This window comes from Arachis ipaensis, chromosome B5 (assembly GCF_059453495.1).
Source record: "Arachis ipaensis isolate K30076 ecotype BB chromosome B5, ASM5945349v1, whole genome shotgun sequence".
Taxonomy (NCBI): domain Eukaryota; kingdom Viridiplantae; phylum Streptophyta; class Magnoliopsida; order Fabales; family Fabaceae; genus Arachis; species Arachis ipaensis.
The window spans coordinates 17,588,521-17,647,236 of NC_142440.1; the positions used below are offsets into that span (position 1 = coordinate 17,588,521).

At 36.2% G+C, this 58,716-nt stretch overlaps 6 protein-coding genes across 6 annotated transcripts in view; all 6 read left to right on the forward strand.

The window, feature by feature from the left end:
• Positions 1-825, forward strand: part of CYP97B3 (cytochrome P450, family 97, subfamily B, polypeptide 3) — a 5,560-nt gene extending 4,735 nt beyond the window's left edge. Inside the window, exons 13-14 of the mRNA XM_016346701.3 lie at positions 309-458; positions 530-825. Of these exons, the coding sequence (XP_016202187.1) occupies positions 309-458; positions 530-754 (375 nt within the window). The 3' untranslated portion in view covers positions 755-825. The remainder of the gene's footprint in view (positions 1-308; positions 459-529) is intronic.
• A 6,802-nt stretch (positions 826-7,627) lies between these two features.
• LOC107640260 (uncharacterized) lies at positions 7,628-11,130 on the forward strand. The gene is made up of 4 exons (XM_016343798.1): positions 7,628-7,707; positions 9,462-9,837; positions 9,880-9,987; positions 10,072-11,130. The coding sequence occupies exons 1-4, from the start codon at positions 7,628-7,630 to the stop codon at positions 11,128-11,130; spliced, it is 1,623 nt and encodes a 540-aa protein (XP_016199284.1).
• Positions 11,131-11,169: 39 nt separating this feature from the next.
• On the forward strand, positions 11,170-11,667 carry LOC148563489 (uncharacterized). Its single transcript, XM_088486827.1, has one exon. The coding sequence runs from the start codon at positions 11,170-11,172 to the stop codon at positions 11,665-11,667; it is 498 nt and encodes a 165-aa protein (XP_088342953.1).
• Positions 11,668-14,699: 3,032 nt separating this feature from the next.
• Positions 14,700-17,325, forward strand: SCL3 (scarecrow-like 3). Its single transcript, XM_016346702.3, has one exon. The coding sequence runs from the start codon at positions 15,535-15,537 to the stop codon at positions 16,957-16,959; it is 1,425 nt and encodes a 474-aa protein (XP_016202188.1). The 5' UTR covers positions 14,700-15,534; the 3' UTR covers positions 16,960-17,325.
• Positions 17,326-20,687: 3,362 nt separating this feature from the next.
• Positions 20,688-26,003, forward strand: ALB1 (ALBINA 1). The gene is made up of 14 exons (XM_016346703.3): positions 20,688-21,179; positions 21,291-21,375; positions 21,473-21,789; positions 21,966-22,089; positions 22,456-22,548; positions 23,021-23,116; positions 23,214-23,348; positions 23,521-23,721; positions 24,013-24,168; positions 24,350-24,457; positions 24,860-24,994; positions 25,162-25,323; positions 25,453-25,573; positions 25,665-26,003. Exons 1-14 carry the CDS (start codon positions 20,770-20,772, stop codon positions 25,748-25,750), a joined length of 2,229 nt encoding a protein of 742 aa, XP_016202189.1. The 5' UTR covers positions 20,688-20,769; the 3' UTR covers positions 25,751-26,003.
• Positions 26,004-27,005: 1,002 nt separating this feature from the next.
• Positions 27,006-28,477, forward strand: LOC107640261 (uncharacterized). Its single transcript, XM_016343799.1, has 4 exons — positions 27,006-27,470; positions 27,561-27,674; positions 27,758-28,003; positions 28,154-28,477. The coding sequence occupies exons 1-4, from the start codon at positions 27,006-27,008 to the stop codon at positions 28,475-28,477; spliced, it is 1,149 nt and encodes a 382-aa protein (XP_016199285.1).
• Positions 28,478-58,716: the final 30,239 nt, after the last annotated feature.

Below are 58,716 nucleotides of genomic sequence, written 5' to 3' on the forward strand. Positions count from 1 at the left end.
CTTGTGATTTTGGTTTATTTTGTACATATTTGGCAGACAATGCTAGGAAGACAATCACCAAAATTATTTTATTTTATTTAACATCTATAAATTCATGTATATCATATTTATAATTACACATTTATTACATTTAAGATTATCCAATTATTCCAACGACAATTAAAGAGTGCAAAATAAAGTAACTTTGAGCTATCTTGAGTCGACTTTTTATTGTCTCTCAAATATTTTTATGTTTCGCAAAGTTTACATTTTTAGTTTTTTACTCTCCCTTAGAAGTGGCTGGCTGCTCTAAATATTCCTATGTGCAGGTATATAATCTGCATAGATCTCCATATTTTTGGGAGCGTCCTGATGAATTTGAACCAGAGAGGTTTTTGGTGCAAAGAACCAACGAACAAATTGAAGGATGGGCTGGTTTTGACCCATCTCGAAGTCCTGGAGCCTTATATCCAAACGAGGTTTCTCTCTTTTCATAATGTTTATTTTGTTGTGTTTTATTTATCGATTGATATACATAATGTTTGATCAGATCATATCGGATTTTGCATTCTTGCCTTTTGGTGGTGGACCACGAAAATGCGTTGGGGACCAATTTGCTCTGATGGAGTCCACTGTAGCGTTGGCTATGCTGCTACAGAACTTTGATGTGCAATTGAAGGGGACCCCCGATTCGGTTGAGCTAGTTACCGGGGCAACTATCCATACCAAAAATGGATTGTGGTGCAAATTGACAAAGAGATCTAATTTGCACTGAACTTAACCATCATCAACTGTATCATCATTTATCAAGTCAAATAAAATAGTAATAATTGCTTTTGGTCTGAATTTGGCTTCCAACTGAAAACTGTTGCGTTCTCAGATAAGTGTTTCATAACGAGTATATGATTGTTTGGAACACTAAGTATTAAGATTACTGAATACATAATCAAAAGCTTCATCAAAATTATAATGGATCCTAGACCATGCTGGGTAGGTTAATCAAGTAGTTTAACTAAATGCCGTCAAAAACAACAAAGTAGACTTAATTGAACGGTGATCTTTGTAGATTCTTTGATGAGATGCAGCCCACTAGAATAGCTTCGGATAAACTATTAAATATTTATAGAAAATCAAGTTATTTGGCTTTTTTTTTTTTAACAATAAAGTTGTAATATTTTAAATAAATATATAAGCTACTTATGAGTATTAAACAAAATTGTATTATTTGTAACCATGTTTTAATTTTTCTTACAATGTCTTTAAATATTATAATGTCTCTTTAAATATGTTCTAGAAATAGTTTCAACTTTCAAATAATATTAGTCTGAGACGATAACAAAGGCGAAGACCCCTCTACAATCTACCTTGGATACTTTCATTTATTGGATGCGTAGACTTTTGTATATACGTGTGATAATTTAATCAACAAACTACAAAATTAAAAATATTAACATAAGAAGTAAAGACTCAATTACTCACATCTCCTAAAATTAAGTTACATACAATACCGTCTTATTCATTAAATTATTCAATAACTTTCTTTCATCCTTATATAATATTATTCCGTGAGTTACATAGAACCGAATGATTGGACTTCGAAGGGAAGGCCCAAACGTTAAAGGAGGGTGGTTTTCGACTTATTCGAGTTTGGGAGCTGCCGCCCGAGTTGTGTGTTTTGAAGAATGGGGGATAATACCTTCAAAGACACTCTGATACCTAAGTCAGTAAAGGGGTAAGCAAGTTTTGAATAAATTGGAACTTGATTTTACCTGAGTGTATCAATTTATTTATAGATGATGATCCAATAACCACTGTTGGAATAGTTCAATTTCTGAAGATGGATAACCGTCCCTTTATCTTAAGGTTGTTGGGATATCTCTTCTAGAAGTAAGTGAGAGATTTTAGGAGACAGTTATTCACTTAGATAAGTGTTGGCGTTGACTCCGAGCTCTTTAAGGAGCTCGAACAAACAGTGAAGGCCATCTTTTTGGATTGGGCCTCTTAGCTTAGTTTGGGGCTGGCTTATTACTTGGGTCAGGGTATGAACAGTGCCCCTACTCGAGTCCGATATCTTTTTTTGTGAGTTGGATTCGAGTATTGAATTTGGGAATATTCGAGTTGGCTTCTTAAAATCACGTCGGAAAACCGACGGGATTTTTGGTTTCTGAAAAGGCATGATTTCAAATTATGAACTGTCCCGTCGCTTTGGCTTTTCGCATCTATGAGTGGAGGGCGGTTTCATTGGTAATGGTGCGCTCCCTTAATAAGGGGGTCATTTGACGATAATGCCCCTAGCACCTTATAAATACCTTTCCCTCCTTTTTCTTCATTTTCTTTCGTCTTCCTTTTGAAGTTTCTTCTTTCTGCTCTTTCATTTTTTTACTCGAACCCTTGGGCTCTTTCTCTTTGCTATTCTGCAGCGTCGTACTTGGGATTCTTCTTTATCTTCTTCACAAAGATTAGTTCTTTGCACCCTCTTTTCATTTTTACAGTATTTTCTTTATCTTTGCTTGATATACTGTACGTCGGAGAGGGGTCTTATATCCTTGATGCGTTTTTGTTATTTGTAGTAAGAAACTCTGGGATTTTTGCATTTTCTTTTTTTTTTTTTTTAACAAAAATCGTTTCTTTTACCGCCGTTGACTGCTTTTCTTGTTTGTTTTGAAAAAAGTGTCTTATCTTCGAGAGCTCTATTTTTTATGGTTTCTTTTTCCTTGTAAGTTTTATCACTTTTATATACACTTCTTCATTACTGAAAAATGTCTTCTCATATCCCTGAGACTCTCTTGAGATGGGTAGATGCCTCTATTCTTTCTGAAAGCTCTGTAATGGATAACGTTTTTATAACCAAACTCCGAAAACACCATAAAATCTATAGCTTTGATGCTGATGAACCTAAGTATGCGTTAGTAGCACCAGACCCTGAGGATCGGGTTTGCTGTGGGAGGACTGATGATTCTGACCCCACTTCTTTTTCATGTATGACTGCCTTTTCACCCGCTTGGGGGTTACTTTCTCTTTTTCCGACTTTGAGATAGAGGTTTTATCTCATTGCAGGGAGGTTCCTACCCAACTCCACCCCAATTCTTCGGGCTTCCTAAAAATATACCAACTCGTTAGCCAAGAGCTTGACTTCCCGACTTCTTTACGAATCTTTTTCTACCTTTTCCACCTGACTAAGCCTTTCAGTGCTTCAAATAGACAAAACAAACAATAGTGGGTGTCTTTCCGAGCTATTCAAGGTCGGAAAGTATTTTTCATTTTTGATGAATCATTCCATGATTTCAAAAAATTTTTCTTCAAGATCCAGGCTGTAGAGGGTCATCACCCTTCTTTTCTAAATGAAAATAACGAGCCCCGATTTTTTCTGTACTGGTTGGAGACCTCTCCTGTAGAGAAATATGGTCTAGCCGAATTGGATGAGGTAGATGAGGCCATTGTTGAATTTTTTCGAGCGGTTTAGGGGAGGGCTCCAAACCTGGATATCAAGAAATTTCTTCTTGGCTCTCCGAGTTTTGTGCGGACCGAACTAGGTAGTTTTTTGTTTATTTGTAGCTAATTTTGATAACTTCCGACTTGTATTTATTCCAACTTGTATACTAATCAACTTTGTTCTTTCTTTCAGAAATGGTGAAAAGTGGGTCCAGCGCTGCTAACCAGAAGGTGCAGGAGGTGAAGAGGAAGGCCCACGCTCGAGCTGACGCCTAGAAAGTCGGAACTTCTAGCAATCTTCCCTCCCATAGGTCTGGTTTGGGGACCTCCTCTTCCAGGCCAATTTTGGTAAATCTTATTCCTACTCCTCCTCTTCCTCCTCCTACCCCTGTCCCCCTGGTTCAGCCCTCTCCAGAACCTGAGAAGAAAAAACGCAAGACCTCGGAGACCGATTCCTCTATTGCTGGGGAGGCCGGATTTGATGGTCCAAAATTCGCAAGGAAGCACATCCTTCCATATAGCCAATTTTATATGGATGATGCTTCCCTCTGAAACCATCTTCAAGTTCTGATTCGAGGGGGAATTCGGATAGCCGGGGTCTATACTTCTTTTCTTGATATTTTTGACAAGGCTCCCTTAAGTGCTTCTAAAAAATCCATATATGACCTTGAAGGGAGGATTGTCCTGTATCAAGAAGAGGAGAAGAGGCTGCAGGAGGAGAATGCCTGGTTGAAAGAAGAGCTTGCCCAACTCCAGGGGAGGGAGAAAAAATTAATGGGTCAATGTGCTATGGTTGAGGGGTTGAAGGAGAAGGCTGAGCAAAATTATGTTAGGCTCTTTTCAGATAATCTTGATCTGAAAAAACAGCTGGACCTGAATCGGGAGGCCTATCAGGCCTTGGAGGACTCCATTGTTGAGAGTTCTGAAGAGATGTTTAGGATGTTTAAGGAACAAGTCGGAGTGATTGCTCCCGACTTGGACCTTTCTCCCTTTCACCCTGATAAAGTGGTCGTCAATGGAGAGATAGTTTCTCCTCATCGTCCTGAGACCGACTCTGATTTGAAGACTCGTAGGCAGCGCATTATTGAATCTCCTCTTCATGAGGCTGAGCGGATGGAAGGGTTCTTGCCAAGTTCTTCTTCTAATCCAGGTGAAGTTCTGACCACTACCTCCAAAGAGATGCCTCCGACCCCTCTGACTTCCACGGCTGAAGCTCCGACTTCCTCTCCTGGTGATGATTTGAACCCCCTTCTTGGTCCGAAGTGATTGAAGCTATTTTAAGGCCCAGCTTGTTGGTCTTTTTTATGAACTCTTTTTATATTTGTTTGTATACTTTGCTTGTAGTTCCTTGACATTTGGTCCTTTTTATAGGGCCTTTAACAACAATTTTTATTTCTGGTCCTTTTTGGACAGGACCTTTAACAAAGTAATCGTTTTACTGTTTATGTGATGACGATGCGTTTCTTTGAAAACTTTTGTTGAATGATTCAATGCCTTTACAAGGTTTTGTAAAAAACCTTTGTTTCGATCCTTGGACGGAAAGTTTTAACTATGTGAAGCTTTTTAAGCTTTTAAGTTCTGAGAAAACCTTTTTATGACAAACTTTCATCATTGATTCCCTAAAGAGTTTTCGCATCTCTTTGTTTTCCATTACTTTGACCTCGTACGCTCAATTTAGTTTTGCCAATTGAATTGTTTTTATAACTTAGGTTATTTTCGCAATGCATTTTGATCTGCTCGTGCTATCCGACTTGTAAGTCGTTAGCTATTTTACTTCCGAGCTTGTCATGATCGACTTTTATAACCTCTTTACATTGACTTGTACCTTGTCGCTTTATCTTGCCGACCATGTAGGTCAGTCAAACAGATTTTTGCGCTTTTCTGAGCTTAAGTCAGTGCGTATCATAGTAATGATAAATGGAAATTTTAAAGAGAAAAGTAAAGAGATAGAGAAAAGAGATATTATGACTAATGAAATGTGGTTTCATAAGGGTGCTTTTGCTACTAAGGGAACGACTTATGGCTTTTCTACCCCTAGCCCTTACTTTGATGCCTCGTTAAAACCCCCTTCATGAAAACCCTTTTTGGGAAACCATAAAGTCGGGAAAAAGAGTACATCAGGGAGTGAGGTTCGCTTCTAGCTGTAATATCTCTTCATATTGCAAGCGTGCCATGACTTCGAAAGTCCGGATCCCCATAGATCTAACACTTTATAATAGCCTTTTCCCAAGACCTCAACTATCTTGTAGGGTCCTTTCCAATTTGCAGCAAATTTTCCTTCGCCCGACTTGTTTGCACCGATATCATTTCGGATTAGGACCAAGTCGTCTGGGATGAAGCTTCTTCGAATGACCTTTTTATTGTATCTATTCGTCATCCTTTGCTTCAGCGCTGCTTCCCTTATATGGGCTTGTTCTCAGACTTCTGGGAGCAACTTGAGTTCTTCTTTGTGAGCTTGAACGTTATCGACCTCGTCGTAAAATCTCACCCTAGGACTTTGCTCATTTACTTCCACAAGGATCATAGCTTCTATGCCATAAGCAAGTCGAAAGGGTGTCTCTCTAGTAGTAAAATGAGGTGTAGTTCGGTAGGCCCGTAATACTTGGGGGAGCTCTTCAGCCCAAGCTTCCTTTGTTTCTTGAAGTCTTTTCTTAAGCCCTGCCAGTATAACTTTGTTGGCTGCCTCAGCTTGCCCATTTGCTTGGGGATGTTCTACTGAAATGAATTGGTGTTTTATCTTCATACTGGCTACCAGGTTCCTAAATGTGGAGTCGGTAAATTGAGTACCATTATTCATGGTGATGGAGTGGGGGACTCCAAACCTAGTAATGATATTCTTGTAAAGAAACTTCCGACTTCTCTGTGCCGTGATGGTAGCTAAAGGTTCTGCTTCAATCCATTTTGTGAAGTAATCTATCCCACTATGAGGTATTTTACTTGTCCATGCGCTTGAGGGAAAGGCCCGAGTAGGTCCAGTCCCCACTTTGCAAAGGGCCATGGAGAAGTTACACTAATGAGTTCTTCTGGGGGAGCGACGTAGAAATTTGCATGCATCTGGCATGGTTGTCACTTTCTTACGAAGTCGGCAGTTTCTTTTTGCAAGGTCAGCCAGAAGAATCCAGCTCGGACAATCTTTTTGGCTAAAGATCTCGCTCCCAGATGGTTTCGACAAATGCCACCATGTACTTAATCCAGAACTTCTTCCGTTTTTGAAGTTGGAACGCACTTCAACAATGGCGTAGATATCCCTCTTCTGTAAAGGACATTTCTCACCAAAGTGTAGTTCTGTGCTTTCCTCCGGATCTTCTTGGCCTCTTTTTGTTCCTCCGGTAAGATGTCGAATTTTAAGTATTCGACCAGAGGAGTCATCTGTCCGAGGTTCAATCTGGAAACTTCTAATACGTTTAGCTTGGTTTCTGCCTTCGTGACTGAGGGATCTTGGAGAATTTCTTGTATCAGACTTCTATTGTTTCCCCCTGGTTTGGTACTTGCTAACTTGGAGAGGGCGTCTGCTCTGCTATTAAATTCCCGAGTTATGTGTCTGACCTCGGTTTCAGGGAATGCCCAAGATACTCCATAGTTTTTTCTAAGTATCTTTTCATATTTGGGTCTTTGGCCTGATACTCTCCATTAATTTGAGAAGTCACGACTTGAGAGTCACTGAAGACTATTACTTTGGTTATTCCGACTTCTTTAGCTAACTTCAGTCCGGCTATTAGGACTTCATATTCTGCTTGATTGTTGGAGGTCGGGAACTCAAATTTCAAGGAGACTTCTATTTGAGTTTCTTTCTGGCTAGCCAGTATTATGCCTGTGTTGCTTCCAACTTTGTTGGAGGAGACATCCACGTACAACTCCCAAGTTATGGAGGTCTGCTCTTGGTCTCCTGCGTATTCGGACACGAAGTCGGTGAGGTATTGGGCTTTGATGGCAGTCCAAGTTTCGTACTTCAAGTCGAATTCAGATAGCTCTATAGCCCATTGAACCATTCTGCCCGCAACATTTGTTTTTTGAAGGATATGCCTCATGGGTTGGTTCGTTCAAACTCTCATGGTGTGAGATTGAAAATAAGGCCAAAGCCTTCTAGATGCTACTATTAAGGCGTATGCGAACTTTTCAAGTTTTTGATACTTTAGTTCGGGGGTCTTGTAGCACCTTGCTTGTGAAGTAGACAAGATGTTGTCTGACCTCATCTTCTTGTATTAAAGCTGTTGCCATGACCTTCTCTGCGACAGTTAAGTATAACACGAGTTCCTCACCAGTTTTTGGCCGGATAAGAATTGGAGGTTGGCTCAGGTACCTTTTGAACTCTTGAAATGCCTTCTCGCATTCAGGAGTCCATTCAAACTGACATCCTTTTCTTAGAAGGGAAAAAAGTGGTAAGGATCTTAATACTGATCTTGCCAAGAATCTGGATAAAGCTGCAAGTTGGCCATTCAACTGCTGGACCTCCTTTAAGCAGGTTAGACTATTCATTTTGAGGACCTCTCTACACTTGTCAGGGTTAGCTTCAATCCCCCTTTGTGTTAGCATGAATCCTAGCTACTTTCCAGCCTCTACTGCAAAAGTGCACTTATCGGGATTTAGTCTCATCCCGTGTGCTATTATGGTGGCGAAGACTTTCGAAAGGTCGTCTAGGAGGCAGGCGTCATCCTTGGTTTTCACCAGCATGTCGTCTACATACACCTCTATCAACTCTTTCAAGAATAAAGGATGGTTATGCATCATCAAAGGTGGAACTACTCTAATGTTGGTTATCTTTCTACTATAAATATTAAACACACTGACATCCTCAGGTATATTCAAAATCCAATCTACTAAAAACATACTTAAAGCCCTTGTTAACTTAAGTATCGGAGTCTCTTGCAGGTATCACCCCCACCTCCTCATGAGGAACTCGGACGATGATACCTCGACACCAGCACAAGTCCAATGCTACTTCAGAAGGACTCGACCTCACGTTCAGGCCCAATGTTTCGAGGGTTACATGAAACGGTGATTTGGGGCCTGAATGAGGTCCAAACTTTTGAAGCAACATCACTTGTGTTGATGCCGAGGTGCCACCATCCGATTTTTTCGTGAGAAAGCGGAGGGTGGTACCTGCAAGAGACTCCGATGCTTAACTTAGCAAGGGTTTTAAGCATGTTTTTAGTAGATTGAGTTCTGAATATAATTGAATATGTTAGTATATTTATAGTAGAAAGATAATCACCTTTAGAGTAGTTTCACCTTTGATGATGGATGATCGTTCCCTTATTCTTGAAAATTTGTTGAGATCTTCATTCTATATAAAGGGGAGAGATTGTAAAAGATATTTCAGGAATTCGTTGCTTGTTCAGATAAGTAGGGTAGAACTTCTCTTATTGCTAGAGGTCGAGTAAGTGGAGGAGGTCACCTTTTTTGTGTGGGCTCTTATTTTTTTTGGGCTTGGTTGAGTGTTTTTGGACTAGGATATGAATAATAACCATTTTAAAAATGTTATAATTAAATAATTTTAGACTATATTTTATTTATTTATGTAATTTACCCTAATATTATATTTAATATTTCAGAAATATGACACAATTTGTGGGGTAATGTACTTATATAAAATAAAAGAGAAAGACTTACCTGAATGCAACATTTGCAAAGTCCTTACGTGCATATCCTTTTTTATAATTATGTAAACCGTGGGAGCTAACCACGGTTTCGAAGTTACATATAAACCGTTGCAACCTGGCACGATTTATGAGTGAAAAAGAATGAACATAAACCGTGGAAGGTAACCACGGTTTAGGAAGGCGGAAATATGACCATAAACCCCTCTAACCTACCACGGTTTATGAAGGGTTTTTTAAACGCATAAATCCTTGTTGGCTTCCACGGTTTATGAGGAGAAGAATTCTATATATATATGAGCAAGATTCAAGCTGCTGAAGAGATCATTATCATACAGTGACAAGTGAGGAAGAGAGTTTTCTTGTGTTAGTGCATTGCTCTGAAAAAATTAAAAGAAGCAAAAAATATGGTGTGAAGTTCACTGACAGAGAATCATTGAGTGTATTCATCAGTTCATCAAGCACTTTGTCAGATGTAAAGAACAGCATCTTGCAGAAGCTTGGGGTATTTGGGAGCAAGTGGGTGAAGAAGCTATTCTACAAGATTCCAATCGCAGTTGTCTCGACCGGTGTTAAGTATGATACGTTTGTGCTAGCGGCTGATGAAGATATTAGGGTTCTGCTTCATTGTGTTAGGAGTTTTCCGGAGGTCAGAATACATGAGCTGTATGCGAAGTTGGAGGTTGGTGTCGATAGTTCTGGGACATCAACTCCAGTTCATAGCTCGACTGCCGCGGGCGGTGCGTCTAGTTCGATGCCTGCGGCCAGACCATCTGTTCCGCAGGTTGCATCCCCTTCCTTCGCGGCTGATTTAGATCGAACAGAGGCAGTTGGTTCTGTACTGTTGGAGAATCTTGGGGTCTGACATCAGGCATTTGAGGTGGACACCGGTGTTGGCATGATTCATGATGTTCAAGGCTTCGGAGAACCTGATCGAGTAGAGAATGCAATACGGGACGATGACTCTGACCAGAAGCCTGTAGATATCATTGGGGACAGCGATGATGACACAGGTGCCAATCCACATACACAACATGGGCCTTCAATTTCTGGCACATAGCAGTACCCTCCACACTTCTCCACTCTAAACTTGGAGGCTCTGGGTCAACAGGCGGACGGAGGTGCTACAGTTAGGGGTTTTTCTACAGAATTTCAGATTGGGCAATCATTCCAGAATAAAGATAAAGTTGTTCTGAGTGTGAAGGACTATAGCATCCGTCGAGGTGTTGAGTACAGAGTCTTGGAATCAGATCATCTGAAGTATCATGGAAAATGCAAGGAGTTCGGCAAGGGTTGTAGTTGGTTGATTCGCATAGCGCTTCGTGCACGAAAGGGCACTTGGGAGGTTAGGAGGTACAACGATCCGCACACTTGCTTGGCCACCTCTATTTCTAGTGATCACCGTCAGCTGGATTACCACGTTATCTGTGCGAGGATTTTTCTGTTGGTTAGGGCAGATGCTGCGGTTACGGTAAAGGTCTTGCAACAAGCAACAGAAGCCGATTACGGGTTCAGGCCTAGTTACAGGAAGGTTTGGATGGCAAAACAGAAGACAGTAGCACAAATATATGGAGATTGGGAAGAGTCGTATGCTGAGTTGCCACGTTGGATGCTAGGGGTACAGTCGACCATGGCTGGGACAGTCACTGTGTTGAAGACCTCTCCTGTTCGACTTGGGGATCAGGTCGATGAGTCAACGGTGTACTTTCATCATCTTTTCTGGACATTTCCACCCTGCATCGAGGCCTTTCGGCATTGCAAGCCCCTCGTGAGTATTGACGGTATCCACTTGTATGGCAAGTATGGAGGCACGTTACTGTTGGCGATAGCGCAGGATGGGAACTCGAACATCCTCTCGATAGGCTTCGCCGTTGTGGAGGGAAAAAATGCGGAGTCATGGTCATTCTTCTTGTCCAACCTACGATCGCATGTGACGCCGCAGGAGGGTATCCTTGTTATCTCTAACAGGCATAATGGCATCAAGGCTGCACTTGAGGCCCCCGAGAATGGTTGGCTGCCTCCACGTGCTTTTCGAGCGTACTGTCTTCGTCATGTGGCTGCGAATTTTAGCCTGAGCTTCAAAGGTAAAGATGCAAGGAGGATGCTGGTGAATGTTGCCTAGGTAAAAACTGAAGCAAAGTTTTATTACTGGTTTGACATCATGCGGACTGAGAATCCGGCCATGTGTGACTGGGCCAATCGGATGGAGTATGACAAGTGGACCCAACATGAGGATAGCGGTAGACGGTTTGGGCATATGACAACCAACATTAGTGAATGTGTGAATTTCGTGTTAAAGGAAACTCGCAACCTCCCAGTCACTTCGTTGGTTAAGTCAACTTACGGGAGGCTTGCTGAGCTATTCGTGGTCCGCAGACAAACAGCGGAGGCACAACTGGGATCTGGGCATGAATTTTGTCAGGCGTTGGTGAAGGCTATTGATCGGAACATAAGAGACTCCAGGTGCTTCACCGTCACATTATACGACAGGCACCAATCCGGGTACACGGTGGCTGAGACAACACCGACCGGAAACTTCTCGCTAGGTAGCTATCGAGTTTCCCTTAAGGATCACACATGCGATTGTGGCCACTTTCAGGCGCTCCATTATCCATATTGTCATGCCATTGCATGTTGCGCCCACTCGCGCATCGTATGACTGAGGTCTTCAACGTGTACAAGCAAGGGTTTGTTCTGCCTATCCCAGAAGGCCTATGGCCCCATATGCTGGCCCAACAGTCATTCCTGATCCTAACATGAGGCGTGCAAGGGAAGGACGTCTGAAGGCAACCAGGATTCACGGTAGCATGGATCAGTCTGTTGATAACCGCCCAAAGCGCTGTGGGCTCTGCCGTCAGCCTGGTCATACGCGGAGGAACTGTGACCAGCGAAGACATACTACTGCCGGTGATGGTTAGATGTTATGACGTTTATGATCTTGTTGTTGTTGTCTAAGTTGTATTAGGAATGCTTAATTTGAATAATATTAGGTCTTCAGTGAATGAATGTCGTTAGTTTGTTCACTGTATTAAGTTCGTCTGTTTAACTCCTTTTATTTTAGATGCTTAATTGAAACACTTTGGTATGCTTATGAATGAGCTTAATAGTTGTGACAAATGAGTTCATAACCATAGTTCCTAGAACATATATATCACACATACATGTCTAATACTACATAACAACAGTCTGAAACAGAAAACCCTAAAGATGCTACTAAGAACATAATGGAACATAGTTCCCACCAAATGTAAAAATGACACATAGCTAATCAAAATCCTCGATGGTGTCACTGTTGTCATCGTCGAAATGACCAAGCAGGTGACCTCCGGTGCCACACAAAGGAGGACGCCGTATCCTCCTTGGTCACTGAGCAGCCTCTCCTGCGGATGTCTGTGGCGAAACGGCGCTGAATGCTGATGCTGGGGTCCCTCCTAACGCGAACCATGGGTCAGATGGAGAAGCTGTAGGCTCATTCAGATCAACCAGCAACTGAGGCTGAACATCCTGACTCGGTGGCTTGTACTCGGCAAACTGGGAATGAACCTTAGGCATCTGTGGCCTATATAGGCACGTGCGTATATACGCATGGTCTCTTCACTAGCATCTGCTGGGAGAATCCGAAACCTCTCATGGAACCATGTGTAGCACACTGTCATCTGCTTGACTTTATTCTGCGGAGGTAACTCCCTAAATAACTCGCGAAACCACACCCATGCGGGTCTTCTGTTCTCCATCAGATTCTCAAAGTCAGTCAGGCACCCACTAACGGGCTCTCCATCGATGGGCAAACCCGCTGATAAGCCACATCTTGCAAAGTGATAGTGCACTCCCCAAACGGCATGTGAAAGGTGTTGGTCTCAGGACGCCACCTCTCAATGAATGCGCTAAGTAGAGACTCATCAACCCAGAACCACTAACTGTTCAGCGTAGCCAAGTGATACAAGCTCGCGGTCTCCAGATACGGTATAATCCGGTCGTGTAAAGGCATATTCTGTTGTCTCCTGACACCGCTAATAACCTTAGTAGGCTGCAAAATGTGAATAAGAAAATCCTCAACATACGACCAATACTAATAACAGCAAATATAATTTTAAAAAATTATTATACACCCACATTGGTTTTCTATTTTCTCTAATAATAGTGATAAAAATAACAAAATAATGGCAATAATAATAACGACAATAACAATATTTACTATGAAGGATAAGACTAACATTAATATGAATAATAATAACAATAGTACTAATAATAACAACAATAACAATAGTAACAATACCAACAGGAATAATAGTACTAACAACAACAATAATAATACTAACTACTCCCAATAATAATAATAATAATAATAATAATAATAATAATAATAATAATATTAATAACAATAACAAAAATAATAACAATAATAATAATAATACTAACAACTCATAATAATAATAATAATAATAATAATAATAATAATAATAATAATAACAATAATAATAATAAAGTTGTATAACTAACTTCTTGGTCGATGTATCCAGCCACATGCGCAACGCCATTTAATCGGTACATGCGAGTTTTGTCTTCCATAGCTTCACCACCCAACTGGTTCAAAACCTCAAAGCCTCCCCCTAAACCTCAAAGCTCCCCAGATTCTCTCTCAACCACCCAACTTCACAAAATTTCCTTACAACGGATAATGTATTTATAGTATTTCATGCATAAATCGTGGTAGATCACGGAATTTTATGCCCATAAATTTTTTTCATAAACCGTGGTGACCACCAACATTTTCTAGCACGCATTTTTTAAGCATAATTCGTAGTAGCCTATCGCAGTTTATGTTTACTTTTACATGCATGTAAACTGTGCCTGCTTACAGCGTTTTAAATATAAAATAAAAATCGTGATTACCCACTACAATTTCCATATAAACTAAATCAGGACATGCATATAAGTAACTACCAATTGTTGTATTTCGGTAAAGTTTTTTCTCTTTTATTTTAATCAAGTCATTTGCCCCAATTTGTGTGTGTATACTCCACATATAATAATAATCTGACAAAACATCAAATGAAAATGGTTGATTCGAATATACTATCAATGCATAAGGCTTAATTTTCGGTATCACTTAACTTTTATAGTTGTTATTCATTTTCGCTGATCTTCATACATTTTATTAGTAAAAGTTGATCTAGAATCCGGTTTTGGAGAATTTAATAACATTCCGATTCGATGGATAGCAGAATAGTTTATAGTTAAAAGACAATATAGTTATTTGGTTTGAGAGACAGGGCCACCTAACCAGCAAGTCAGGTGGCATGTTATTAGAGTATGGTAATTTCCTAAGGAATTGGCAATTTCTAAGAAGAAAAATGGAATTTAGCTTAGGGTATGTCCTAAAAATGCCACCTAAGAATCCACAAGTAGAGATAAATGTGCAATCTACTTTTGGAGGTATCCTTAACCCCCTTGTCTGTTTGTCTTAATTGAAGAAGATAATACCAATTGTATGGTCATTGCGTTTGAAAATAAAACAAAACCATGTTTTGGCATCACATTGGGAGGCTTTCTTGCTATTCTCACACTCTCACTCACAACCCACTAGGAAACAAAATTGAGGGCAATGTTTGTCTTTGCTAAGGCATGTTTGGATTGTTGTAACCTAAGGGAATATTAAAACCCCTTGGCCAGCCCCGATTCCCTATCCACCTAAGAACAAGACAAAAGAAAAAAACGTTTAAAGTTGGAAAAAGTTTTTAGGTCTTTAGAGAGAGAAAACGAACTAAAAGACAGAAACTGCCGAGAGAGAGAGCTTGGCACTCTCGCACACAAATTCCATATACTCCACTCAGCACTGAGGACTGAGTGAAGTTAATGACAAACAATACGATAAAGACAAACGCACCCTTCACGCATTGTCGACAAAACAACGTTGCCATGAACAAGTAACAACAACAACCTCTTCCTCCTTGAATCCTGAGCCCAAACTCCAACCCTTGAATTCCACTCCACTCCCCATTACCGGTTCATACTTTTCCAAGGGGCAAGCTTTGGAATTTTCGTGGGGCTTCGTCTCCATTCTTCTTCAATTACAAAACCCACCAACCGATTAGATTTTCCTTCTCTCCTTCTCGTAACTCTGCTAATGTGCTTTTTCCGTAGGGTTCCCTTTCCTCTGCTCTTTCTCCTTCACTTTCTCGGATGAAGCTTGAGCTTCCCAATCTGATCAACCTTTTCTACTTCTAATCTTTCTTTTTCTTTTGTTTTTATCTGGACCAGCAACCACCCTGCTTTGCGTGTGGGATCTGCACAACTTGACTGTGAAATCATCTTGATTATAATAACCATAGTTCCTTTCACCAACCGCTGTGCTTGCTTTTATATTTGTATATGCTTATTCGTTATGTGTTCTTTGGGTTCTTCAAGTTTATCCCTTGTTTTGTGTAACATGTGATGCTGATATATTAGAGCCTAAAACTAAAGCCTTTTTTGTTTGTGAGCGCTCTCTTTTCAATCATCGCTCTTTTTCTGTTGCTGTTGTTACATGGGATCAATGTTTCAAGAAGAAGGATCATCTTCTGTAACTTCGTCACCCCTTCAATTCTTCTCGATGATGTCACTGTCACCTAGCATAGGATCTCCATACACATGGCTAAGAGAGCTGAAATCAGAGGAAAGGGGATTGGCCTTGATCCATTTGTTGCTGACTTGTGCAAACCATGTGGCTGCTGGTAGTCTTGAGAATGCAAATGTAATGCTTGATCAAATTTCCCAGTTAGCTTCCCCTGATGGCGACACTATGCAAAGAATCGCCGCATACTTCAATGAAGCGCTGGCCGATAGGATACTCAAGACATGGCCTGGCCTCCACAGGGCCCTCAATTCCACCAGGATTGTCATGGTTTCGGAAGAAATTCTTGTCCAAAAGCTCTTTCTGGAGCTTTTTCCGTTCTTGAAGGTGTCATATATACTGACAAATCAGGCTATTGTTGAAGCAATGGAAGGAGAGAAAATGGTGCACATAATTGATCTCAATGCTGCCGAACCTGCGCAGTGGATTGCTCTCCTCCAAGTTTTTAGCGCACGCCCTGAAGGCCCTCCTCATCTGAGAATTACCGGGGTTCATCACCAAAAAGAGATTCTAGAGCAGATGGCTCACAAGCTTACTGAAGAAGCAGAAAAGTTGGATATCCCCTTCCAATTCCATCCTGTAGTCAGCAAATTAGAGAATCTTGATTTTGATAAGCTTCGCGTGAAAACCGGAGAAGCATTAGCAATAAGTTCTATTCTGCAATTGCATTCCCTTTTAGGCCTGGATGATGAGGCCTTGCGAAGAAGATCTCCTCTTTTGTCGAAAAACTCGAACGGAATTCACCTGCAGAAAGCCTTGCTGATGAATCAAAGCACATTAGGTGATTTGCTTGAGAAAGATACAGTGAATGGCTACAGTCCAAGTCCTGACTCGGCCTCATCCTCGCCGGTTTCTTTAACAGCTTCAATGACTGCAGAGAGCTTTCTCAATGCCCTATGGGGATTATCACCAAAAGTGATGATTGTGACAGAACAAGACTCTAATCATAATGGTTCAACCCTGATGGAGAGAGTACTAGAAGCTCTGTATTCTTATGCAGCATTGTTCGATTGTTTGGAATCCACTGTCTCTAGGACATCAGTGGAGAGATTAAAGGTGGAGAAGATGCTTTTTGGTGAAGAAATCAAGAATATCATTGCTTGTGAGGGAGCTGAAAGAAGGGAAAGACATGAAAAGCTAGATAAGTGGATCCAGAGACTGGATTTGTCCGGGTTTGGCAATGTGCCGTTGAGCTATTACGGCATGTTGCAGGCGCGGAGATTCCTGCAGAGCTGTGGTTGTGAGGGATACAAGATGAGGGATGAGAATGGTTGTGTAGTAATTTGCTGGCAGGATAGACCTTTGTTTTCAATATCTGCTTGGAGATCTAGGAAGTGAGAACTAAGAACAAGCCAGACAATGATTCAAAGACAACAAAATTAGAGTCTTAAGCTTTATATTTTGTTTTGTTTTATTTTTCTTTGTTGGTATGGAAGAGACTTTGCCAATATGGTAAGGCAAGTCATCAAAATTAGCTTAGAGATAGTCCTATTTCCCAGTTAAACTCCATCATGAGGAGGAAAGAAAAAGTGGGAATACAGAGAAAGTTGTGAGGGAATGAAGAACTTGTTCTTTTTTTTTTCTTTCTTTTTTTCTGGTTCTGTTCATCAGTGTTTCAATGCTGCTCATTTTTATTTTTCTTGAACTCTTATACCCTAACTTGTATCTGCCATTTGGTGTGTATATTATAAGCTATTTCTCTCATTTACTTGTTCAGTGTTAGTTGAAGACATAAATTGATTCTCTTTGTCCCCAACCGCTAGTACTTCAGATGACAATGGAGTTGAAAACTTGTGTTTTGTATTTGTAAGATCTAACCTATTTTATTTTGTTTGATTTTCGTTTGAACTATATTACACATTGTTGTACTATGATAGTATGATTCACATTATTGTGTTGAACTCTAAATTATTGTGTTGAACTCTAAAAAGAAAAAAAGAAAAAAAAAAAAACTGGATTCTTCAAAGCAAAAGAAAAACACAGGCCACATAACATAAGAGAAAGACAAAGCCATGTTTGTCATTCGGTAAAGTTGGCAAGTTTCCTTTCTAAATCTTAATCTTAATAATGGATAAATACAAACTATTTTTAGTTTGCCGTTTTGGTCACGGTTGCTATTTTCGAATGACATGTTTGAAAAGAAGTGAAGTTAAATGTTAATGTCTTGCAATTTTAGTACAATCATAGCATCTTGTTCCAATTCATGTTCTATCACATTTTATTTAAACATATCTATTTATATAAATTTGATTGGACTGGTTATTCTTTATTGGAAAGTCCTCAATGAGAATCCACTAGAGGAAGAACATGATATTCCCTATCTTATGCTGGAGGATTTAATTCATCTTTAATTTTTTTTTAATTATCTAATTGTTATTAGTTGGGAATTGAACTCGGTTGTAGCATTTTATTTTTATGTTATGGTATTATTACTTTAGAATATGCGAAAAATGTGTACCAAATTCCGGGGAAGAGAAAATATACAAAATTTAGTTTTTATAAATATTTTATTTTGTTATTTTCCAAAGTTCCAAATTGGCAATTCGCACGTAGACCTTTTGTATTTACTATTTTATTAAATTCTGCCCAGCATGTAATCAGTAAAAGAAAAGTGAGTAATTCTACACCATTGGATGAAATTTCACACCATTAAAAATATTATTGATGACTATTTAATGGTTACAAATTACAAAAGTTGTTGGCCCCTAACACTCCTCATTGGCACAATTTGCGAAATGGATCCTTTTAATTTTTTTTAACAATTGAGAGAGTAAAGTGTGATTTTTCACCATTAATTGTTATAAGTGGGACCAAAAGAAAACATGAGAGAGAATACATCCAAGGATTATAGATCACACTTTATTGCCTCAATTTTTTTCAATAATTGAAAAGATCCATTCCCCACAATTTGTTGCATCATATGTGTGGTCAAGTTTTTTTATTAATTATATAATATTCGAGCGAAACAAAAAATCCGAACATTCATCATTTGCTTTCTTCCCCGAGTAGCGAATAAATACACAATTTTCGTTTTTTTTTTTATTTTTATTTTGGATCTACAAACACACTCACACACACTAACCTAGCTAGTACTGTTAGAATTTGAATTTGGTGTGGTTTAGTTTGAGGCAAACACCTTTGCCATTGCATCATATGCCTCAGCCACCACAATTTCCGTTTTGAAAACAGCTCTTAAGCATTTGGACTTTGCCAAAAAAAAAAAAACATTTGATGTAAGTAATAATTTATTTAATATAATAAAAAAGTAAGAACTATATGATGATTAAAATTCTTTTAAAGCTAAAGTATTGTTTTAACTATCTTAGTTTTTAAGGTTTGTGTTAAGTCTCGATTTAATTTTTAATGTTTGGAACGTTTTATTTTTGTTCTGAATATTTTTTTTATTGTGGTCATCTAGGTAAACTTTAAATTTTTTTTTAAAATATCCTTTATTTTATTATAATTTTTTTTAAATAATGACAAAAGTTATAATTATAGTAGTCACTATAGTTGTTCTAGTAATTTAAGAACGAAAATTATAAAATAATAAAAAATGAAAAAAAATTAATTTTAACTATAAAACTAAAATAAAATATTTTGAATGAAAATAAGTGTGTGTTTGGAGTAAACGAGAGTTTGCATAGAATTGATTTTGCAAACTTGATTTTGATGAAAAGTAAGTTTGTATTAACGTGATTTATGTTTGACAATCTTTATATTAAAATGGATTATAATAAAATAAATGTTGTTTGGATTTTGCTACTCAAAATCACTTTTAGAGAAAAAATTACTAAAAGAGACATCAATTTAAATACTTTTTTTTTATATTATCCTATCATTTTACTTTAGATATTTGAATAGATCTTAGTAATTCATTTTATAATAAAAATATTTATCATATAAATAAATATTATTATTTTATAATAATAAAATAATATCTATCTTTTGAGAAAAAAATACAATAAAAAATAAAATTATAAAAGAGAGTACGTACTATACATTCTATAATGTCAAACAAAAAGAAAATGTTCTATAATCTTTTTAGTACTTTATTACTCTTTAATTTATATCATTTTGGAATATACATTTTTATTATTTATGACTCTTTTGTTACTTATATTTAGTATATAATAAAAAATAAAATAAAATACAATAAAAACAAAAAAAAAAGAAAAAAATTTCATATCAAACATAGTATATAATAATTACAACCAACAACATGTATCATATGAACAAAAAAATTACAATAAGAAGTAAATAAAATTGATATGAATAAAATAAAATAAAAAAATAAAAAATTTTATACACAACATAAATATAGTACAATAAAGGATAGAAAAAAAGGAATTTATATAAACAAAAAATAATAAAAATTAATAAAAATAAGAATTTATATCAACAATAGTTGTCATATGAATAAAAAAGTACAATAAAAATATAATAGAGCACTAAAAAAATAACATCAAAATACTAAAAAAATAATATAAAAAATATTTATCGTATAAATAAAAAAATACAATAAAAAATATAAAAATCAAAATATAAAAGAGAATACTAAAAATAATAAAAAACAATTAAATTTTTTATCTTAGCAGTGATTGAAACAGATCTAAAAAATTTTGATAGAAAAAAAAAATTCAAAACAAAGAACATACACAACAAATAAACGAAGAACTACTGTGAAAGTTATGGTTACTTGCATCTTTTTTATAGAAGAGAATAGAGGGTAGGATTGGTAGAAACAGAATAAATTTTTCACTTAATTACTCCAACGACAATCAACTTTCTCAACGTGAACGCAGAAGCAAGAAATTTTAGCTTCACGTGAACGTACGTTCAGAGATAAAAGCACTTCTGGGTTTAGAGTTCTAACAAATTGCCAAACATAAAAGTGAGACGTTCAAAACACTCAAACGGGCTTCTCTCTTCTCCAACGTGAATCCCAAACACACCCTAATACATTACATAAAATTACGATGTTAGGGTGTGTTTGTTTTTAGTTTTTACGTTCAAGCACGTTAGAGGATAAACCTACCAGTAATTTATTTATTTTTTAACTTATTGAGAGAGAGAGAGAGAGAGGTAGCTATTGGGAGAGAACAAACGGATAAGAGAGTTGATGATAGTCAGAGTCTCTGAAGAACAGCAATGGGTTTCGCACTGTCATTCACTCTAGCAGCTCCAACCTTCTCGAATGTTCCTACTCTTCAATCTCGCTCTCCTCTCTATTGCGCTCTGAGATTCGGTTCAAATAATTCGCGCATTCAGAGGATCCGTTCTGAATCCCAAAATGGAGCTGTTGTCGCTGCAGAGAGTGAAATTCCAGAGTCTTCTAATTACGGAAGACACTACTTCCCACTCGCCGCCGTTGTTGGCCAAGATGCTATCAAAACTGCTCTGTTGCTTGGCGCCATTGACCCTGCCATTGGTGGAATTGCCATTTCTGGTAGGCGTGGAACCGCCAAAACTGTCATGGCACGTGGATTGCACGCGGTCCTCCCACCTATTGAAGTTGTCCTTGGTTCCATTGCAAATGCTGATCCATCTTCCCCTCAAGAGTAAGCTCACTCACCTTCATTTTGCTAGATTCGATGTCGACTATAGTAGCAATTTTATCAATCATAATCCTGATAGGAACTAGGAAGTTGTAACAGTATTTGTAATTGTAGGTGGGAAGATGGTCTTGACCAGCGCGTGGAATATGATTCCGATGGAAATGTTAAAACTCGTATTGTAAAGTCTCCCTTTGTGCAGGTAGTGTCAATAATCCAGCATTCATTTTCTGTTAACTGTATATGGGAGAGTTATTTTTCTATTGAAGAAAATCCTCATGTATTCATTTATATCTTAGATTCCTCTTGGAGTCACAGAGGACAGACTCATTGGATCGGTTGATGTTGAGGAGTCTGTGAAAACAGGCACAACTGTTTTCCAGCCTGGCCTACTAGCGGAAGCTCATAGAGGTGTTTTATATGTTGATGAGATCAATCTTTTGGATGAGGGTATTAGTAATTTGCTCCTTAATGTACTGACTGAAGGAGTCAATATTGTCGAACGCGAGGGAATCAGCTTCAAGCACCCCTGCAGGCCCCTCTTGATTGCTACCTACAATCCAGAAGAGGGTGCTGTTCGTGAACATCTATTAGATCGTGTAGCAATTAATTTGAGGTACTGATTGCTTTGACACCCCCCTTTTCTTTCTTCATGGTCTCTTTTGTTTGCTGAGGGAGGTCCAAGACCTAGGGTGGGGATGTCAAGAGTGTACTAAATTATTTCCTCGAACATGGAATTCTTTTCCACATCTTGACCAGCTATCTTATTTCTAACTACGCACCCATCTGCAGCGCAGATCTTCCAATGAGTTTTGAAGAACGCGTTGCTGCTGTTGGAATTGCTACAGAATTTCAGGAAAAGAGTAGCCAAGTGTTTAAAATGGTCGAAGAGGAAACAGACAGTGCAAAAACTCAGGTATTTCTAGGAGGGAAAATGAAGAGAATAAATAAGAGTAGCCTTAGGACTGATATATGAACTTAGGAAATGAAAACACCTAAAAGTGATGTTATACTACTACTATAGTTTTTCTGGCGGGGCTATAACTAAAATGACATTTTCTCAAAACTGATAATGTCAAGAACTCAAGATTGATAGGCAGAAGCCATAGGCATTTATCAGAAAACTTTGCTTTTTAAGGCGGAGATATGTATATTCTACAACCAAACAACTGAATTTACAAAATTTATTGGCCCTTGTTCTTTTTAAGGTTTGTTGATATTAGCTTTTATCTGTAGGTTGTCAATTAAATGTTATAGTATTTGCAATATTTTCCTACTGCAGATCATCTTGGCTAGGGAGTATCTAAAGGATGTTTCCATTAGCAGAGAACAATTGAAGTACCTGGTTTTCGAAGCTTTACGAGGTGGTTGCCAGGTTAAATCTCTATAACCTGTTAAATTTCAGCACAAATTTTTTATATATTTGATGTGTCGCAGGAGATATCCAGAAGTTATTTGAACTGATCGTGATTACTTTGATCCTATATTGATTTCATTTCAGAACATTTTGTCCCTTGAGGGTGGTAACTGATTCTTCTGTCTTGTGAAATACATTAGCATGGAAGTCTCATTCTTTTGTTATTTGCAGATAAATACATCCTTCAAATTTTTTGCTACAGTTTTTAAAGATACAGAAGTAGTTGAACTTTTGCTTCAATAAGAGATAAAACTTTAAAAAGAATGTTGAAGCATTCTGACATCTTGTTTTGTCATCTACAAATATACTTAATTCAATAGAGAGAGAGAAAAAAAAATTGCTCTGTGATCACAGTAGTTATACCAAGCCATTTTTTTGAAAGCCCTCATCATATGGATTGATCATTTTAAATAGTTATTATGAACAACAGGGGCACAGAGCTGAGCTATATGCTGCTCGTGTTGCAAAGTGCTTAGCTGCTCTGGAGGGACGTGATAAGGTTTATGTGGATGACCTGAAAAAAGCTGTAAGCTTTCTTTAAGTGCAAGTTTCGCACATCAATGTTACTTTCTAAAATAAACAGTCTTTCTGATAAATTATTTAACATTTCTTTTTTGATACAGGTTGAACTGGTTATTCTTCCCCGGTCAATTGTTAGTGAGAACCCACCAGAGCAGCAAAATCAGCAGCCTCCCCCTCCACCTCCTCCTCCCCAAAACCAAGAAGGCGATGAACAGAATGAAGAGGAAGAACAAGAGGTTGAGTAAAGCATCTTTCAAGTCAACAAAACTTTGATTACAATATGTTTTTGAAAGCAATAGATGTTGGCCAGAAAATATATTAGCCATTCCTGTTCAGTGGGTTTCCTAATTCTTTTAGTATCCACCTTGCTGTTCTTATACAATTTTAAATATTTTTCATTCTGCACAGGATGAAAATGATAAAGAGAATGAGCAGCAGCAAGAGCAATTACCCGAAGAGTTTATCTTTGATGCTGAAGGTGGCTTGGTAGATGAGAAACTTCTCTTCTTTGCCCAACAAGCTCAGAGACGCCGTGGGAGGGCTGGAAGGGCAAAGAATGTCATATTTTCAGAGGATAGAGGCCGGTACATCAAGCCAATGCTTCCAAAGGTCAGCTACTCCAAAAGTCATTCATTTTTCCTACAATCAAAAAAGATAATATCAAATATCTGTCTGATTTGCAGGTGTTTCTAATTTTTTCTTGGAACATTGATGAATGCCTTTAGGTTATATAATTTAATGATTTGATTAGTTTGTAAACTGTATTGGGTTGCATTTGTATCATTTTATTCTAGTTTGACTATATTTTTGCTAAAAAGTAATTGAATCAAGATTACTTCTTTTCATTACAACCTTATATTTGATATGCTTTTTTTCCACAAATGTCATTACCATTTGCAGGGCCCTGTAAAGAGATTAGCAGTTGATGCAACCCTTAGAGCTGCTGCACCTTACCAAAAGTTGCGGAGGGCAAAAGACTCTGAAAGTCGTAGAAAAGTATTTGTTGAGAAAACTGACATGAGGGCGAAGAGAATGGCGCGAAAAGCTGGAGCTTTGGTATGTATATCTACATTTGAAGTATTTTACTATAAAGTAAAAAGTAATCATTTTAGATAATTGCACTTTGCATACTCTAATATGGATAATCTAAATCAAAAGTAGTCTGAAGTGAAGTTTGTTATGGTAAGCTTTTATACAAGCTTTTGTTTCCTTAGTCTAAAATCTATAATTACTGCAGGTGATATTTGTAGTTGACGCAAGTGGAAGCATGGCATTGAACAGGATGCAGAATGCGAAAGGTGCAGCACTTAAACTTCTGGCTGAAAGTTATACAAGCAGGGATCAGGTGAGCAGGTCTCATGTTTTTAACGTTGAAGAGGAATCTCTTTATAATTTAATGGTGAATGAAAATGAAGCATCAAAATATGCAGAAAGTACATGTGCTCCCTATCCTGTAGGTTTTATATACAAGGTCCCAAATATGGGATAATGATATTGCAATACTTTGAACACAGAATACTTTTAGAAGAAAACATTTAAGTTGCCTGTATGATTCAACTGGTGCAGCTAAATTTAATATATATTAGTTTAAAATTTATGGCACATCAAAGAATATATGTGCCGGACTTAACAGAAAAACATGTTTCCTTTTTCTGTTTGTTCAATAACATGCTAATTTTTATTCCAAAGAAACAAAAAAAGGGATCCCTTGACTAATAAATAATGGTTATTTGCTCTTGATACATAGGTATCTATAATTCCCTTCCGTGGAGATGCAGCTGAAGTTCTCTTGCCACCTTCGAGATCAATTGCAATGGCAAGGAAACGGCTTGAAAGGCTTCCATGTGGTGGAGGTTCACCTCTTGCCCATGGCCTTACCACGGTATGCAAATCATGCCTGCTTAGTACAGTAAAATGTCATAACACTGCCACATAATTGATTCATGTTGTAAAGATTAAACAATGCCTTAGTGTTATGACATACTATGATGCTTTAACGTTCATCTAAATCTTCTTAAGCCTGATGTTCCTTTTATGGTAAATCTTTAGGCTGTTAGGGTTGGATTAAATGCCGAAAAAAGTGGTGATGTTGGGCGTGTGATGATTGTTGCAATCACTGATGGCAGAGCAAACATATCCCTAAAAAGATCAACTGACCCGGAAGCTGCTGCTGCCTCTGATGCCCCCAAACCTTCAGCTCAAGATTTGAAGGTACGGAATGAGGATATGACCAACAATTTCAACTTCCTATTTTACCTTTCTTGCTAGTCCCTAAAAGAATTCTGTTGGTTCCACCTTGTCTTGCTCTAAAACTGATCGTTAACTTTGTTTTGTATAAAGGATGAAATTCTTGAGGTGGCTGGGAAAATCTACAAAGCCGGAATGTCGCTCCTTGTCATCGACACCGAAAATAAGTTTGTCTCAACGGGTTTCGCCAAGGAAATTGCTAGAGTTGCCCAAGGTTTGTGAAATTGTACAAAGTTGCTGAATCAATTCATTTCTCAAATCTCTGCATTAATAATAAATTAAAAAAACAACCCTCTATACTGCAGGGAAGTATTATTATTTGCCAAATGCTTCAGACGCTGTTATCTCATCGGCAACAAAGGATGCTTTATCAGCGTTGAAGAATTCATGAAGCTCTGAGAACTAAGTAGCCATTAGCCAAGCTCGACCCATATTTCTTTTATCTGTTTTGCTCCACCTTAATGTAAATTGTGTATCATGCAATGATCTATCATCTTTTTAAGTCCAAGGAAGTATCTTAATAACGGTTTCCGCTCTATCTGTTTATAAGTATAATTATTGGTATCTTCCAAATGAGAAATGTACAAATGCAGATTTGAGATTTCTTGTCCCCATGTAAATTATAAAGGAAGTTTACAAGTGAAGAAGTGAAGTGCAAGTGTGCAACCGTTTTTGCATGCAACGCACCAAGTGTGAAACATTGAGGAAGGTTGTGCATTGAGGGTAAGTGTGGGAGGAAGAAGAATACAGTGAAGGGTTAGGTGTGAAGGGTTAGGTGTGAAGGGTTAGGTTTCAGTGAAGGGTTAGGGTTTCAGAGAGAGAGGAAGGAAAAATGGTTCGTGATTTTACCAAAACTGAAGAACATATTATTGAATATCTGGATCATCCTCAATCGATAAGTATTTTTTTTTTATTTTATGATGAATAAATAAATATATTTATTTGTATTTTATGTATTTGTGCTTTAACTAATAATTTTATTATTATTATTATTATTATTATTATTATTATTGTTATTATTATTGTTATTATCATTTGTGTTTTCATTGTATTTGAGTAATTATCATTATGATTAAGTCTCTGAAAAAAAATTATTACTGTGATTAGTATATTGTTAATTTTTATAATACTGTTTAATAATTTTTTATTATTTTTTAATAATTTATTATTATTTTTATGATAATTATAATACTATTTATAAAATTATCATTATCTTGTTCTTATTATTATTTTTTAATATAATAATAAGGACAAAATGTACGATTAAACCAAATGGAGGATCAAATTACACAATTCTACCAAATTTAAAAACGTTACCTGGATTTCTCAAAAGCACCTTATGTAATTCGAATGAGCCCCATTCGAATTAGAAAAACCAAAAGTAATTCGAATTAGACCAATTCGAATTAGTAGTGATGCTTGTAATTCAAATTATGCATGCATGTAGTGTTAGGATAGTTCGAATCAGAGTGATTCAAATTATGCATGCAAGGAGGGCTTTAGTAATTCGAATGAGTCTGTTTCGATTTATATATATATATATATATATATATATATAATTCGAAATTGACTGCTTCGAATTATCAAGCCCCCGACGTGTATAAATATGGTGTGAACGTGAATTCCTCCCATTAGAGTGAAACACAATGGTTAGTGAGGAAAGTTTTTTAGTGTTGGTGCACTATAGAGGGTTAATTAAGAAAAAAACACGTTCTGGTATTAAGTTTACTCACAAGGATCCCCTCAGTATTTTTCTGAAACCTACAACGAGCTTCGCTGACTTCCTGAATTCTATAATACAGAAACTGGGGTTACAACGTGTGAAACGGGTTGCGAAGTTATTTTATCGCATTCCGATCTCAGTTCTGCGAGATGATGTGAAATACGATTTGTTTGTCATAGGGAGTGACAAGGATTTGGAGGTTCTATTCCATTGTCGTCGGCAGTTTCCCGAGGTCAAGACACCTGAGCTGTTGGCAAAGCTTGTAGATGTGCTCTTTAGTTCAGGTGGTTCAAACTGGAATACCCAAACTCCAACAACGACAGCCTGTTCTAGTTCGAGACCTATTGGTGCATCTTCATCCGTGCCTGTGATTGCACCTCAGGAAGTGGTGATTGCCTCCCCGTCCTTCGTAGTTGATCTCAACCGCAGTGGTGACGAAAAAATTGGTATTATTGATAGGGCGCCGGTTTCATTATAGCGTGGGACACCAGATGGTATAGACGATGCATTGTCGGATGATGATGACACTGATGATGTGGAGCCGGACATCATTGCCGATGATAGCGGTTATGACATAGTAGCGAGTAATTCAGTTAGGGCTGATGGAGCATCCAGCTCAGGGACTCAGTAGTACCCCCTGCACTTTTCATCTTTGGACTTGGATGCCATGAGCAGGAGGGGATTCCTGGCAAACCTATTGGATTTGGTGCCAAAGATACTCAGGGTACCGGAGGTCTATCAAAGTTTCAGGATAAAGAGGAGGCCATGTTAAGCGTGAAGACATATAGCATCCGACTCGGGGTACAGTACAAAGTGGTCGAGTCCGATTATCGCAAGTACCTTGGGAAGTGTACGGAATTTGGCAACGGGTGCACATGGTTGATTAGGATCAGTCTCTACTGGCGTAGAGGTATTTGGGAGGTAAAACGGTACAATGGACCTTATACTTGTCTGGCCACGTCGATCTCGAGCGATCACAAGAGTCTTATTATCATGTGATCTCGGCCTACATCCTGCCAATGGTTAGAGCTGATGCAGCCGTCTGTATCAAGGTACTTCTGAATGCGACAGAGGCATATTTCGTGTTTAGGCCGACTTATAGGAGGGTTTGGTTGTCCCAATACGAGCTCTTCGCTCAACACGACGCCTATCTGGAACATCATCCACCCAATCTATGTCAGGAACTCGACCTGCACCTCGTTGAGTCGCCTCGACCGGAATAGGAACGGCCCTGGGGTTACCGAGAAAGAGCTCAGGTCACAGGAATCTCCTGCCATGCTGGCTCCACCAATCCAGAAACTCATGCTACGGACCTGGGTCTGGCACAACATCAAACCTAAGCACATGATCTGCCCAGTTGTCCGAATGAAGGTGCCAAAACTGCAAGCTGTATGAGAATCAACGATCACCACCTCTGCCATCCTTCAACATCAAAAAGTCGATGTCTAGTGCGGCTCGGGGTCGAGGCTGTACTCCACCAAACTGCGGTAGCACCCGATCTATCTGGTGCCACTTTATGACAGCAAAATATATTAACGCTGTCACAAACCTTTATAACGCCGTATGCTGAGGCTCCAATATCTCCGGATGCACAACTTGAACTACGTCATGAGAGCTATACGGCATCCAAATAAACTGTGAATAGAAAAAGTTATGAAACGTCATCATTGATTATACAGCGTTGCTAATCTAAGAGAGATTTTAATTATAAGGAGTGGTTGAAATACTCACATCCCCGGCCTGTAAGAGATCTATCCTGAGCCTCCAACTCGCAGCTCGAGGTCCCTTCTCGCTCGCTATAGGGTTGTGACCTGACCACCTGCAACCCACACCCAGTTTATCACTAAATGAAGCTAAAACCAAATAATAGAATAGAAAAATTATGAATAGGATAAAATAATAGCATATAATGAACCTAACACCTAATAATTATGACAAATAAAGCATTTGAATATAATAGTACCTCGAGGCCAAAGGCCAGCCGAACGTATCTATCCAGTGGGTCTGAATCCAGAAAACTGCCAGAAGATCCATGACTGAAGTAGCTGTAACGATCTAGCTAACTTCACTACGTGTTTGTTCGCCACGCGGCACATGCACCGGTATAACCACGAGAGAGAAACTGTACCCACCCATGTCCTCAAACCTGGCTACGTATGGCAGCCACCTAATGTGAATGCGAGTACCAGACTTATCACTAAATAGTTGAGTCTCCAACAGTATCATGATATAGGCCCGAGCATACCTCCTAACAGTGGGTTCATTGGCTCTATAAGGAAGCTCTCCGAATGTCTCTTGGAACCAGCTGCAGTTCATTGCGAACTTCTGGATGCAGTTCAAAGGAGGCAATACACCCAGCTGTGTAATCGTACACTCCTCAAACGGCATATGAAACATGTGCATATCCGGACGTCACCGCTTCATGAATGCACTAACCAGGGCCTCATCCAACCTAAACTAGCTCTCGTTCAGCCTTGTAAGATGGTATAAACCGGCCATCTGCAAATACGAAACGATCCTCTCGTCCAGGCGCATACCCTGCTGCCGTCGCATGCTCATAATACATCGGTGGGGCTGCATAAAGAATGTATCAGATTGTCTCTCAGTTCGGAACATATTTATACAACATCATTCACTAATGCATATCTTAATCTAAATAATACAACTTGTACTCTACCAAATAATGTTACGCGTTAAGATGGAAAATAACATCATATATACATCAAATTGGGCCTAATAAAAAAAATATTTTCTCAAAAATATTTTCTTAAAAAATAGTATAATATTAACATAAAAAATTTACTTCAATAATTACTATTCATATTAACAAAAAAAAATCTTACTATAAATAAGTTTCACCCTCTATTATCCTTACTACTCATACTTTTTTATTTATTTGTAATCACTAATATAACCACTCTATCTAACTTAACAACGACAAATAATGACTACCATTATAACAAACAAAAAGCAAAAATATAAAAACAACACATTAAATCCTATTTTAAAAGAAAAAGTGTGCACTAACCTCTTCATTGATGACAGCAGCTATATGGGCGACCCCATCCAAATGATAAAGTCGGTCCAGGTTATCCCGCAGCTGAATATGATGTTGAACACTTTTTAGATTCGTAGGGAAAGAGTTTTCTATGGGATTTGGTGGGGCAGGGGTTTGGGATTGTAGTTCGAATGGGCTCAATTCGAACTCTATTTATAGGAAAAGGCTTTGTAATTCGAATGAGTGTAATTCGAATTACCATGGGCAGCGTAAACCGTGTGTAATTCAAAACAGCCTGTTTCAAATTACTATGTGCAGCAAATGGTGGGCTAATTTGAATTTGGCTGATTCGAATTAGTGTGACTCGTGTGTGTAATTCGAATCAAGGTGATTCGAATTACCCTAGGATTCTATGCATGCATAATTCGAATTGGTCCAATTCGATTTATGTTGATCACTTGTAATTAGAATTTGAGTGATTCGAATTACATAAAATACTCCTTCTGGTAGATTCTTATAACGTTTTTTTTTTTTTTTTTGTAAAATTGTGTAATATTTGCCTCCATTTGGTTTATATATGTGATTTGTCCTAATAATAACTGTTATTTTTAATATATTATTAACAGAGTATTTTTTTTAAGAACTTTGTTATGGTTATTATTATTGTTATTATTATTATTATTAGTAACTTTATTATAATTATTATCATGGGTAACGTTGTTGTTATTGTTGTTATTAGTATTTTTATAATACTGTTAGTTATAAACTATGAACATTATTATTATTATTATTATTATTATTATTATTATTATTATTATTATTATTATTATTATTATTATTATTGTGATAGTTATAGTTGTTGTTAGTTATTAAGAAAAGTATTAATACTTTTATTAATGTTATTGTTAACACTAATTATAATTATGAAGTAATATTAATAATTATCATTTTTTTTTTGCAGGTTATCAGAAATTTGTTGCCTAGAAAACTAGATCCGCCAAAGACCTTTAACGAGATAGCTGCAGCGTCATTAGTATTTACTGGGTTTCAACACATTTCACGAGTAGGCGAAATGAGATGTCATTCTGCACTCTTAAGTGCCTTGATGGAATGATGGAGGTCAAAAATCCACACGCTTCACCTTCCAGTCGGCGAAGTGACAGTGACGCTGGAAGACGTGACACACATTCTTGGCCTCTCGGTTAATGGGGATCCCGTCACGAGTAGAACAGACAGCAGTCGCCAGTTTTTTGTGGAGAACTGCATCGCTTGTTTTGGTCGGGAGTCCGGTACGCACGATCATGTCTTGGGTAAGGTAAATCTTGTATGGGTCCGGCATTGTACAGACATCGAACCGTGTGACACGCAGGAGTCCATTGAGCGGTACATTCGGGCTCACATTTTCTGCGTGCTCGGAACGGTTGTGTTTATGGATAAGTCTACCACTTTATTGAACTCGAAGTTTCTGCCTCTACTTCGAAATTTCTACTAGATTCCACTATACAGTTGGGGGGCAGCCAGTTTGGTACATTTATACAGATCATTGTGTCATGCATCACAATACAACTGTAAAGAGATGGATAGGCCACTCATACTACTTTTTGTTTGGGCATGGGAGCGTATGGCATTCCTGGCGCATATTCCCCGCGATCAACTCGTCGATGTTGGTGTTCCACTTGCGCGACGGTATTTTTTTACTATTATTATTGTTGTTGTTGTTGTTGTTGTTGTTGTTGTTGTTGTTGTTCTTATTGCAATCATTCTAATCTTGTTTAGGTGGAGTCATTGGCGCCGGCATACAAGATATACAAGGAAGCCTACTGTGCATTTTAGGCGAGGGCTCGATGACATGAGTCAACGATGTAAGTTTTAACCATTTATGTTAGGCTGCTTATTTAGAATAATAATTTTACTAATCGGCCTCATGGTTACTAATGTACAGTTTATATGGAGGCCGTATATGGGAGTGGGGGTTCCTGACTACCTCGCTGTAAATTTGTTTATGTGCTCCCCAAAGTCGCCATTAGTGTCATTCGAATGTATAGAGTGGCATCTGACAGACCGAGTTAGACGACAGTTCGGGCTGCAACAACTTCCACCAGACCCGGCATTCGAGATTGGTCGTGATCATTACAAGCGGTTGATAGGCCCACAGAACCATGACTAGAGAGACAGGAACAGTCAATGGGTTAACTTGTGGATATCTGGCCGCTATAACACACTGCAGTTAGGGGATGAGATTGTCGACTTTCATCTTCTCTGGTGTACTACAAGTGGTACACACAGCATTACGGGCATCACCTACGACTGTCAGATAGAGTTGCACCCTGCACCATAATCCTTTCATTTCGCATAGAATATCCGCGGCTCAAACTCATAAACAGTGTAATAAACTCCTCTAGAGATGGTGTAGCTTTTGATTGCAGATATCACCGACTCTCTAGAACCAAATTCCATTCCGACACTAATCTCACCATCTTCCGCCGCAACATTGCCTTCACCTACGACATGCGAACCACCGTCAGTCGGACAAGGCAAATAAAATGGTAGTGGTAACTTTAATTAATAATCACGACATACCTATATTCGCATACTCGAAAAATTCCAGAGCATGCATGGCTTCGAGATCCAGAGTCTGCATAAAAGACAGAACACCAAAGCGGTGCTGGCTTACAATCATATCCGCTTCATTTTGCACCGCTAGATTGCCTGCCAAGTCTCCGTCATTGTTTTCGTCATTGACTTCATAGTTGGCTTCGAACTCCTTTTCACTATTGTTGTTATCTTCTTCCCAGTCCATATCCCCGAGCTCATCAACATTGACTTCCCCGCCAACCGCGTCCATCCCCGTATACTGTTCGAACTCAATGTACAGCTCTATTATCGGCACGTGAAATCGGGTTTGTTGATAAATACAGAACATCTGCTACATGCTTGCGTCGTAGTGATGGACATTATTTGAAACTGTATCAGCCGACCAAATACTTGTACAGAATTTCTGTATAAAATGTTGCTCACCCTTTTCGAAATGTGACTTTGTATTATCACAAAGACCATTTTGTAATGGTGCATGGAATATCAAACGAAAACTGACATTCACAAACAAAAGTCACTCCTTCGTGTGTGTTTGGTATAATCTCACCGTTATAATACGCTCGCAAATTTGTAATACCTTCTATAACCTCAACCTCACCTAACCTGACTTTTTTGACACAACTAATTGACAAAAAAACTCACAATTATGACATATGTTCAAGGAAGAGAAATAGGAGTACAAGTGAAGTGAGGAGATTAGGCAAGGCTCTCGATTAAAATATTTTTTTAACACAATGCAACCTGCATTTTGAAGCTTTCGAAAAAAAAAAAAAGCTTTCGACACATTAAAAACACAAGCTGCATTTTAGAGTTTCAAAAAATATTTAAATATTGCCCATCTATAAATTCAGGCTGCGTTTGGGCCAAAAGAAAATAAAAAATTTGAAAAATCTTAAAAAACTAAAATGCAGACTGCATTTTATTATTTTGATAATAATAAAAAAAAACAAATGAAAAGGATAAAATGCAGGTTGCGATTTGGACTGACACCATAACAGTGAAAATTTTTAACACATGTCCATTTCATTGCACTACACTATAATATTTTTCATATGAAAAAAAATGAGTCTCAAAATGAACATGACATGGCTATATTTATAATTTTTTTTATCATTGATTTAATTTCTCTAGAACAATGAAAAGTTAAAGAATCACACAAAAAAAATGAAAAGTTAAAAGAATAAACTATCATTGATTTAATTGCTCTAAAGCAATAATTGCTAGTTGTTTTCACTCAATCTCATTACTTTTGTTGGTAAAATTGATGTTGCACCATAAAAGATAAGTTTTTATTAAAAAACTATCCAAACTTTAAAAAATTATTCAAGATTTTAAATTATCCTTTTTAAGTTAATTTAATCTTAATCTCAACTCTAATTTTATCCACTCCCAATTCCAAATCTATCACTGTCCCAACTCTTTCCAACAATAAAAAGCAGTATCCGAAGAATCCACCAAATTCTATAGCTACTGTCATAGCCATGAACCCTCGTAACGTCGCTCCTTGTCGCCACAATCACTTCGGATTTATCCTTGTCTCTCTTCTTCTTTAACTCACGCTGTTAGAACACAGACTCTAACAACAAGGTCGTAGTGCCAACGACATTCTCCAACTAGAATGCTACAACTATAGTGGTAGAGGAATCTAACATCTTCGATCTCAGTATCTCCCTGTATGCATCCAATGATAACAAATCAAGTCCCTTCTATTCTCCGATGCGGGATTTCCGAGCTTCCACAAGCCATTACGAACGGCGCCAAAATTGAAAGGTCCCTTTCCTCCGTCGTGCGCCATAACAGAGAAATCCATGCCCCGCACGGTTCAGTCGTAGTGATTGAATAAATGTAGTTCGGCCAATGGAGTTTCCCGCATTGAATGAATGAGGGACAAGTGTTGAATTTGATAAGGTGCAGGTGATTTTGCTGTTTGGTTCGGGTACAAACAAGGAGAGAGTAGTGGCAGGTGATGGTGGCTATTATTGATGGGATTCTAGTGGGAGAAATTTTAATTATTCAACTAGCATTAAAATATTAATATTGGAATGTTGTAGTACTAATTTGTACAATGTTGTTGTTTCTTTGACCAATCATGGTTTTATTAATTCTTTTGATAATAGAACTTCTTGAAGAGAGAGAAAGAAAGTGAAAGACCAGAGCTATTTGAGTTTGATCGATTATGGGGATAGGGCTTAATTTAATTATAGTTAGGTGTAGTGTAATGTTAGAAAAAAAATGAAAGGAAAAAAATGGCAGAACATTGAAATACGTGGAGTTAGATTAAGAGGAATAGTTTAAAAATTTTAAAGGAAAAATTATTATAAAAGACTATTAGAGAGATTTAATTATTAAAAAGGACTGTTAATACGAAAATTATTAAAAAGAGTTAATTTTTATAATATTTAGAGAGAATGATAGAATCTTTTTTGAGAGAGACAAATATATCTTTAAATGATTTTTTTTATTTATTTTTTTGTAAATATATTTTCTTTAATTATCTTCTATTATATTTAAATCCTTATTTACACGCTTTTATCTATAATAACAAGTGTAATTATTTGTGCTATGCAGGTGATAAGATTGAAATCATAATTTTAAATTATTTTTTAAAAATTATTTTAAAATATAATAATTTGATTAATAAAAAAGTAATATGTTGTGCATTTTTTTTAATCTAGTGTTAATTGGATTAACTCTAAAATAGTTATTAATCTGTTTTAATAATCTACTTTTTCAATAAATCAGACATATATATTGAATGTGATCATAAATAATATAGTAATAGTTAAATCCACCAACAAATATATTGGCTATTATCACACTATAAAACAAATTAAATATAAAGGCTATTAGCACTTATAAATCTATAAAATCGCACTGTCTTTGATTCGTACAAGGGTTTACTTATCAAATAAACTTAAAATATGAACAAAAAATATTTACAAAATGGACCTAGTATCACTTGAAAGAATCATGAAAAATAATCAACTTACCTTATTATCCATGAAAACCATTTCTATGTAAGCTAAGTCGTCTTGTTCTTGTCAAATTTGGATGCAACTTTTCATAACCTTATATATTAATTTTGTTATATATATATATATATATATATATTACAGTAGTTTTTCTTAATATACATACATATACATAAATAATTCTATACATATACATAAATAAAAATATATATGAATTATATTTTGTTAAACTCTATATTATCGGTTATTAAAATATTTAAATCACATATATTAATTATTTTTTGTTATAATTATTTCGTTTTATATATATGATTATTTTTTATTCTACAATCATGTAATAATTTTTTATTTTTATATCCATATATATTCTTTAATTTCGGTCCCATTCATATGTATATTAACATTTTTTTTAATAGTGATGTTTTAATTTTTTGTTTTCCTTTTTTCACGTTTTTTTTAAATTGTGATGTTTTAATATTTCTTTTTCTTTTCTTAATCTCCAATTTACCATTAGTAAGTCTTTTTACTCATATTTTTTCTTACTTATTTATCTTTGGCAAAAAATTACTTCTCTTGATTCTTGTATGTAATAAAAATTATTAGTTTATCATAAATGTTTGTTCAATGTCTTTTAAATTTATAGGGCACTATTTATTTTAACTAATGATATGCATATGTTTAGTGCTAAATGATATGGCTAAAACAACTAAAAGTTAATATTCAAGAAGAGATAGAGGTTACTTAATTTGACCGAAACAATCAATTTCTTGACGTTTTGTACTTGTTATGATATAGTGTCAAACACTATAATACCTTTGGACTGGCCGATTCAACTAAGTTAATCGGGAACTGGTTATCTGGCCGGTCCGGTTGATGCCTAAAATCGTCTTACAAAAAACTAGTTAAAAAATTGGTCGAACCGATAATTAACCGATGAACCGACTGAATCAAACTATTTTTTGAACTCCCGGTTCACTACTCTCCTCAAAACGGCGCCCTTTTGATCCCAAAAAAAAAAAAAAAACAAAAAAAACAAAAAGAAAAAAGAACCCTCAGCCTAGAAGCCAAAACACCCATGTCTCCCTCCCCCTTCAATCTCTCACAAACGCTGAAACTCCCAAAGCCCCACTCACCAATCCTAACCCTATTAGAGCAAATCAGCAGAAGGTTGGCTCTTCTCCTCGCATTGCCAGAAGGTTGGCTCATCCTCTGTCCTCGTCCTCATTGTCAGCCGCCCTGTCCTTGTTGTGGAGCCTGTGTCTGTCTTTACCTGTGGAAGGTCTGGTTGCTTCTCCTCGGTGTCACACGAAGGCCTGCACGGAGCTATTCATGTTGCCCTGTCCCTCTTCGAGCTCCCTCTATCTCTTTCTCACTGTGACGTATCTCTCTGTTCGGCGATGGAGTAATTGCCGTGCCGTCACCTCCCTCACTGCCGGTAAGCACCGGTGCATCGATTTAACAAATTCTAAACTCTCTCACACTTTTATGGACAATATTACACAGTTTTATTCTGGTTCCAGGAGGATACATGGCCTTGCAACTCTTGGTCTCTCTCACTTTATTTGTTGTTGGTTATATCATCTCCATCCTTTTTACATCCCCTACCCTCACCATGAAAGTTTTTGCTCTAACTTGCTTTCTTGCATCCCCAATTGTCTGCAATTGATTGAGAAAGTAATTTATATCAATTTATTGTATTTTGTATGTGTGCCTAAATCACAGAAATCTGATTCAAAAAGCATGCAATTGATTGAGTAACTATTGAGTAATTATTGAGTAGCTATGGTACTTCACTGTATTGTTAAATTTTGATAATGATTCTGATTTCTGAGTTGTTGATTGCTGGTTTTTTATGGTGGTGTTGATTTGTTTATTCTGAACTTGGGAAGAATAATGTTGTTGCTGCTTTTGTTGTTAAGTTTTTGGTTTTTATAAATTTTATGAAATTGGAATAGTTGTTGATGGTTGATTTGAATAATTTTGTTGATGGTATTTCACTGCTCTCTTAAATTTTGATGGATGATAGTTGATGGTGTTTTATTAAATTTTTTGAAATAGTTTTGTTGATGATTGATATTGTTTTTTTATATTTTAAATTATATATTAAATTTTTAATAATTTTATTTTGTATTTAATTAAACCGATTGGACCCGGTAAAATAATTGAACCATTGAACCAGTCACTCTACCGGTTCGTTCTCGCAACCTTGACAAAAACCTCTTTCGTGTCACGATTGCTGCATACCTCTCCAATGCCTCCAACTTTGTTTTGACCACAGGTTCCTCATACGCGGACTTGAAGTCTGTGACCAGCTTTCTCCTACGCATGAACTCTAGGTAGTGCTAAAAATGCTCAACGAATTCCCTCATGTTATATCCATTGTGTATAAATTTTCCTATCTGCATGTTAAGCGCTTCACGCCTTGAGGTTGTCTTCAACCTAGCAAAAAATTTTACCCTAATATGCGTGTTAAACCACAACTGCTTTCTTTCATACATGTCAATAACCCGATGATTATGCTCCAATCCAAACTCAGCAACTGTTTTAGACTATGACTTCTCAAACTCATCCACATCAAGGTAACAAATGCAAAAGTTAGTAAGAAACCTTGGACGTCCTACGCCACTAGTGCCATTTCTTAGCAAATGCCAACTACACAGTCTATGATGAGCATGTGAAAACACCAAATTGATTGTGTTTCTCATTGTCAAGTCTCTATCTGTTATGACAAATTTTGGTTCCTTTCCTTTCATTGCCTCCAAAAATACCTGCAACAACCAAACATAACTATCCTCCCCTTCGTTACTAAGGATGTGCAGCCAAATACAACCATCCGCGTGTGATGGTCAACCCCCAAGAATACAGACAGTGGATATTTGTACCAATTCCTTCCATATGTAGCATCAAACCCCAGAATGTCCCCCCAAATACATACTACAAGAAAAATACTCATTCAGGTACACTTGAAAAGTGTAGCCAAAAGTAAAAAAATGATGCCTTAAGCTACGACTACGCTTTCTGGGCTACGGCTACGCTTTTTGGGGTGATTCCTATTTGGCCGTTGCCTATTATCAAAGGCTACGCTTTTCTGCACCAAGGGCTACGCTTTTGGCGTTTGGGAATAGGGTGCGCTTTCCAAGTGATGCTGTCCAGGACCAAAGGCTACGCTTTTCAGCTTTCATTTTTGCCAGAATAGGCTACACTTTTCGACGCTACTGCATCACCTGTAAAGCGTAGCCACATTGTATACCATGGCTACTTTTTATAAGTGTAGCCTTAGGTCTCTCGTTTTTTTTTTTTGTATACTATAGCTATTGTATATAAGTGTAGCCTTAGGTCTCGTTTTTTTTCCTGTATATATATATATATATATATATATATATATATATATATATATATATATATATATATATATATATATATATATATATATATAATTTTCTAATAATTATTAATACATCATAATAGTTAATAATATGATTACATGTATAATAATTCTGTGTTTTTATTTAAATGAGTTGAATATTATAAAATAAAAATAAATACATAATTATACTAAATAATTTCTTTAAATAATAAAAATTATCTCTAACCAAAAATATTTATAATAATGATTCATAAGTAATACTCTACAAAAAAAAAAACATATCCTACATACATAAGTATCTTCTAATAAAAGTCATTAGTCAACCATATATGTAAAGATTCTAAACAGTACTCTATCTTAGCCAATAAACCACAATAATAATCATCTTAATCTTCACTGCTTAATCTTCATTGTTACCTTACATAATTATATAGAAAAGCAGTTAGAAAAATATTCATAATGATCCATGGGTAAAAAAACACGATGGTCCATATAAACTGTCTTCCGACTATGTTTTAGTTGAAAGCTATAGGTATTTTTGTTGCAACAAGAGCAAGCCAATTTTTCCTTTGTACTCCACTCAGACAACATAGCATAAGCAGGAAAATCGTTGATTGTCCATAAAAGAGCTGCCCGCATTTGAAAGGTCTCATTCTTTGACGCAACATAAGTTTCGACCCCTATCTCCCACAACAACTTCAAGTCTTCTATCAATGGTTGTAGATACACATCAATGTCTTTACCAGGTGATTGTGACCCAGGAATAAACAAAGAAAGCATACAATATTCGGATTTCATGCACATCTACAGAGGTAAGTTGTATACCATCAACATCACGGGCCACATGCTCCATGAAATGTTCATGCTACGAAATGGGTTGAACCCATCACTTGACAAGTCTAGTCTAATATTGCACGATTCTTTTGCAAATTATTCATCCATTTCATCAAGGTTCTTCCATGCCAAGCCATCAGCAGGATGCTTTAACGTCCCATCTTTTACGCGCTCCTCATCATGCCACCTCAGACTAGTTGCCGTCTTTGAGTACATAAATAATCTCTGAAGTCTTAGAATTATAGGAAAGTATCTCAGAGTCTTTGCAGGAGTAGAACGACCTTTCTTGTCAGGTTGGTTCTCGCTATTATCACTAGAATTTTTAGTATATCGAGAAGTTCCACACACACGATATTGTTTTTCATCCTTTAGTTCTTTTCTATATAGGAGGCAATCATTAGGACAAGCATCAATTTTTTTATAATCAAAACCTAAATCTCTTATCATAGCCTTCATCTTATGGAAAGATGAAGGTATGTTAATGTCAGGCATTGCCTCTTTCAATAGCTCAAGAAGTAAAGTGAAGGAGGCATTGCTCCAACCGTGTAAACACTTTAACAAGTACAGACAGATGGTAAAAGATAATGTAAAAAATTTCTTGCAACCCGGGTATAACTCTTGACTTGCCCCATCTATTAAATTGTAAAACTTTTTAGCCTCTTCATTTTGACCTACAGTAACACCCTCAGCATGAGGTACATCTCCAAATGCATCATTAAGCAGTCCTTCAATGTCATCGCGTGCACCTTCTTCATCATCCGTGTCATCGTCAACAACCATCGAGATTGTCCATTCCCCATGATTAATCCATGTTCTATATCCCTTAACAAATTCGTTGGCTACTAAATGGTTAAATACCACATCTCTTCTATACCAATTAATATTACAACACCTCTTACAAGGAAATTGAATTTTTCGTCCGTCCAGTTCTCCCTCAGAGTATGCAAAGTCTAAAAAACTAATAACACCATTGATATACTCTTTGCTATACCTCGGTAGATCCATCCAATCCTTTGGCATATCACAAAACCTAATCGATAATTATTAAATTTTTTAGGAGGAAAATTTATAAGGGGTCGCAAAGTGAAGATAAAAAGAATAGAGGAGGAAGTGTGTTATTCGCTATAAAGGGAATGGGCAATAAAAAGGACTTTCAAAGCCTTATAATTAGGTTGGAAAATAGTTCCTAGTCTTAGAAGTAATTCTCTAGAAACCCATTGAAGTAAAACAAATAAAGAGAAACATCAAATTTATAGTACAAATATAATAAGTTAAATTACAACTTCAAAACTAACAAAATAAAAGAATTAAAGTATGCATTGTACCTTGCCATGACACGATCAACGTTTTAACAAAATCTGCTTGGAAGACCTTAACCAAAAACTTCCGCCTTCAATCTTGGTCAATGCAAAAAAAACAAAGTCAACATTCTAATAATATTTTTGCAACCATTCATAAGAAACTCAAACGCAAATTATAATAAATTTTTTGCAATCCTACAGTTGCTATATAAATTTTCAGGAGGGAGTTTTTTAAAATAAAAAATATAAATATTTAATCAACAAATTTTATTATCAGATTTAAGTAAAAGCATTTTGTAGGTGAATAGTAAGTTAAAAATTAAAATTATTACTAGAAGCGTGAAGAGTAGCAGGGCAGGAAAAAAAAGACAACCTAGAAGAAGGTAAAAATTAGGGCAGAACCGGATAGCACAGGGCAGAAGAGCAGCAGGCAGAATTGAAGAAGGCAACGGTGACAAGCATACAGAAATCCAGAATCAGTCTTATTCCTTTTTGTATGGATTAACAGTGAAATCAATCAACAACACTAAGCAGCAAAATGTGCACTCATACAAAGGTTTTAGTCAATGGAGGCAACGTTGAGGTCTAAAATAGGATTTATCTCTTTCACTTTTTAATGTATCACAGCACAAAGCAGAAACCAAAGAAAACACAACAAGTAATTTCACTCAGCGATCCCTTGATTTCTATCAAAGATTCTAACTATAGTTTTCCGTGGGCAGCATCTCTCTATAATAAATCCTTCAAGATTTGGTTCTCTCACAAAAATTTCAATTTTAAAAGAAGTACATAAAGATCATAAAGAAGTACATCCAAGAGTGCCTTAAGTTGTCATATATCCAAGTAAGTTTCAAAGAAGTACATAAAGATCATAAACCCTGAAAACTGATTAGATGACAAAAATAAATCAGGTATATCCTATATGTTTCTGGCATGTAATATTACCACAGTCATACACAGATTAAAATCATTTTCAGATGGGGTACAAGACAACTCAAAGTTTCTTTCCAGTTCATTTTAATTTCGTGCAACAGTAACTTGCAAAGTAGTACAACACGAAATGAAAAATCCGAACTGACAATGAGTCTAACTCATTTATTGAACAAATTTTGGCATGGAACTGATAGGCAGAAACCATAATACCTGACTTCAATTTCTCATCCACGGCCTAGTCAAGGGCTTTTTGAGCTGGTTCGGTCAATGGAGGAGGTTCGGGGCTAAAGAAATACAGGTCAGATTTCCCAAGTAGCTCTACTGTTTCTTCTGGTACTTTGAAAAGAGAAATTTCATTGGCTCTCAAGAATTTTGCAGCTTTACTTGTTCCTAAAAGAATACAAAAAAAAATTATGTTAGTGCTTATGAGGAGCTATAAATTTAGAAAATGGATTCATTCAACTTCATGAAATCAAGATGGAAGGACATTGCTTTCTGATCAGCGCTAAGACAGCACACACTTCAGGATTGCTGTTTAAGACTGAAGTTGGAAATCAAGTTTTATTTAGTATCCAATCCAAATTCTGACCTGACCTTCCCACGATTTACAACCATAAAATTTTACCATTGCATTTCTTTTTATTCAAAGAATATCATATTGCTCTTGTTTCAAACACTGCAACAAAACTCTACATCATTATAACATCCTCGCACTTGGTTCTTGCGCAAAATAACCAAATACCTTAAAACATAACTTCGATACAAGTAATTCCCAAAAAGGAAACATATGAAGCAAATGGTAATGCAATTGGATAAGTTCACTGCCAGTAACATTAAGCAAGCTACAACTGAAATTTAAAAGACACAATTATGCATTCAATCAATGGATACTGCACAAGTCCAGTGGCTGAATCACATCCTTCATGGCAAAACACAAATCAAGCATGGTATCGCTATATATTACTGAAATTTCAAAAGGCATCCAATTACAACAAGTTAAGTAAGTGGTACTGATTAGCACCTGACATGTTAAGTAAGTGAATAAGTGTGAGTATCAAAATTGTTTAAGGTAGAGTTAATGTCAAAAATAAAAACCAGACAAATTGATTTCACAATTTATATATTACATGCAAACTTTTTATTTTACTTATTTATTTATTGTTAACTTTTTATTTCTTTTTTTGCAATTTGCATAATTCTATTCTCTATTATCATAAAGTCAAATTTAAAAACTATATTTGGATCTACTAAGAGTAAGAAACCAAATTAGAAACAAAAAATGATTCAAGAAAAATCTGATAATGCAGGAAACAAATGCTGCTAAATTGTCAGAAAGCAAGCTGCGTGAGAACTTGAACAAACTACAGGTAAAATATTTTGGTTTAACACAAAAAAATGCAGAACACAAAAAGAGAAGTATGTTCTTCATTTTTCAAATTTCACTGTAAGGACACTATTCTATTCTTTATCAGAAGGTAGGATAAACATAAAAAATCACTAATCTAACAATACTCACTAATCTATTAAACCAAGCATCTTCATCAACAACAACATGTATGTTATTAAATCATAATTCACAAACCCATATTTCATAGATTAAAACCCCCAAATTAAAACCTCTAAAATCAGAACCCTAAACCTCTAAAATTGCAAAACCAAATACAAATCAATACATACATATTCAACGATATGAGCACAAAGAGGACGATGATGAGAAGAACGGCGAAGAAGAGCGATGGTCAGTTCAGCAACAGCGACGATCAACAGCGACGGTGACTAGCGGTGAGTGGTTACTGGGTGGAGACAGTCACCAGCGACGATGAGAAACCGAGAATGGCGAAGGTGAGGGTTACAACGATGATGATCGAACTGAAAGGGGAACGACGATAAGAAGCGCAGAGATGATGATGCTAAGAGCGGCACAACTCAGTGCAGGAGGGCGAAGAGGAGTGACGATCAGTGGCGATAGTGAGTGGTGAGTGGTGAGTGTGCGGCGATGTGGCGATAGTGAGTGCTATGTGTGGTTCTTCGTGATGGTGAGAGGGTTCCAGAAAGGGGATAAAGACGCTGTGATTCACTAAGTGTTGTCAGTTTCAGAAAGGGGATAATGAGCTTTGGAGGGAACAAAAATTTCACTAAGTGTTGTGAGTTTGCTTTCGATCGGGAAAAAGAGGGAAAATCGCTCATTAGGCATCACTTTTGAAGCGCACCCAAAACTTAACAAATAGGCTACCCTCAGAAAGCGCTCTCTTTGATACAAAAAGTGGACCCATAGATATTAACATACGGCTAGACTTTATAAGTGATTTCTATAATACCTAAGGCTACACTTTTTAAATGATACCAGAATTGTGTTTTCTTTTCTCTAAAAAAAAGGCAACACTAAGAAAAGCGTAGCCTATTCTATGAATAGGCTACACTTTTCAAATGTAGCTTAAAAAAGTGTGGCTGAATGGGTATTTTTCTTGTAGTGACACTGTAATCATAGCGGCTAGTCCTGTCGCACCAAACAATATTGTGAAGCCTCCTCTCATCATCCAACGAGTGCTTCTAAAACATGCTCGGATCGTTACTCTTTAGAGCCGACAAAAACCTAATGGCACACTCCACATCACTTGCTCCCACTCTTTTTTGCTTCTCAATTGCATTATATACATCTTTATTTCAAACCCTACCATCTCAAACCCCCTGGATTGGTTAGCGAATGCACCAAATATCATCGGCACCCATATCCCTGTTTTCCTCATCAAATTAATTTGGTGAAGGTCTCCTTCCTTAACTACTCTGTGGGAACGCATCAACTGCCTAAACCTTGCATCCAGCATCTCATGATTATGTTGGTCAATAAAGTAATCTACATACCATCTTCCACTCGGTTGGTCAACGTGAACCTTCAGACGTGCACCACAACCCCAACTTGTAATCGGCAGGGATCCATTTTCCTATCTAGTCTATGAATGTGTTTCACCTCTCGTTTGCCTTGTCTCGAACACACAAATATTTGCCAAAGAAAGTCTCCCTCTGTCCTAACATTCATACTTTGCCCAACCTTAGACCTCCGCATGGAGAATTCCTTCATGTGCTTGTACTCATTATAAAAATCATATGCTGCTTGCAAGTCAACAAACACCATCCTCCGAATCTCTTGTATTGTGATTGAAGTAAAATTGATGGCGTCAAATGACCCGATTCCATCCACAATCATAACCAAATCTTGTTGCTCTCGCCTATCCTCTGCATAGTCCATCATCTTAGTTTTAGCACCCACTGTATCGCTTGTCATAACATGATCCAAACCCTAAAACATCACACAAATCCATCTTTAGTTCTACTGCTACTCAATAACTGCATCAAGACCACCTACATTTAATTAGGTGTCAAAACCTTACTTGTGTTCTAGGAAGTTGTCGATAGTTAGATGACACAACGTAGCTAACCTCCACCACTCCGTCAGCTTGCAAGTACATTGAAATTTCATATCACATGAACAATTTCAAAACGTCTATACCAATGGAATGCCCTAACAATCACACAAACACCCAATCAAGTTATACACCATCAGGCAGCTAACAAATGAAAACCCATGCAGATGCATCAATCGGGAAGCCACCCCTCCCCTGATAACTACTTCCGTTCAAGAACCCTAGTAAATTGGTTACAAACACTCACTCTAACGGTAAACCATGGCTACTAACATGAAATATGTTGTCGAAGACTTACCTCGTTTATGGGTTCCACCATCGAACAGTTGTGGTCCTTTAACTTCCAATTTCTAGGCCATTATTATCCCTTTCACTATTTGTCTGAAAAGAGCAGCACCTCTTCCTACTATCTATGTCGCTCACACACACACACTCTCTCTCTTTAGATGCCAAAATAGCTCATAAATTCGTTTCTTACCCTTATCGATTTTACTTTTTGTGTGTACTTTGACACTAATTGAAATTATCTTTTTAGTAACCACTACACATCAGCACAAAATGGACCCCAATCCTACATTGGCTTATTTATAAATGGAGGCCCAAACTTCTCAACAATTCTGCATACTGCCTGGTCCTATAAAGGTCATAAAATGCTTCTATCATAGTAGAAGTTTCTATGAATTCAATTCTAAACATGGGTTTCATAAGCCCATAAAAAGATGGAATTATGAACAGTAGTGTCAGTGATACAGGATATCCTTTCAGTTGATCAAGTGTTAAAGACGGGAGAGAGCATGAGGAAACCTAGTTCAAAACACAATTGGTTTTTAAGAGAGTACGAAGTCAAAAAGAAGACCTCTCCGAAGATGGTAGTGCATAGAGGGCGGGATTGTATCAATGATGGTGGATTTTTGAGGGAGAAAAGGGCACGATTCTTTTTGGAGAAAATAGTATTATAGAAAAGTATTTTTGGAGAAAATGAGAAATTAGAGAAGATGATGGTATTTTTATCCAAAAATGAAGAAAAAAGATTATTTTAAAACAAAGTTCAACGTTAGAAATAATTTTGAATTTTTAAAAAAATAGAAATGATTTAATTTTCGACTAAAACTATATAAACTAAAATCGTACTTAGCCTTTTTCTAAGAATACTAAAAATATAATATTTTGCTAGAAAACATAAATCTTTAGGCTTTTTATACATTTAATACATTAATAATGCAATGAAAAATAAACATCTTTTAATACTTTTGTTCTCCCATCCAACACTTTAAGGTAGCGTTCGGTATGGAATACTAGAGTTGAGATTGGGAAACTGGAACTCAATATTCTGTTTGGTGGCTAGAGAGTCTAGAACTAAAATATTAGTCTCAGAACACAATAATTTCAAATTTACCCTTTGTACAAATCTTATTTCACTTCTTTTACAAATCTTATTTCACTTCTTTCCCAGCTCCATCCCATCTCTCATCCCTACCTTCACACTTCTACCATCATCCCTCCTTACAATCCACCACCACCAACAACAATAATACCAAGAACAACAACAATATAATAAACATATCTCAAAATCAAAATAGAAAGAGAAGAAAAGAGAAGAAAGGAGGAGACAGAGGCACAGAAAGAAGAGTTGCCGAAGCCGAAGACAACTTGCGACGACATTTGGACTCGAGAGGAGTTATCAATAGTGGGACTTAAAAGTGGCAGGTCCTCTGGACTCGTCGAGGAGTTGTCGACAGCGACAAAGGGGGAGAAGGAGAGTGAAGAGGGTGCCAACCTCCAACGGCGTGGGAAGAAGCGGCACCGAAATCACGATCCCAGGAGAAGCAGAGCCAAACACAGCACAACGGTTTGTTAGAGAAAGAGGAAGACATAGATGTGTGTGTGTGTGTGTGTGTGAGAGAGAGAGAGAGAGAGAGAGAGAGAGAGAGAAAGAGAGAGAGAGAGAGAGGAAGTGGGTGGGTGGGTGGCAAAGAAACGGGTAGGATTTTGATTTAATTAAGGGTATTTTAGTAATTTTATTTAGAGTAAAGTATCGTTTTTTATCCCTAACGTTTAGGCTGGGTCTCAAAGTTGTCCCCGATGTTTTAAAATCGTCTCAATGTTGTATTGTCGTTAGTGATCTATTAATGGAATTGATGGTGGGACAAAATTGAGAAAATTTTAAAACGTTAAGGACTTAAATAGGACAAAAATATTGGGGACAAAAATGACACATTACTCTTAGAAGAATTACAAAATCAAGTAAAACGATAATAAATTTTAGCAAAATGAATTGCATTACTAATTTAAGATTTTTACTCATACTTGTAGAAGGACTAGTATCTAGTATATAAACTTTCAGAAAAGGAAAAGAAAAAGTATGTACATATATAATAAAATATAAATTTTTATTTTTGTCTCTAATATACCGAACTTTTTTAATGTTTAATTTAATTCAATTTTATTTGTAACTTTTTAATAAATTTTAATCTTTTCTTCAATAATCTTAATTTTTTTACGACAAATAATTACTTAATTTATTTTTTAATTTTTCTCTTAATCAAAAATAAATTTACTTAGAAAAAATAATGTGATTAAGAGTAAAATTAAAAAAATAATTAAATAATTATCTATCATAAAAAATTGATATTATTAAAAAATAAAAATAAAATTTATTTTAAAATTAAAAATAAAGTTTAACTAAATTAAACATTAAAGAATTTCGATACATTAGAGACAAAAGGTACAATTTATATTTTATTGCATATGTATCATACTTGCTTTTTTTTCATAAGTTTATGTACTAGTTATTCTACAAACATTTCATGATGAGTAAAAATCTTTAAGAGTAAAATTATAAAAAATAAATTTATTTATAATGAAAGTAATATGATTAAATATAATTTATTTAGATGTGATTAAAAAATAATTGAATAACTATGTACCGTAAAAAATTCATATTATTGAAGTATAGAATTAAAATTTATTTCTATGTATTATTTTTGTCCCCAATATTTTCATTCTATTTAAGTCCCGAATGTTTTAAAATTGTCTCAATTTTGTCCCACCGTCAATTCTGTTAACAGAACTCTAACGGCAGGACAACATTGAGACAATTGAAACGTTAAGGACTTAAATAGAACGATTTAAATATTATGGACAACTTTGGAACTTACCTCAAATGTTAGGGACAAAAATAATACTTTACTCTTATATTTATTTAAGTCTCTATTTTTATCTTAAACCAAACTAGATACTGAGACATAACTCAATCTTGTACACTTTACACCAAACACAATATAGTGATTTAATTTAGTCACTGTCTCTCAGTCTCCTTTCTATATTCTACCTAAGACACTCAATTAGGACTATGAAGATTTCAATCTCGGACTAATTAGCCTCTGAAAATAGAATTACCAATTTATCCTCTATAATAGTAAACGGTGGACACGTTATGTCTTTTTATCAGTTTAACATGTAAAACTTAATGGTGGTACTTATATATATATATATATATATATATATATATATATATATATATATATATATATATATATATATATATATATATATATATATATCGTTAACTACTGTGATGTGTCTATTTATGAAAGATTGTCACGTAGATAATTTTTAAAGAAAAACTTCACCTGTTTTAATAGAATTTGTGGTAAATAAAGAGTAGTTAATAAAAATTATATGAAAACTCAAAAGATAATAAATGTTTCACTGTCTAAAACTACATCATTCCTATATTCATATGGCAACAATAGAACATGCGCCACTGTGAATAACGAAATATATGGACAACTCCGTTTTGTTTCACAATAGAATACATGTATATCCATCGTTTATTATCGTAAAAGACCTAAAAACTAACTAGTCCTTAAAATTCTCAAAAATATAATTGCCGCTTTACTTTTTTTTTTTAATTCTTAGTGGTTTAATGTGTTTTGTTTATTATAAGTTGAATATAAGAATGCAATATACCCCAAATTCATGTAACTATATCTATATCTTCTATAAAGGGGAATGCACTTTTATATCTGTTATTTTTTATTTAATTTAATTTTTTATGCCTATATTTATTATATAGACTTATAAATATACATATAATATAAAACATAAATATTATTTTGATTTCTAAAGTTTGGATCAAAATTAAAATTGTTCTTAATTTTTTTATTTAAAATAATTTTCAACGTCGTATTTTGAATTAAAATATTCTTTTAAAAATTTTTGGACAAAAATATCCTTCTATTTGTTTTGACTCCAACCCTACCATCTACCATCCTTATTCCCACCAAGTAGCAGGCATCCCCATCCATCAACTATTCATTTCATCCATCACCATTGCAATATAATCTTTTAAATTCAATAATAATAACAAAAGTATTCATATTTTTTGGAAGAAAGAAAGAAAAAATAGGATAAAGAAAGAGATAGAATAAGCTTAGGGGGAGGAAAAATTTGGTAGTGATCATGAAGGAATTTGTCGCTACTGTCGCTAGTTAGGGGGAGAGAGAGAGAGAGAGAGAGAGAGAGAGAGAGAGAGAGAGAGAGAGAGTTGTTGAGGGCTCCTCAGCTGTCGTCACCGTCGTTGTTGCAGCTTGTTGTCACTGGAGAAGATTGTTAGAGTGTGATGTCAGGTTCTAGAACTTCAAATTTATTCTTCTTGAGGAGAAGGAGATGGAGATCTGTTCTTCTTCAGATATATTCTTCTTGATTCTTCAAATCTATTTTGGAAAATTTCAAATTATTTTTGTAATTTTTATGCTCAGAGTAAACTTGTTCTTTTTATTGATGATTTTTTAAAAATAATTTTAATGTTAAAGATGATTTTGAAAAAAAAATAGATACAATTTTTATTTTAATCCCAAATTTTATAAACTAAAATAGTATTTATTCCCGTAATTTACTAGATCAATTGGTCAAACTAAGTTAAGTACAAATAATAATTCCAAAATGTTTTGTGAGAATTCAAATTTTGTATTTTCATAAATCTTACGTACAAATTCTATAGAATATTCGCTATAAGTAGTATATGTTTTTTTTATTGGATCTGTGAGTGTCTATCAAAAAATATAACATATGAAGTACTAAAATCAGCAAAAAGATAAAAAATAATTCTGAGAGAGCTCAATTATTAATAACAAAACTTCACAGTAAAACCAACAACGCAACTATTAATTGGAAAAATGGGACACAAAAGATCACAAAAGAACAAGGAGACACGGCAAAAATTATTAACAAAATTACACAGCATAACTAATTAACTATTATCACAGTGCTTACCGACGACAAAGAGAAAGGAAAATGACGGCAACAACAGAAGAAACGGTAACACCGGCGAACACAGAGAGAGAGAACTCGAACAAAGAAGGAGAAATGCGGTGGTTGTGGGGCCTGCGGTGGCTGCAGGCTACGGGGCTGGGAGTGCTATGCCGCTAAGGTTCTTTTCTTTGTTCTTCTTTCAATTTTCAATGAGGAGAGGAGACGCGAGCCGGGGGGGACAAAAGGTTGAAACGGCATCGTTTTAGAGGGGTTATCAAATCGGAAGACTTTTAAAAAACTGGCTAGTTCCTTTAGTTCACCGGTTAACTGCCGATTCAATCAATTTTTTAACTGATTTTTGCCAAACAATTTTTGAAATTAATCGAATCGGTCTAGTGACCGGTTTTTGGTTAATTCGATTAAACTGGTCAATCCTGTTCGAGTTTCAAAAATATGATATTTAATCACTGAAATATGGTTGGATTTGTGTTCGTGTTACATAGTGAAGTGATCTTGGTGGGTGATCATGGTTAAGCTTTCCTGAAAGAAACAGTGCGAAGAACCAGAAAGAAAGAAAACTTGGAATGCTAAAAGTGTACTTGTTATTTAGAAAATGAATGTATATATCATCCTATTGAGTTTGCATATTTATATACATACTTATCAAGACTCTGCATCTATATATATATATATATATACAACTAATCATAACAGAACTTAATTTTACTAGGTAATCTCACCAACTTTTATACCCTTTACACCCTCTTCAAACTCAAGAGTGGTCTTTGCACCACTCTGAGTTTGTTCCTAAACTTGTCAAAAGTAGAAGAAGAGAGGGGTTTAGTTAATATATTTGCTATTTGTTCAATTCTCGGTACATGCACAACTTGGAGGAGCTTAGAATTAAGCTTGTCTCTGACACACTGAATGTTCAGTTGAAAATGTTTGGTTTTGTTGTGCAAAACCAGATTCGCTGCTAGCATACATGTACTCATGTTGTCACCGAATATGGTTGGAGAAGTATCCAACTTTATTTTCAACTCCATTAATAGATTCTGAATCCACTCGAGCTCTGCTTTGCAGGAGGCTAAGCTTCGAAACTCTGCCTCAGTGGAGGACCTACTAATTGTAGTTTGCTTCCTACAAAACCAAGAAATAAGATTAGTTCCAAGAAATACACAAAATCCTGAAATAGATTTTCGATCTTCAAGATCAGCAACCCAATTAGAGTCTGCGAATCCATAAAATCTATAATCTGAGCACTGATTAAATATAAGACCATAGTGTTTAGTTCCCTGAAGATATCTTAGAACTTTTTTACTGCCTTCCAGTGAGACACTAATGGGCGATGCATAAATTGGCTCACTTTGCACACTGCAAAGGATAAATCTGGCCTTGTAACTGTGACATATTGTAGAGCTCCAACAACAGATCGATATAATGAAGGATCTTCAAACTCTTTAGACTCTGAAGACATTAATTGCAAGGAGGATATCATTGGTGTTGGCATTGGTGAGGCTGAGGTCATTTCCACTTTAGACAGTAAATTCTCTATATATCTAGTCTGAGAAAGATGGATCTGGCCTTCAGATTGTTGATGAACTTCAATACCTAAAAAATAATGTAACACTCTAAGATCTTTTAAAGTAAACATATTATTTAACTTCTTTATCATTGAATCAATTTCCATAGCATCATCTCCAGTTATAATGATGTCATCCACGTAACATAACATATAAATGACATAAGTGGTTCCGTGTTTAACAAAAAGAGATGTGTCTGATTTTGTATTTTGAAAACCAAATGAATAAAGGGTTGAACTCAACTTGAGAAACCATTCCCTAGGTGCTTGTTTGAGTCCATAAAGACTCTTATTGAGTTTGCAAACCAGGGAAGGAGAGTTTTGTTCAAAACCTATAGGCTGAGTCATATAAATTTTTTTATGTAAATCATCATTTAAAAAAGCGTTATTAAAATCAAATTGTCTCAAAATCCAATTTTTGGACAAAATAATTCTCACAATAATAGGTCTTATTACAAGACTAAAAACTTCTTGAAAGTCAATACCATGAGATTGATGAAAATCCTTTGCAACTAATCTTACTTTATACCTTTGAATGCTACCATTTGGATTTCTTTTAATGGCAAAAACCCATCTATTGCATATTATATTAGCATTGGCAGGGGGTTGGACTAAAGTCCATGTATTATTTTTAATCAATGCTTTATATTCTTCTTGCATAGCCTCAAACCATTGAGGTGCTTGAAGAGCAATAGTAGCATTTTTTGGTAGCTGCTCAGTATTAGTATCAATAGTATTAGTAGTAGCAATCAAGGTTTTAGGTTTAAAAACACCTTATTTGGACCTTGTTGTCATGTGATGTGTATTGATAGAGTTAGTATTATCTTGTAGAGGGGGTAGTTGGACTTGGATGCCCGAAGCAGGAATTTGACCTTCTGGAATAGGAACTTCATGTGGAACCTGAGCTGATGATGAGACTTGTGCAGTAGAAGTATTTTTAATTTGAGGACTGATAGTACTAGGAGGTATGTCAGTGACATGTGTTGAATTAGTAGCTGTAACATGAGTTTGTGTATCACTAGATGATGGGTTAGTAACAATTATAGGTAAAGAATTGGAAGAAATAGTTGAACTTGATGTACAATTAGTTGGGCCAATAGCATCTTTAGGTAAAAATAAAGAATTGTATGGAAAGACACTTTCATCAAATAAAATATTCCTAGAAATATAGACACGGTCAGTGGGTGCTAAACACTTATAGCCTTTATGTTACGGTGAATATCCAAGAAAAACACATTGTTCTAATTTATAGTTAAACTTAATAGAATTGTATGGCCTCAAGTGTGGATAACAAGCACTTCCAAAAGTTTTTAAAAAGGTATAATCAGGTTTATGTGAAAATAACATTTCATAGGGAGACTTGTTATGCAACACAGATGTGGGTAAGCGATTAATCAAGTAAGTGGATGTTAAAAATGCTTCATCCCAATACATAAGAGGTATGGAGGCAGTAGAAAGCATAGCTAAGCCTATTTTAGTGATGTGGCGATGATTTCTTTCCACTCTTCCATTTTGTTCTTGTGTATATGGACAAGACATTCTATGATAAATACCTTATTCAACAAGAAATTCTTTAAAGGCATGAGATGTGAATTCTTTTCCATTATTAGATTGGAAACATTTAATTGAGTGTCCAGTCAAGTTTTCTATAAGTTTCTTATATTGTTTAAAGGCATGCAAGACTTGACTCTTATTGACAAGTAAATATATGCAAGTATAGCGAGAATAAGCATCTAAAAAGGTTACATAATATCTATATCCTAAGTGAGAAATTAAAGGGGCTGGTCCCCAAACATCTAAATAAATCAAATTCAAAGGAGCATGATATGGGACAATTGAAGGATAGAAGGGAAGTTTATACATTTTAGACTTAGCACAATGAACACATAAAGAAGGAGAAGCACTATTATTATTATTAGTAACAGGTGCAGAAATGTTACAGTGTGACAGCACTTGATTTACAATCTTGGAAGCAGCATGTCCAAGTCTCAAGTGCTAAATATGATGAGAATTACAGGAAATAGAAAAAAATACAGGACAAGAATTAGAGCTAACAGATTTAAGAACAAAAACATTATCAAATTGGTAAATTCCTTGAGTTCTAAAGCCTTGTAAGAGAATATTCTTTGTGTGTTCACATTTGACATAGCATGATTTGGCATGAAATTCAAAGAAAATCTTATTATCCTCAGCAAATTGAGCAACACCAATTAGATTCTTGGTAATTTCAGGTGTATGAATAAGATTGCATAAATGAAATAATTTTTTGAATCTTTTGCAAGCAACAAAAAATCACCAATATTTGAAATGTGCATACCTGCTCCATTACCTACCCTGACTTGATCGGGACCTTGATATTCTGATGAGGACAAGAGATTAGATTGATCATGAGTGACATGGTGTGAAGCCCCTGTATCTAGATGCCAAGCATCGTCAGTGACTGAAGATGGTACTGCCGTATACAGTGCAGGGTTGTAAAGATGGATTTCTTGAAGAATTGTGAGAGAAGGTTGAGCGAGCATATTGAGATTGAGATGGTGAAGGAAAACTATGATCAAATCTATGAAAGCGGTACCAAGCTAATTATGCCACAAACTTGACATTGTGGCCTGTTTGAGCCAAAAAAATTCCGACCACCCCTATTGAATCGATCTCCTCTACCTCTTCTACCACCAGATTGAGATTGTGTGAGATTGGTCTGAGCCGCAAGGGATTCTGGTTTGTGAAAATTTTTCAGCATGTCTTCATGAGTAAGAAGGAAGGTTTCGACTTCACTTAGAGAAAACGCTTCAGGTTTGGAGTTGACGGTTAGGAGTAACACTTGGTAATCTTCATTAAGACCTTTAAGAATGATCTTAATATGTTTTTCAGAGGTAATTGGGCTACCTAGTGCAACCAAAGAATCAGTGAGGAGTTTGATTTTTGAAAGATAGGTGGCAGCGCTTGAACCTTGTTTCTTGATTTGCTTGAGCTGCATCTTCAATTGCTTAACTTTGTGCTTGGTAGATTGAGAGAAGTAATCTTCAATTTTTGCCCAGATCTCATGGCAGAATTCAATTCCAACCATTTTGCTTGCAAAATCTTGTTCCATGGAAGCTAGAAGGAAGGAGATGGTGTTGTAGTCTTCTTGGCGCCATTGCTTGTAGGTAATGGATTGATTTCCTGCAAGTTTATCAACCTCTGAGTTAAATTTAGCTTGAATTGAATCTTTTGATAAATGGCTTTCGAGATCTTGCCCTCTAATGACAACAAGAGCTTGTTGTTGCCAAATTTTGTAATTATTCTCTCCAAACTTGTTGGAAATAGGGTTTTGAAAGGATTTTGGATTGAAGGTAGACGAAAGAGCTAAAGTGTTGTTTGTGACAGCAGCCATGGATCAAAAAAAAAAGAAAAAAAAAAGAAGGTTAGGCTCTTGATACCATGAAGTGATCTTGGTGGGTGATCATGGTTAAGCTTTACTGAAAGAAACAGTACGAAAAACCAGAAAGAAAGAAAACTTAGAATGCTAAAAGTGTACTTGTTATTTAGAAAATGAATGTATATATCATCTCTCTCATAATAGAACTTAATTTTACTAAGTAATGTCACTACTTTTTATGCTCTTTACGCATAGAAATAAAGATATATTTTTTTATATCTATAAAAGAACATGCTCTAAATTTCTTGTGTAATATCATAGAAATTAGACATTTTTATACTCATTTAAGTCCCATGTTCATTACAGGGACGTGGATTCAACATTATTATTTGTTGATTCTTTTAATGGTTTCCATTGTTTTATAAGGTGTTCTCCTAAAGGATTAAATTTTTTATTTTGAGTTTTGACATACAAAATATGAGTAATTATTTAAATTAATCTCTAAGATTTTTTAAAAATAGATATTTTAGTTTTTAAAAAAATTAATACATAAAAATATCTCTAGGATTTTATTCTGACAGACAAATTAGTTTCAAGTTTATTTTTTGGCAGAGTAATTATCCAAATCAATCCCAAAAAATTTTAATAGTAGATATTTTAGTTATCAAAAAAATTAATACACAGATTAATCCCAATATTTTTTTTTCTATCAGACATAACAGTTTTAATTTGGTGATCAAGTTGAGATTCAAGTGAAAATAGAAGAATAATGATAAACCACTATTTTACGATTTATCTTGTGCTCAATTGAGTGGATTTTATCAAGTCATTACCCACTGATTCATAGAAATCGCATGTTTTACGTTTTCCTTCCTGATTTTGTGCTATGATTAAAAACATGTTTCTTTGACCTTAATTTTATTAATTTTGATCCTCTCTTATTACCATTCGATGCCTTGATATGTGTGTTAAGTAATTTCAGGGATTACAGGGCAGGAATGGCTTAGAGGATGGAAAGGAAGCATGCAAAAGTGGAAGGAATACAAGAAACTGAAGGAACTGCTAAAGCTGTCCAGCCTGACCTCTTGGTACTAAATCGACCATAACTTGAGCTACAGAGGTTCAAATGATGCGGTTCCAGTTGTGTTAGAAAGCTAACATCCGGAGCTTCGCAACGATATATAATTTGCTATATCTGCCTTGAATTCAAGTGACACGAACGCATGGATCACGCGGACGTGTGACCTGGCAGAAACGCAATCCACGCAAACGCGTGGACGATGCGTCCGCGTCACTTTCCTGCGACCTGTACATACCAGAATACGCTGAGGGCAATTTCTGGGCTGTTTTTGACCCAATTTTTGGCCCAGAAAACACATATTAGAGGCTATAAAGTGGGAAAATGCATCCATTCATGAAGATGTCTTCCATTATTCACTTTTTATAATTTAGATGTAGTTTTTAGAGAGAGAGGTTCTCTCCTCTCTCTTAGGATTTAGGATTTTAGAATTTCTATTAGTTTAGTTTATTTCATCTTCAGTCACAGGTTCAATATTCCTTTTGCCTTATATTTCTCTTCTACTTTCAGATACTTTAATGCTTTTATTTGTTAATTACTTATGTTGCCAAATCGGCTTATGAACCATTCATGTTAGGATTTTCTTAATTAATATAATTCGAGGTATTTCAGACTTATGATTGCTTTATTCTATTTATGATGTTTTCAATTTAATTTAGAATTTTCCCTTTTGGCTTTGGTTAAGTAATTGGTGACGCTTGAGTTGTCAAATAAAGCAGTGGTTGAAATTGGGAGTTACTGATTAATTTGTACTCCAATAACTCTAGTCTTTCCATAGGAATTGACTAGGACCTGAGGATCAAATTAATTAGTCCACTTGACTTAACTGAGTGGAAGCAGAATCCAATTCTCATCACACATGATAAGGATAACAAGGACAGGATTCCCAGTTCTAATACCTTGTCAAGAGATTTTATTATTATTATTTTATTTTTCTTGTCAATTAAATTATCTGTTCCTTATTTTAAAAACCCCCAATTTACAAGACTCATAACCAATAATGTAAGACCCAGTTAATTAACGGCTAATTAACTCATAAATGAGAATTTATTCTAGAAAGCCAAAAATGTTATTTTTATGGCTAAATGTGATAGAGGAGTTTGAGACGAGAATTTCGGTACCAATTTTATAGAAAACGGACCAAGATTAGACCGAATGGGCCAAACTAGGCCAACCGGACCCAAAGTGGGCCCTTGGCCCAACTAAACTACACCAAAATCCTAGTTTTTTTCAGCACTCTCTCTCCTCACAATACTCTACTTCACGCTGAAATTGATATGGAGGGGGAAGAACACTCTCTCAAGTTCTCTCCCTTGGTTGATCTTCAAACCACCATAACTTTTGATCTAGAGCTCCGATCGCCGCACCGTTTGTGGCCACGCATTCACCGCGGAGAGCTCTACAAAACCCATACAATCAATCTTGAGGTAAGCTACATTTTGCTCTTCGAAATTCCAGCCCTTGTTTTCGAGTTTCATGGATGAAATGTTGAGATTTTGGGCTCTTTGATGTTATAGGACCCAACTCTCTTGAAGGAGAAGGTTAATCTTGTCTCCTTGGACCTTGGGTGTGGTAAGATTCTCAACCCTAGTGTAATTTGTTGTTCTATGATGTTTGGGTATTGAGATGTTGTGTATGGGTATGATGATTGTGAATTAGGTTATATGTATGTGAATATTGGAGCTTGATTGGTGATTTTGGAAAGCTTAGGAGAGGGTTTTGTGTGATAAAATCTGTTCTTGGAGGTGTTGAGACCTTGAGAGCTTGTGGACAAGTGGTTTGGAAGTGCTCCGGTTGAGCTTGGGAAATCGGCTAAGGTATGATTTCGGTTTCTCGTATCTAATATGTAATGTAGTAGGAAATACTTAGGCTAGAGGCCCTAAGATAGGCATTGAATTGATGATGTCGTTGATTGGTTGAGATATATGATGTGATCAT

Bases quoted from the DNA above. Each gene is read 5' to 3' on its own strand.
- LOC107640260 (XM_016343798.1), top strand. From the start codon at position 7,628: ATGACCTTCTCTGCGACAGTTAAGTATAACACGAGTTCCTCACCAGTT. The intron at 9,838-9,879 runs GTTGGTTCTGTA...GTCTGACATCAG, and splicing joins ATTTAGATCGAACAGAGGCA to GCATTTGAGGTGGACACCGG. The intron at 9,988-10,071 runs GTAGATATCATT...GGCACATAGCAG, and splicing joins ATGACTCTGACCAGAAGCCT to TACCCTCCACACTTCTCCAC.
- LOC148563489 (XM_088486827.1), top strand. From the start codon at position 11,170: ATGCGGACTGAGAATCCGGCCATGTGTGACTGGGCCAATCGGATGGAG.
- LOC107640261 (XM_016343799.1), top strand. From the start codon at position 27,006: ATGGTTAGTGAGGAAAGTTTTTTAGTGTTGGTGCACTATAGAGGGTTA. The intron at 27,471-27,560 runs GTGATTGCCTCC...GTTTCATTATAG, and splicing joins TGATTGCACCTCAGGAAGTG to CGTGGGACACCAGATGGTAT. The intron at 28,004-28,153 runs GTAAAACGGTAC...TGAATGCGACAG, and splicing joins GGCGTAGAGGTATTTGGGAG to AGGCATATTTCGTGTTTAGG.
- SCL3 (XM_016346702.3), top strand. From the start codon at position 15,535: ATGGGATCAATGTTTCAAGAAGAAGGATCATCTTCTGTAACTTCGTCA.
- ALB1 (XM_016346703.3), top strand. From the start codon at position 20,770: ATGGGTTTCGCACTGTCATTCACTCTAGCAGCTCCAACCTTCTCGAAT. The intron at 21,180-21,290 runs GTAAGCTCACTC...TTGTAATTGTAG, and splicing joins GATCCATCTTCCCCTCAAGA to GTGGGAAGATGGTCTTGACC. The intron at 21,790-21,965 runs GTACTGATTGCT...ACCCATCTGCAG, and splicing joins CGTGTAGCAATTAATTTGAG to CGCAGATCTTCCAATGAGTT.